The 71,189-nt window shown below is 48.9% G+C and overlaps 2 protein-coding genes across 2 annotated transcripts; both read right to left on the bottom strand.

The window, feature by feature from the left end:
- Positions 1–24,230: 24,230 nt before the first annotated feature.
- On the bottom strand, positions 24,231–34,011 carry MRPS23 (mitochondrial ribosomal protein S23). The gene is made up of 5 exons (XM_049772710.1): positions 33,916–34,011; positions 32,817–32,987; positions 25,977–26,054; positions 25,490–25,616; positions 24,231–24,627 (listed from the first exon to the last, which is right to left on the bottom strand). Exons 1-5 carry the CDS (start codon positions 33,957–33,959, stop codon positions 24,472–24,474), a joined length of 576 nt encoding a protein of 191 aa, XP_049628667.1. The 5' UTR covers positions 33,960–34,011; the 3' UTR covers positions 24,231–24,471.
- An 8,858-nt stretch (positions 34,012–42,869) lies between these two features.
- On the bottom strand, positions 42,870–66,691 carry CUEDC1 (CUE domain containing 1). Its single transcript, XM_049772243.1, is given in 11 exon segments — positions 42,870–44,218; positions 46,864–46,934; positions 48,011–48,069; positions 48,970–49,063; positions 49,819–49,890; positions 51,629–51,712; positions 52,970–53,162; positions 53,761–53,887; positions 59,474–59,601; positions 66,300–66,503; positions 66,506–66,691. Coding segments are annotated over 10 exon segments (1,200 nt in total). The 5' UTR covers positions 66,677–66,691; the 3' UTR covers positions 42,870–44,218; positions 46,864–46,866.
- Between the last annotated feature and the right edge of the window lie 4,498 nt (positions 66,692–71,189).

Raw genomic sequence — 71,189 nt, 5'->3', positions numbered from 1 at the left:
TTTGTGGGTTTTTTTTTTTTTTTTTTTTTTTGGTGTTTAGGTCACACCCAGCAGTGCTCAGGGGTTACTCCTGGCTCTATGCTCAGAAATCGCCCCTGGCAGGCACAGGGGACCATATGGGATGCCGGGATTCAAACCACCGTCCTTCTGCATGAAAGGCAAACGCCTTATCTCCATGCTATCTCTCCAGCCCCTATTTTCTATTTTCTTAAGATGTCTTCAAACTTATCTTTTATTTGTTTAAACATAAAGAAGAAAAGTCATTTATTTTCTATAGTCTGGTGGTTACAGTACCTGAAGTTATTAGAAGATCTATATTGTCAACACACCTGCCATCTTTCCAATAGAAAAAAAATGGCCCTTTTCCTCTATTAAGCTCCAAGAGACATTAATGGCCACTACTTCCCAGGTAGTCTGGTCCAGACTGATTCCTCTGAGGCCTTCTCAGAATGGGTAGTGGCAGATTCCTTTTTTCTTTCTGAAACCACAGCAGCCCATTGTTACACTCTGCACCCTCCAACGGAAACATCCCAGCTTCACAACTTAATCTTATCAAGCTGCCAAGCCGGCAAATTTGTTTCAGATCTGTAGATCCTGGGAAGCCACAAACACCTCAAAACTTCACAGTAGTGTCAATCCAGTATATCAGTAGATGCTACTATATAACTGGGAAAATTACATAGAAAAATATAAAGTTCAGTAAGCCTAAAGAGTAACACAGAAGGCTCAATTAGCACCAATAACAACCCAATAAATCTTTAGACACTGACTTCAGTAATACCATGGAGAAATAGAACAATTATTTGAAATTGACCCTTGTTGATCTAAGTTTGTTGTTGCTATTGTTATTGTTGTTGTTGTTGTTTTGGGGATCACACCAGGCAGCACTCAAGAATTACTGGGGTGGGGAGGAGGGAGACTTTGGACATTGGTGATGGGAATGTTGCACTGGTGAAGGGTCTTTTTTTATATATAAAATGCTAAACAATAAAATAAATAAATAAATAAATAAATAAATAAATAAATAAATAAATAAAAAGAATTACTCCTGTCTCTGGCTCAGAAAGCAATTCTGGCATACTTGGGGAACCATACAAAATTCCAGAGATTGAACTAGGGTAGGGCAGATGCCCTACCCACTCTGCTATTACTCCAGCAGCTGATCTAATTTTGTGATAATTCCATTTGCCTTTATATTATAACAATAATATGAAGGAAATTTGTTTGTGCCCAATAAGGAGACAGGCAAGAATGATGGGTGAGAAATTGGGGACATTGCTGAAGGGAAGGAAAAGTTGCACTGGTAGATCATGATGTTATGATAAAAAATATTTAAGGCTGAAAAAATTATCTACATTGTCTGTTTTGCTGGTTCTTATATTGTTGTTGCCCGTTTTCTTGTGTTTTTGGCTTTCAATGACTCTAATCCTTTTTTGTTTGCTTGTTTGTTTGTTTGTTTGTTTGGAGGCTACTTCTGGCAGTGTTGGAGGCTATAACTGGCTCTGTGCTCAGAGGTCACTTCCAGGAATGCTTGGGAGAACATATGGTGCCAGAGATCAAACTTGAGGTATGCTACAACCCATTATCTATCTCTCTCTAGGGGTCCTCAAACTTTTTAAACAGGGGGCCAGTTCACTGTCCCTCAGATCATTGGAGGGTCTAACTATAGTAAAAACAAAACTTATGAACGAATTCTTATGCACACTGCATATATCTTATTTTGCAATAAGAAACAAAACAGATACAAATACAATATGTGGCCCGCGGGCCATAGTTTGAGGACCACTGCAGCCCTATAGTTTGATTTTTTTTTTTTTGGTTTTTGTTTTTTTTTGGGCCACACCCAGCTATGCTCAGAGGTTACTCCTGGCTATCTGCTCAGAAATAGCTCCTGGAAGGCATGGGGGATCATGTGGGACGCCAGGATTCAAACCAACCACCTTAGGTTCTGAATTGGCTGCCTGCAAGGCAAACACCGCTGTACTATCTCTCTGGCCCCTAGTTTGACTTTTTCTTTAATTTATAAGAATAATATGAGACTTGAGCAATAGCACAGTGGGTAGGGCACTTGCCTTGCAGGCGGTTGACCCAGATTTGATCCCCAGCACCCCATATGGTCCCCCGAGCTCACCAGAAATGATTCTTGAGTGGAGAGCCAGGAGTAATCCCTGAGCATCACTGTGTATGGCACAAAATAAAATCAAACAAACAAAAAGAATAATATGAGACTACCAAACCCAGAGGTCCACTTCTGTATTGTAGTGGAGTATTACAAGCTTAACCCCCTTTCTTTATTTTATTTATTTATTTATTTATTTATTTATTTATTTATTTATTTATTTATTTATTTTGGTTTTTGGGCCACACCTCGCGGTGCTCAGGGGATCCTCCTGGCTATCTACTCAGAAATAGCTCCTGGCAGGCACGGGGGACCATATGGGACACCGGGATTCGAACCAGCCACCTTGGGTCCTGGATTGGCTGCTTGCAAGTCAAACGCCACTGTGCTATCTCTCCGGCCCCTTAACCCCCTTTCAAGTCAAGTCCAATACCTGGACTTTGGGGGCTGGAGCAATAGCACAGCAGTAGGGTATTTGCCTTGCACACAGCCAACCCTGGATGAACTCCAGTTCGATTCTCAGCATCCCATATCCCCTGAAGCTGCCAGGAGCAATTTCTGAGAGCAGAGTCAGAATTAACCCCTGAGGGGCCGGGCGGTGGCGCTCGAGGTAAGGTGCCTGCCTTACCTGCGCTAGCCTAGGAGACGGACCGCGGTTCGATCCCCCGTCGTCCCATATGGTCCCCCAAGCCAGGAGCGACTTCTGAGCGCATAGCCAGGAGTAACCCCTGAGCGTCACCGGGTGTGGCCCAAAAACCAAAAAAAAAAAAAAAAAAGAATTAACCCCTGAGCATCACCAGGTGTGACCCAAAAACAAACAAACAAACAAAAAAACAAAACTTGGACTTTGCTGACCTGGACAACTGAGAAATTGGAACCTGGGTCCTATTTCTTCTTGAAGGTTGTTCTACTTCCATATCACCTTTCCTTGAGAATTTAGTCCCAGGAACCCTGCTCTCTGTGGGTACAGCCACTTCTCCATGGTCTGACCCCTGTTTTCTATTTTGTACTGACACTCCCAGGGGGACAACAAGCTTGACAGAGTCAGCAAGTCTCAAGGCAAAAGTGGCCTCTGAGCTCATTCACTTTCTCTACGAAACTGTCCATTGTTGGCACTATACTGCCACTTCAGAAAAAATGTTTAGAGGACAGAAAGATAGGTCATACAGGAGTTAAGGTACTTGCTTTCACATTCAGTTAACCCCAGTTTAATCCTCAATGCCACATGGTCCCTGAGCATTGTGATGAGTATCTCCCTAGCACAGAGTCAAAAGTAGGCCCCAAGCGCCATTGGATGTAATTCCCTGAGAAAAGGAACTGTGGGGTCAGAGAGAAAATATCTGAATTATCTTGCTTTCTTACATAAGGCCAACTGGGTTTGATCCACAGCAGCACATATGATCACTGGAGCACAGAGCCAGGAGTAAGCATTGAGTTTACTCAGGTAAGACTGGAGTGTTCCAAAAATAGCAATTAAAAAAAAACTTTTAAAATAATTTATGAAGTTCCAGGAATATAATTTAATGGTAGACTATAAATTAGTCTCTGGGCATCCCAGCACCAAGAGAGTAAAGTCTGCAAATGACTTAGGTATGTCCAAGGCAAAGTTGGCCCAAAGTCCTGCCACAGCTCTCAGAGGCCTCTTACAAATTTCTAAAGGAACAGTTTGATACTAGAACTATAGGGTTAAAACTGCAAGCAGTTGCAACTGTCAATTGCTTGCAATTGTCACTGTCACTGCAGCTGCAATGTTCATAGATGCCTGTTGACCTCTGATGTAGACGTGATTGCCCACTATTATGGGTCTGTGGAACCAAGATATCAGAGTTAACCATATGTGAGTGAAGCTGGAAATAGAACCGACATCCTCACCTTCATAAAGGCAGGGGCTTTATGCCCCTGAGCCATGCACTGGTGGACCTGAAAAGAGAAGTTTTTGCTTTGTTTCGTGTTTTTTTTGTTGTTGTTGTTGTTGGTTAGTTGGTTTGTTTTTTTAAGTCACATTCAGTGGTGCTACAGGTGCTATATACGCCTGGTTCTATGCTCAGGAATGACCCTTTGAGGTACTGGGGGACAATATATAGTGCCAAGGATTTGAATTAGTTCATTGAATTAGGTCACAGGAAACTAAACTGAAGTGAAATGCATGCAAAGGCAAATACCTTGATTCTTGTACAGTATCTGTGGCCCCTAACCTTTTATAAAACAGCATTATAGTGCTGACAATAACCACTTCAACCCCTATCCTCTGACCCATGGAAAAGAGGGGGATAGGGGGCTGGGGAGAGATCACTCCTGGAAAGGCTCACAGAAACCTTACATGATGCCGGGGATTAAATTCAGGTCAGGCACATGCAATGCAAGTGCCATTCCCACAGGTCCTGGAAAAGAAAAAAATTTAAGTCACCTACATCATCAGCTTATGACTCTGTCACTAGGTGGCTGCACAACCTTGACCAGTAAATCAATTGTTGGTGGATGTTCTCATCTGGAAAATTAGAAGAAGAATATGCCTGCCTCGATGTTGTCATATGGATTAAATGAGATTAAGTAATACATGCAAAGCCTTCCGCACAATGTTAAGTTTCTGATAAACACGATGACAATTATTCTCCCTAAAATGTGGGTGTCCTCAGATGCACACAGACAGATGGACCCCTCTTCCTCACATCCGTGCAGAGCCAGCCAGTACTCCAGCTATGTGGCTGATACTGTGACTCTCGCTCGATTCCAGGGGCCTGGTTGCTAAGAACACTATTCAAAAGGCCTTCAAGGCAGGTCCTCCTGGATTTGATCTCGCTTAACTCATTCTATGCCTTTAAAAAAAAATGGGAAGGATGACAATAACCCAGCCTTGGAAAGGACCCCCTCCCCAGATAAAAGCTACCCCAGTTTCCCCATGGTGTGTTGTGCTCTTGGGATAAAGCCGAGGCTGTTTAAAAATAATCAAAAATTCTCTCAGGAAGCCCAATTATATTTTTACATCAAGAATCCAAATGCTGGTGCGGCAGACTTGAACCTATCATTCACAAACCTTTTATCCTGTAATTAAGCCAGCGAGGCTGCTGGGCTAATTCTTCCCTGAATGACACCACCCTTTGAGCCAGCCCAGAACGTCGGCAGAAGGCTTCACTCTGATGATCTATTACACCAATACATCACCGCGGTGCGCTGCCTCCTTAATGATTTATCCATAACACATCATCGGAGTGAGGCGCACTCCTAATATATTGCTCAATAAGTCTGCAGTGGCCAAGGGGAGAGCCACTAACAGCGGCAAGTCAGTGCCCTGACATGGCTGGTGTCGGCGAGCAGTGCCCATGCTGGGCTTCTCCCTCCTAAACAAATGTTTGTACAGGTGGGAGGGCTGGCCTGTCAATACACCTTTGAAACATGAAGAAGCAGGCCCAGGGAGGCCCCCTAAATCCGGGGCAGATGACTCCTCCCTGGGCTGGGCGCTGTCCTTCTGAGCCTGTCAAGTGGCAGCAGCATTTTTCTTCAAGTTCCAGTCGGTGGGAGGTTAGGGCCACTGCACAGCCTCCGTCGAGGGGACAACCACTCAAACTGCAGGCTGTGTGCCGGACAGCTAGGTCTGGCACAGCAGTTCTTTGCAAGGCTTAAAGCATGGACTAGTCTCCCAAGGCCAGGAAGATATAGGTTACTACACAGAATTTAAATGTTTTTACATTGGGCAGAAGAGATAGCACAGAAGTTTCTATACAGATAATGCAGCATTTGCTTTGCATGAGGCTGACCCAAGTTTAATCCCTGACATCCAGTACAGTTCCCCAGAGTCTGCCAAGAGTAATGCCTGTGTGCAAAGTCAGGAATTACCCCCTGAACACCACCACGTGCATCCCAAGAATCAAAATTTTAAATTTTAAATAAAAAAATTTTACACAGGAGCCAGAAAAATTAATACAAAGAATAAACTGCTTGACTTGCATACAGCTGGCAACTGACCTGCATTCAATTCCCAGCATCCCTATGTGGTCCCCAAGACCTGGCATATCCCTGAGTGCAGAGCCAGGAGTACCCATAAGCACAGGCAGGTTTGACTCAAAAACAAAAACAAACCCAAAGAAAAGCATTTACACAGCAAAAGAAACTAGCTCAAAAACAAAAGATCCGGGCCGGGAAGGTGGCGCTACAGGTTAGGTGTCTGCCTTGCAAGTGGATGGACCGCGGTTCGATCCCCCGGTGTCCCATATGGTCCCCCCAAGCCAGGGGTGATTTCTGAGCTCATAGCCAGGAGTAACCCCTGAGCTTCAAACGGGTGTGGCCCAAAAACCAAAAAAAAAAAAAAAACAAAAGATCCCTACACATTGGGAAATGGCTTTGCACATCTTACATCTGACAGCTGATAAAGTGGATATGCAAATTATATAGAGAACTATATAGCTCATCACAACAAAAAAACAACTAAGAAATGGGCAAAATCACTAAATAGAGTGGGTCAGAGAGATAGTACAGCAGGAAACATACATGTCTTGCATGTGGCTGGTCCGAGTTTGAACCCCCGCACCATATATGGTCCTCTGAGGACCACCAGGAGTGATCCCTGAGAACTACTGGATATGCCCCCCAGATTCCCCATATAGAACAAAGACTCTTTAAAGAGCCCTCCTCTTTGAATCCAGAATCTGGGCATGGTGAGCCCAGATTCCAGCCTGCTGTGTCAACACAGTAGGGCCCCTACCACAGGGGAAGTGACAGTACCTGTTAGTTTCACCAGTTCCTCAGAGCTAGAAAAACTTCCAGTTTGGGGATAGCAGAAAATCCATATTGATTGTGGGATTTATTCTGTGCCCCCCTCTAATCTTTATCCTATCTCATTCAAAAGTGGGGAGAATGGATTAAAGAATGGTGGGAAGGGCCAGAGAGATAGCATGGAGGTAGGGCATTTGCCTTGCATGCAGAAGGACGGTGGTTCGAATCGCAGCATCCCATATGGTCCCCCGGGCCTGCCAGGAGCGATTTCTGAGCTCAGGAGGAACCCCTGAGCACTGCCGGTGTGACCAAAAAAAAAAAAAAAAAACAAAAACAAACAAACAAAAAGAATGGAGGGAAATGGACTCTGCTTGAAGGGATCAGATTTGAAACATGGTATGCCTGAAACCTAATCATGAATGGCTTTGTGATTTCTTGGTGACTAAACAAAAAAAATTTTTTTTAAAGAATGCTTCCAGGGTCCAGAGAGATGGAACAGCAGTAAGGTGTTTGTTTGCCTTGCACGCAGCCGATTCAGGACTGACAGTGGTTCAAATCCCGGTATCCCATATGGTCCCCCATGCCTGTCAGGAGCGATTTCTGATCAAAGAGCCAGGAGTAACCCCTGAGCACCACCAGGTGTGATCCAAAAACAAAACAAAACAAAAAAACAAAAACAAAAGCAAAAAAAAAGAATACCTCCAGAAATATATACTAGCATTAAAAGAAGTTTGTATGTGAAAATATTAGGCAGAGGACCAGAAAGTTTTCAACCAAGGTTATGCAGAGCTATTGCAGAAATTGCTAGGAATGGATCATGTAGGAGTCATGGCCTGTTCAGTGTGAGAACCCCTGTGGGACTGGCTAGCAAGAGGAGATGCCTGCCTGCTGCCAGCCTGCCCATCCTTGTGTGCATCCTGCTCACAGTTTGCTGCCACATCCTGGACATTGCAAAAAAAAAAAAAAAAAAAAAAAACAGAAACAACTTCAGTGTCCACCATCAGATAAAAGTCTGACAATGAGAACCAGCTCTTAAGTAATACCCTGTAGCTACTAGGCATTTTTGGTTTGTTGTTTTATTTTGGTTTGGTTTTTGGTTCTTTTGGGTCACACACACTCTGCACTCAAAAGTCACTCCTGGCAGGCTCGAGAGAACATATGGAATGCTGAGAAACTTCTTTTTTTTTTTTATTTTATTTTTTGGGTTTTTTTGGGGGGGGGCACACCCATTTGATGCTTAGGGGTTACTCCTGGCTAAGCGCTCAGAAATCGCCCCTGGCTTGGGGGGATCATATGAAACGCCCGGGGATCAAACTGTGGTCCTTCTTTGGCTAGCGCTTGCAAGGCAGGCACCTTACCTCTAGCGCCACCTCACTGGCCCCATCTTCACTTTATTTATAAATATATATATATAGATACATATATATAAACTCTTATTTAAGCACCATGATTAAAAACATTATTGTAGTTGGGTTTCAGTCATTAGCAGAACATCCCCCTTCACCAATGCAACATTCCCACCACCAATGCCCTCCACTCCCTCCTTCCCAACCCCGGCCTGTCTTCGAGAAAGGAAATGCCAAGATTCTAACCACCGTCTGTCCTGGATCTAGTGAGTGCAAGGCAAACACCCTACCACCGTGCTATCTCTCCAGCCCCATACAAGGCATTTTTGTTTCTATTTCAGGTCACATCTAGCAGTAATGGGGAATCCTCCTGATTCAGTGCTTAGTGGTCATTCCTAGTAGTGTTCAGGGAGCACAAAGTGTCAGGAATCTAACCTGGGCCTCCTGCATGCAAAGCACATGCTTCACTCATTGAGTCATTATTTTGGCCCTCCAGGGTTATATGTAATATATGTATAATATATATAATTTGGAGCCACACCTAGTGGTGCTCAAGACTTACTCCTAATTCTGTGCTCAAGGGTCACTCCTGATGGTGGTGCTCTGGGGATCATATGTGATGCTAGAGATGGAACTGAGGTTGGCTCCATGCAAAGTAAACACCTTATCCAGGTACCATCTCTCCAGCCCCCATATTTTAAATGATTAATATCAATTAAGTAAGAAGAGATAGTAGCTTTATGGCAAAGCACACACATTACAAGTGTGAGACCACGAATTCCAATCTGGTCCCACCCCACCTATGCCAAGAACCATCTCAACCGCAATTCTGTCTGAGATCCTAGTGCGATAAGCAAGTGTGTGATCGATGATGGACCACAACTAAAGAGGTGAGAGCACACTATAAAGAGTTCTATCCCTGGGCAGAGCAATAGCACAGCAGTTGGGCATTTGCCTTGCACTCAGCCAACCCTGGACAAACCTGAGTTTGATCCCTGGCATCCCATATGGTCCTCTGAGGCTGCCAGGAGCGATTTCTGAGTGTAGAGCCAGGTGTGGCCCAAAAACAAAAAAAGAAAAGAGTTCTACCCCCATTAGCATCTAAACTAGGTGCATGCATTCTTTGGAATTACAACAATATTAAAATGAGAAGGAAAGGGGAATAAATAAGACTACATGTGCTGGGATCATAGGACAGCCCTGCTCTGCCACATAGTTACTTGAACTCCACGGACTGTGACTCCATCCACTGTCTGCTTCAACCTCTAGTCAACAAAAGAGAGTGTCAAGAGTAAGTTAATAGGCCCAAAATAGAGGCATGCGTATTTCATGGCCTGCTCCAAAGCCAGAAGAACCACATTAGTTTCCTAGAGCTGCCATAACAAATTGTCACAAATTGAGTGGCTTACAGACACAGAAATGTATTCTTCACAGCACTGGAAGCCAGAGTCTGAAATCAAGGAGTGAGCCAGTCCTTGGTCCCTATGAGGGCTCTAGGGAATCTGCCTTCCTTCTTCCAGTTTGGGAGGACAGGACAGCAATCTTTTTTTTTTTTTTTTTTTTTTTTTTTTTTTTGGTTTTTGGGCCACACCGGGCAGTGCTCAGGGGTTACTCCTGGCTGTCTGCTTAGAAATAGCTCCTGGCAGGCATGGGGGACCATATGGGACACCGGGATTCGAACCAACCACCTTTGGTTCTGGATCGGCTGCTTGCAAGGCAAACACCGCTGTGCTATCTCTCCGGGCCCGGGACAGCAATCTTTGGCATTCCTTGGGTGATAGTGGCTCCATCCACTCTCTCTGGTTCCAACTACGTGTGTGTGTGTGTGTGTGTGTGTGTGTTTCCAATCTGTATTCCCCTACAAAAACACTAGTTCTTGCATTCAGGACCCCTCTAATCCACTATGACCTCATCTGGATTGCAGCTGCTAAGACCCTCTCCACAAATAAGGTCACATTCACAGGCACCAGGAATTTAAATTAGGAATCAAACATATCTTTCAGGGTGACACCATTCTGCCCCAAACATAATCTTAGCATGTGTACTATTCTGAGTGGTAATATACCAGAGACAAATGGAAGAATGTAAGTTAGCTAATCAGACTGCAAAGCCAAGAGATAATGACTATCGTTGACAAAAACAAAAGCTGGTGATCTAAATTGATTGTTGGCAAGAAAATAACCATCAGAAGCATTTAAAATTAAGAGAAACAGTTCACAATGCTAACCCCACACACAAGTCAAGGATAGGTATAGTGTCTGTTGAGAAAACTAAGGGGGGAATTGTGACTATGGATAGAGTATTAGATAAAACTGAATATTCAAAAAAAACTGAATATTCACTGTTAAGTGCTATTTTGTTAGGCTCATGAAAGATACATAGTTTTGGTGTAGGGGAAAGTCATATTTTTTTTTCAGAGAGGCTTGTTGAAGCCTTAGGGGGAAAGAGGTCATGTCTGGACTGGCTTTAAAATATTTCAGAAAATATATACAAGAGCCTGGAAGAATAGTGCATGGCTTGAAGTGTCTGCCTTGCACGCATGTGGTCAAGAGTTTAAGCCCCCAGTATCTCACATGCACCAATCCAATCCTAGTAGCTCTGCTGCCTGTGATATCTATTGCAGAAATAGCAAATGGAGATATAAATAGATGAGCAAAGGGCCAGAGCAATAGCACAGAGGTAGGAAGTTTGCCTTCCATGCGGCCAACTAGGGACGAACCAGGGTTTGATTCTCGGCATTCCGTATGGTCCTCTGAGCTTGCCAAGAGCAATTTCTGAGTGCAGAGCCAGGAGTAACCCCTGAGTGCCATTGGGTGTGGTCCAAAAACCAAAAGGAAAATAAAATAAAATAGACGAGCAAGTATTGCAAAATAACATCTATGTTGATATAATGACATATGGAAGGTCATTGTATTAGTGTATCTTTATAAGTGTTTCCACAATCAACATTTTTCAAGTGAAAGATTTTAAGTAAGTTTTTTTTTTCTTTTTCTTTTTCTTTTTTTTTTGGTTTTTGGTTTTATTTTTTTGGTTTTTTTTTGTGGTTTTTGGGCCACACCCGGCAGTGCTCAGGGGTTATTTCTGGTTCCAGGCTCAGAAATTGCTCCTGGCAGGCACAGGGGACCATATGGGAAGCCGGGATTCGAACCGATGACCTCCTGCATGAAAGGCAAACGCCTTACCTCCATGCTATCTCTCCGGCCCCTGGTTTTTGGTTTTTGGGTCACAGCCGGCAGTGTTCAGGGGTTACTCCTGGCTCTATGGTCAGAAATGCTCCTGGCAAGCTCAGGGAACCATATGGGATGCCAGGATTCAAATCACCGTCCTTCTGCATGCTAAGCAAACATGTTACCTCCATGCTATCTCTCCAGCCCCAGTAAGTCATATTTTTTTCTTAACATGGGACTGTGCTTTCTTGCTTACCATTGCAGATCTTGGACACACACACACACACACCATTGGACCTGGAAACCAAAAGAGTAGGACATCCCTGATCTGAAGCCTCAAGCACCTTATTTTACAAATAGATCAAAAGGCTTAGGGCCCGGAGAGATAGCACAGCGGCGTTTGCCTTGCAAGCAGCCGATCCAGGACCAAAGGTGGTTGGTTCGAATTCCAGTATCCCATATGGTCCCCTGTGGCTGCCAGGAGCTATTTCTGAGCAGACAGCCAGGAGTAACCTCTGAGCACCGCCGGGTGTGAACCCCCCCCCAAAAAAAAGGCTTAACAACTATTCAAGGCCACATAGGCAAATTAGTGGATAGGCAGAAGCTCATGTGGGGGACTAAAGACCTCATTTATACTCCCATGGCCTTATTTGCCTCATTTGGAGGCCAAAGAAACTATTGTTGGGGTCAGAGAAATAGTACAGTGGGCAGGGCATTTGTTTTGCATGCAGCTGACCTGGATTCCATCTGTGGCAACAAATATGGTCCCATGAATACTGCCAGAAGTGGTCCATGCGTACAGAGCTAGGAGTAATCCTGAACAATGCTGAGTCTTACCCAAAAACTAAAGGAGGAGGAGGAGGAGGAGGAGAAAAGGGAGGATAAAAGTGAGAAGGAAGAGGAGAAAGAGGAGGAGGAGAAGGAAGAAGAGAAAGGGGAGAAAGTGGAGGAGAAAGAGAAGAAGAAGAAGGAGGAGGAGAAAAAAAGAAGAAAAGGAGGAAGATGAAGAGATTATTTTGTTTATTTGTTTGGTCTTATTGGGGGCACAGGCAGTACTCAGTCACTTCCAGCTCAGTACTTCAGAATCATTATCATATGTGCTTGGAACCATTTGAAGTCTGGAATCAAACCCAGGGCCTCATACAGAAGTAGCAAGTGTTCTACCATACCCTCCACCCTAAAAGAGTTGTGTTTCTTCATTTATTTGTGCAAAGGCTTGGGGGGGGCCACACCCAGCAGTGTTAAGGGTGGGAGAATGTGCTCCTGGCAGTATGCTAGGACCCATGTGACTCCGGAGAGGAAGAAGCCAGGCACACATCAGGTGGGCATCTTTGTCCCTGTACTATCTCTCAGGCCCAATGAGCCATTTTCAGTCAGTAAGCAAAGGGAACACACCGGCTCTTTTATTTATTTTAAGGCAGTCGCTGCCCATGGGTCATTGAGTTCTCATACATAAGAAATCTTGATTATACCCTGAAACTTATTCTCTTCCACATGACAGTAAAGTACACTCGAGTCTTTTAGATGTTCAAGGAGCCCCTCTGGGGGGTTGGTGATGCGTGTGTTGTTAAGCAGGAAGCATCTGTCGTCTCTCTTTCATTAATATTAATTATAAGGGGCCAACAGCTCGGGGGCCTGAGTCCTGCCAATGAGATTTTCCTAAATGTGACCTTCTTGACTTTACAGGTATTCAGAGTGGTTCTACTCAGGCACTTCAATCATCAAAAGGGAGGGAATGAAAGGATCCAGCCTGAGGACACGAGTGTGGGTGTGAGGCTGCCAGAAGGCCAAGAGAAGCCTGGGCTTAGGAGTAATGCAGTAGCATCCTGGTCCCTTGATCTGCTACTTTCCATTAGTACAGTCCTGACCTTGCCCCCTTTGTCTACTCCCAAGGCTCAAAAATGCTAGAGACCAGACAGGCAAGTTACCCAAGAGAAACTTTGCCTAGTGGGACCAGAGCAATAGCACAGAGGGTAGGGCGCTTGCCTTGCATGAGGCCAACCTTAGTTCAATCCCTGGAATTCCATATGGTACCTGAGCCGACCAGGAATAATTCCTGAGCACTGCCTTGTGTGGTCCAAAATTAAAAAAAAAGAAACATTGCCTTGTTAGGTTTAAACAAAAATTTTTGGTTTGTTTGGTTTGAGGGTTTTTGTGCCCCACTCAGGATTTACTCCTTGTGGGGCTCGACAGACCATATAGGAATCACCCATATGTGAGACAAGTAACCTACCTTGTACTATCTCTCCAGCTACTTAAACAGATATTTTTCTGGGTTTAAGCCCACTTAGTTGGGTTTTATCCTGATCATGCAAGCCTCACAACCCCCCCACCCATCTGCCCCCCCTGCAGTGTGACTGGCAGTTGAGACTGCAGGGGTACTGAGTCCTCCCTGGCCCCAGTGATGAATTTGCCAGAAGTAACAGAGGTCACACAGTCATCATTCCTGACATGGGGGGTGGGGGGGTGCTGAGAACCTTTAAGAGCCCAAAAGACTGACATGAGTGGGGGAAAGGGGAGGAGGGAGGGCTGGTTTCCCCGCTGGAAGCCCTGAGCTCCCAGGGGAAGGAGCCCGCAGACCACAGCCCGCACTGCTGAGATGAAGCGGGACCGAGTCACCTCACTTGGCACAAGCTGGGGAAAGCTGGCGATAAAGCTCAGGATCCTCCTATCTCCGCATTTCATATTCCAGCGATAATCCTGTGCATGCCCAGAGTTTGAACTGAGTGGCCCGGAGAGGGAAGAAGAACAATCTGGCATTTCCTGCAGAATTCAACAGACAGAGCTATGCCAGTCATCCGCACCCACAGCCCCCAGCATCACTCTGCTTCCGGTGACACCTCACTGGCAGCTATTTGGCAATTTTCTTCTCCTCTGGATCTTTATTTCAGGTAACTTAGACACTTGAGAATTGATGGTGTTCTGCCACAGCCACTGTCTTGTTTGGATTCTGCACCCCGTAATGGGCTTGGAGCAGGTATTATTCTCCCAGATTTGCCCACTTAATGCCCTTTCTGAGACCAGAGTAATAGTTCTGGTTCCATCCCTGGCATCCCTTGAGCCCACCAGGAGTAATTCCTGAGTGCAGAGGCAGATGTAAACACTGAGCAAAGCCAATTATAGTGCAAAAGCAAAAACAAACAACAACCAAAAATAAATACCCTTTTAGGACAGGGGTAGCACAACACATGCCCCGACCCCTATTTATTTCTGGCACCATATGGCCCCCCAGCATTGCAAAGGGCAATCCTAAAGTTCCCCAGAACCACCACCACCACCCAGACTGTCCCAGCACGGCAGGGCCCAAGCAACATTTCGTCCCAACCACCAGCTTATTTATACCCTGAAAGTGGGCTCTCAGTACTCCTAATCCTCAGCTCATATAAAAACAAAAATACCTTCCAGGGTCTCTCAGCACACAGACTCTGTGTTGAGGGTGCAGGGCCTCCAAGATCTCAGTGACTTGCTCAAGGCTGGAATCCCACCAGAATTGGATTCAGCTGTGAGGCCTAAAGAAGGAAGAGGCTCAGCCCTCTGGGAAGCACCTAATCTTTCAGGCACCCCTGGCCTAACAGCCCAAGTGGCCACCTGCAGATCTGCCATGTCCAGTGAGGAGCTGCATGGGCTGCAGGAGGCCATACACGGGCGTTCCTGGTCCTCCAGGTCCCACTCACTTCTTCAGTCTTAGCCCCACTCTGCACTCTCCCGGCCTCTTTGGACTAGGAACACAGCCATTTCCAAAGGGGGGGGGGGTCCTCAGACTTCCTTCCATAGTCTGGGACACAGGATTTAGGGTGGTGGGGAACAAAGAAGCCAAGAGCAACATTTACCACAAGAAAGGAAGAGGAAGCAATGCTGATAAAGGAAAGAAAGCCAAAGGACTTGGGAATCTCTGTGCATTCAAGATGTGGTCTGTGGAAGCAATAGTACAGTGGATAGGACACTGGCCTTGCATGCAGCCAGCCTGGGTTTGATCCCCGGCATTCCTCAGGAGTAACCTTGTTTAGTTTAGTTTTGTTTTGGGGTCACACCTGGCGGTGCTCAGGGGTTACTCCTGCTCTACACTCAGAAATGGCTCCTGGCAGGCTCAGGGGACCATATGGAATGCAGATTCGAACCACCATCCTTCTGCATGCAAGGCAAATGCCCTACCTCCATACTATCTTTCCGGCCCCAGGAGTAACTCTTGAGCATCGCTGGTTTTGACTCAAGACAATAATTAAAAAGAAAAAAAAAATCGGGCCCAGAGAGATAGCACAGTGGTGTTTGCCTTGCAAGCAGCCGATCCAGGACCAAAGGTGGTTGGTTCGAATCCTGGTGTCCCATATGGTCCCCAGTGCCTGCCAGGAGCTATTTCTGAGCAGACAGCCAGGATTAACCCCTGAGCACCGCCGGGTGTGGCCCAAAAACAAACAAACAAAATATCAAGCAAACAAAACAGATGCAGTCTATAGACAAAGTACTAACAGGAACAGGCTGTTCCATAGAACCTGCTGACACAAGGCAAGTTCCAGAAGTGGGCAACTTCCAGGCTGTTCTTTGGTCTTTTCCTTTGTCCTTTTTTTTTTTTTTAACTCGATTAGTTTATTTGATACTAGAAGGTTAGAAGGAGATAGAGGAGATAATAACAGTAGGGGCAAGGGGTTGAGAAAAGATGAGTGATTGAACAAGTGGGCTGGCTCAAAGCACCATTTTTCATTTAGTTTTGCTTCTCCATTTTTAGTCTGATGTGCATCGGTCTCCAGCCAGTAGGAATCAACAGTTGCTGAGTCTTCGAAGCAGTGAGAGCAAACACGGACTCCATGCCAAGGGCTTTCATTTCATGCTCTGAACAAGCCCAGGAGGTAGATGTCAGTATTCTTTTTAGACAGATGAGGGAACTGAGGCTCGAATTACTCACAAACAGCCCCGCCCCATTCTGTGTCCTAAGACAAAGACAAGGATCAGGTTTTCAGAGCCAGGTTTCTCCAGCTCTAGGATTGTTCCACGTCCCCACACAGCCTCTCTGCCTGCACAGCCTCTGTTTTTCTCCCTTTGTCCTCCACAGCCAATTCAAAGATGGGTGATTTTTTTGGGGGGACTGGAGGACTAGGAAGCCTTACAGATAACGCTAAGTAGCCCTCACCCTACCCAGGTCTTTGTCATTTGTTCTGTGGCTTTACTGCTCCCCTCTCTTACCCCTTCCCCATAGCATTTCAGGACCTCAGCTTCCTAAATCTCAGCCAGAACATTATTTTACAAGGACACTCGCCAACCTTGAAAGGTAAAGTCCCCCAGAGGCAAAGGAAAAAGTATTGGAGTTGAACAGCACGAGAGCACAGCGCCATCTAGCGGTGCTAGACGGCCATTGGTCCTAGGCGGTGACATTTTCCAACAATCAATATCTCATTATTAAGCATAATCACAACCTGATGTTTACTTTTGGAGAAATGTTTGGCAGCGAGAGAGGCGCAGCACTTTCCTGCATGTTTCAGCGGCCTGCGATCCTAAATGCCACAATGACTATTAAACAGTGTCCTGCCCATGAGCAAACAGGAGGAGTCAGGATTGATTGTGAATCTTTTTCATCTGATCTACTCTCCAAAAACAAAGCATCCATTGAAGCTACTGACCTTTCACTAACTGCTGGAGGGAAATGCTTCATAAATAATAAATAGGCCCCTACTGGGTGTTGCTTAGGACTATCTTTTAATTAAAAGAACTGAGAGACCAGAAGGTCAGGTGACTGACATTTAAGTTGCAGTCCAGGAAAGGCATCCTTCGAGGGCGAAACGACAGCCAAATGCAGTTTTGTTGTCAGCCAGCACGCAACATGAGTCTCCTCTCTGTAATCTATGCGGGTGGCGCAGGGCGGGGTGGCGACATTTGGTAGGGGACATAATACTTGACTTCCTGCCTCCTTTGCTTCCCCCCTAGCAACCTTCTCATTTGCCCGCTGCAGCAAAAAAACCACTTGTCTGGCTCCGCATCTCCACAGAAACTGCTCCAGGCTGAGTTTGTCCAATCAGAGCCCTGCCTGCCACATTGAGCACTACCCTAGGAGTGAAAGGAAAGCCATTTCCAGTCTTTTCCACTGGAGGGCAGAGGCCCTTCCTCCATCAGCCAAGGTGACCTCCTTGAAGTGGCTCACTGCCCCGGCCTCAGAGTGTCTCTCACTGGGCACAGTCGAAGGCTCCAAGCGTATGACATGACCCAGCAGCTCTCCCACTTCAGGCTGTTGTGGGCTACAGCTCAGGAGCACAGAGGCCAAGAGCAAAGCAATGACCTTGGTCCCGCCTTAACCGACTCTCCTCTCCTAGTCCTCTAGCAGAAGCGGTGCCAGCTTGCTTTTATGCTCACAGCCAACTACTGGCTCCCAGAAGTCAGAAAGGATCCAACTCAGTTCTAAGTCCCACGTAACCAGTAGCAGAGAACCAGAAGGATAGAAGGGCTCTGCCAGCACCAGCCCAAGGGTCTGGATCCCCAGGGGCAGAAGGCAACACCAGAAACAGACACCAAGACAAACTCTACCATATTTTTTGAATATGTTTGTCTTTGAACAAAAGATTCAGGTGAGGCAGGAGAAATAGCACCAGTAGTTAAGGCTCTTGCCTTGTTTGCAGCTGACCCTGGTTTGATTTCCAAGCACAGCCAGGAATGATCCCTGAGAGCAGAGCCAGGATAAGCCCAATACAAAAAAATTATAAAAAGATTCTGTTTGGGGTAAGGGAGATATTTCAACAGGCTGAGTGCATGCTCTGCCAACAAAGAAGACCAGGTTCAATTCCCAGCACTATGTGACCCCTAGGCAGCAGCCAGAGTAAGCCCAAGCTGGGAGTAGCTACTGAATACCATTGGGTATGACCCATATCACTGTCTGTCATTGGGACACTATACCACCATCTCCAGCTCCATTGTTGGGACTCAAAGCTCCTCACATCCCCTGCAGTTTGCTGAATTCAAACTGCATTCTTGGGGCTGGTGAGGTGGCGCTAGAGGTAAGGTGTCTGCCTTGCAAGTGCTAGCCAAGAAAGGACCGTGGTTCAATTCCCCCGGCATCCCATATGGTTCCCCCAAGCCAGGGGCAATTTCTGAGTGCTTAGCCAGGAGTAACCCCTGAGCATCAAATGGGTGTGAACTGAAAAGCCAAAAACCAAAAAACAAAAAAAAACAAAAAACACAAAACACAAAACACAAAACACAAAACAAAACTGCATTCTTTCCATCACTTGGCATTGTAACCTTGGGATCTCTGTCTCCAACTAGAGTTGCTGGCAAGACTCTGTCATATCTCTTCATCTCTCCATCACTATTCCCAGCCCCCTTCTCTACCTCCAGGTGTAAGACCTTCCTTCCACCTGCCATTGCTGTCATTAGGTTGTCCTTGGACTCACCTGCACGGTGCACTGGGGAGGCCACGAGCTGAGCCATCTCATCTATTCAAATCTGTTTTCCCAGGGAGAGAAAGCATTGCTTGTGCAAGCAGTCAACCTGAGTTCAACCCCCCACATATGGTCCCCTAAGCTCTGCCAAGAGTAAGCCCTGAACACCACCAGGTGTGATCCAAAAACAAAAATTTTTTTAAATCCTGTTTTTCACTGCTTTCAGATAATGAAAGATCCTATGGGTGTGACTGTATTCTTTCTCCAAATACTAAGAGCAACTGAGAGGCACCATTCTCTCCTGCAGTCTGAGGGCACGACAGACACATGGTCACAGGCATGAGAGTCAGTGTCAGCTCAGCAAACCCCCCACAGCACTGCTCACACTGCCTGACCCAAGTCACAACTTCTACTTGTTAACATGTGGAGGCTACTTGCTTGGAAGGGAAGAGGAGTGAAGCAGGCACAAGCAGGAATGCCGTCTGCTGTAAGTGGGGGAAGAGCAACATGGAAGGGACACAGTGAAGACTGTAGACTTGAACTGCACATGAGATGAGGGCCAAGCAGTGACAATATTTCAGAAGGGCAGAGATGGGTGTGTTTTCTAAAGAACCCAGCAGCAGGAAGGGGGGTCTTGGCATGACAAACAGCACCCACATTCCAAACCCTACACCACCTTGAGATTCTCTCTGCTGCATTTCTAGGGATCTAGAAAGAGGATCCTCTCTTCTCTATTGGGCATCTGTATCATGATTTTAAAGGGTTCTTTCCAAAGTCACTCAAATATCCCATCCACACAGTCAGAATAAGTATTACTAAGAGTAGCCCTGAGCCCTGTGGAACCCTGAGGCCTCAGAGTACCCCCTAAGCATGCTTCCAAGAGCCCCCACAAAAATGGAAAAAGAGGGGAAAGTGACTCAAGTACGAAGAAGAGAACTCAAAGAGGTGGAGTACATGCCTTGAACAACACAGGCTTCAAATATACTCCACATATGCCGCAGCATTCAGCACCACCACAATGTACTCCCAGGTGTAGTCCTAGTATATTTGTTGTACAAGTATAACCTTTATTCTTTTGTTTGTGTGTGTGTGTGTGTGTGTGTGTGTGTGTGTGTGTGTGTGTGTGTGTGTGTGAGACACCCGGCAGTGCTCAGGGGTTCCTCCTGGCTCTACGCTCAGAAATCGCCCCTGGCAGGCTCAGGGGACCATATGATATGCCGGAATTCGAACCACCGTCCTTCTGCATGCAAGGCAAATGCCTAACCTCCATGCTATCTCTCTGGCCCCTTATTTTTTTTTAAATGTATTTTTGTTTTAAATCCAGTGATGCTCAAGACTTATCCTAGCTTTGTCCACAGAGATCACTCCTGGTGGGACTTGGGGATTATCCGAGACACTGAGGAGCGAACCTGGGTCACAGTGTACCAGGCAAGAACCCCATCCACTGTTCTATCTCTCTACCCTCTCATTTTTATTTTATTTATTTGGTTTTTGGGCCACACTCAGCAGCGAGCAGGGGTTACTCCTGCTCTAAGCTCAGAAATCATTCCTGGCAAGCTCAGGGGACCATATGGGATGCCAGGAATCGAACCAAGCTCTGTCCCAGGTTGGCAAAGTGCAAGGCAAATGCCCTACTGCTGTGCTATCTCTCCGGTCCCTCTACCCCCTCATTTTTAAAAGGATTGTGGAACAAATCAATCTTTAATTTAAGAAGCCTCTCAAAAGTTGCTTGAGACCTGGAAAGTCCCATAAGCAAGTCCTGGACCACCAAGTCCATGGTCCAGTGTGAGAGCCTGAGATTACCCAGGGCTGTTCCTGGCAATACCAGGGATTAAACCTGAATCAACTAAATGCAAGGTAAGTATCGGTTAACCCTATTCTATTTCTCTGGCCACAAAAACAAAGTGTGTTTTTTTTTTTTTGGTTTTTGTTGTTGTTTTGTTTTAGTTTGGTTTGGTTTTTGGGCCACACCTGGAGGTGCTCAGGGGTTACTCCTGGCTGTCTGCTCAGAAATAGCTCCTGGCAGGCACGGGGGACCATATGGGACACCGGGATTCGAACCAACCACCTTAGGTCCTGGATCGGCTGCTTGCAAAGCAAACGCCGCTGTGCTATCTCTCCAGGCCCCACAAAGTGTGTTTTTTTAAAGAAAATTTCATCAGCATAACAAAGAAACTGACTTTTGGGGAGGAGGGCACACCCAGCAATGGTCAGTGCTTACTCTTGCCAGTGCTTGAGGCAGAGATGTGATGCCAGAGATTAAACCTGGGTCAGCTGCATGAAAGGTAAGCAACCTACCTGCAATACTCTAACTCTGGTCCCAAACTTGACTGTTTTACTGGGGGGTTTGAATCATACATGGTGGTGCTCAGGGAACCATATCTGCTACTGGAGATGAAATCAGAGTTGACCAAGTGGCTATATGCAATATATGCACTGCTGTACTATTGCTCCAGTTCCAGAAACCACCTTTGTTTGGTTTAGTTTGGGGGCCACACCTGCAGTGTTCATGGCTCAGTCCTGGCTCTGTGCTCAGAAGATCATCTGGGGTACCAGGGATGAAACTCAGACTGACAGCAAACAACCTATCCGCTGTACTCTCTCGCCAGCCCCAGAAACTGTGATTTTAAGTCCCAGAAGTCTAAGTTTTAGAGTGACCTCCAATGTTCCTCTAGCAGACTCTCCTCCAGCTGCTCAACATCTCCTTCCAATGTCTATCTATTTGACACCCAGTGTGGATCTGGTGCTTGATAACAGATGAAACATATTTCACCATCTAGAAACACAACATTCCCAAACAAGATAAATTGTACATTAGGAATGAGAGAAGTGGCTGAGAACCACATTTGCCTCAAGGGGCCTCATCTGCCAGTGATTGAGTGCAAAGAGGCACCCAGGATCTGGCAGGCCCTGCCTCAGACTACCAGGAGAGAGGAATATTGCAGATAACAGCAGGTAGAAAATCTGCTCTTTTTTTTTTTTCTTTTTGGGCCATACCTGGCAACACTCGGGTTACTCCTGGCTATATGCTCAGAAATCGCTCCTGGCTTGGGGGATCATTTGGGATGCCAGTGATAGAACCCAGGTCCGTCCTGGGTCAGCCACGTCCAAGGCAAACACCCTACTGCTGTGCTATCGCTTCAGCCACAGGTCTCTTTCAAAGTTGTTTTTTTTTTTTTTTTTTTTTTTTTTGGGGGGGGGGGGCAAGCTCAGTGCTTGCTCCTGGCTCTCAGCTCAGGAATCACTCCTGGCAGGCTTGGGAAACCATATGGGATGCTGGGAATCAAACCCAGGTCCATCCTAGGTTAGCTACATGCAAGGCAAATACTCTACCACTATGTTATCACTCCAGCCCATTTTTTATGACTAATAATTTTAAGTTAATGGAAAGATATTAAATAGAATGAGGTAAAAATGAACCAGAGAGATAATAAAAGTAAGATGCTTGCCTTGAACATGGCCAATCCAAGTTCAATCCCCAGCACTGTAAAGGGTCCCTTAAGTCTTGCAAGGAGTGATGGAACACAGAGCAAGAAGCCCTGAGCACTGCCAGATGTGGCACAAAAACAAAGGTAGAGCTAATAGGCCAAAAAAATAGTATAGCAAGTAGGGTGTTTGCCTAGCACACAGCCAACCCAGGTTTGATCCTGGTATCCCATATAGTCCTATAAATCCTGCCAGAAATGATACCTGAGCATCGCTAGTTGGGGGCCAAAACACACACACATACACACACACACACACAAAAATGAGCTATAGGTGAAGATATGAGGTTCAGTACTTGCTTTGCAGACCCTGGCTCAATCCCTAGGGTCCCTCAAACACCATTAGGAGTGATCCTGAGCATAGCCAGGAATAAGCCCTGACCACTTCAGGATATGGCCCCCAAAATAACAAGCTCAATTTTTTCCCCTTCCTTCCCTTCCTTGTTATGTAACTTGCAGCACTCAAGGCTTGCACCAATGGGTGGTGGTGCTTGCAATCTAGTTGGCCCAGCTAAGATGTCCTGACTGGAGTGGGACATTGGGCTACAGTGCCCACACAAGGCTCAAAGACCTTTTCGTGTCAAGCACATCCTGGTAGCACTTGATGACTCACTGTATTGTTCATGTATGTCTCCACTGGGAGTCATGCCTCTGGACCCTGGCTGCAGTCCTCTGATACCAACTTTATGCTGTATGGCTTTCACACATCTCGCTGTGACATGACCAGAAGGTACTCACAGCACCTGGGATCTCAGATAGCAGAACTGCCAGGCACAGAAAAGAAAGGTACCACAGTTGGATTCAGTGCATGGAAAAGCACTGAGCAAACTCATGCCTGCAGAGCAGACACTGTAGCTAATGAGCCATCCCTAGAGTTCCTATCTGGGCTCTAAAATAAGGAAGTCTGGGGCCAGAGCAATAGTATAGCAGCTAGGACATTCACTTGCTTACAGCCAAACTGAGTTCAATTCTGAGTGTTCCATTTGGTCCCCTGATCCTGCCAGAAGTAATCCTTGAGCACAGAATGAGGAGTAAGTCCTCAGCATGGCCATGTGTTGATCCAACACCAAAATGAAATAAAATTAAATTAAATGAGAAATTCGACTAGAGCTAGTATAGGAGCTAAGGCACTGGCTCTGGTCTCCTTGTAGCCAAGCTTGGTTCAATGCCCAGCACAGCATGGTCAAGCACTGCTAAGAGGGACTCCCCCCAAGCAAAGAGCTTGAAATAGCCCCCAAGCACTGCTGGATGTGGCCCCTAAATCCCAAAAACCAAAATAAATCAAATAAATAAGAAAATCTCTGAAGCTGTTCATTACTGGTAGCTGAAAAACACTGGCTTGATCACAAAGACTATAATCTCCAGGGACTGTTTCATTTACTCAGTAAGAGGCAGGGAAATGAGGAAAGCATAACGAGTCAGCACACCTGCCACCAGAAGGCAAGAGGCTGGTGGAGAGTGGCATCTAAATTAGCCTGCACCCCGCTGATGAGGCAGCGACCTAGAGACGCCTTCTTCATTCAGTCATTAGCAGCATGGAACCTTTCCCTCAACAAATCTTTACTGAACAGCCTGCTATGTGTGGACCCACATTAATTGTCTCCAGCATACTCAAATCTGTAAGATTAAAACAATAATTTAGGGTGGGGGTGTGGCTTAGTGGAAGAACACTTGTGTGTGTTTGTGAGACAGACAGACAGGCAGAAGGACAGACAGACTTTGGGTTCCATTCCTGGTTCCACAAAATATAATCAATTTACATTTTGGCTTCTGTCAATGATAAATCCACATTCTTACAGCAACGCACAGATCCCTTGGGTGTCTCAAGTTGAACAAGCTAAACTCTCAACTTCTATAGTAAAAAGGACAAAGATGATTTGCAGGCAAAAACTGGGTGGCAGGGGACTATATCGCCTGGGAAAGGAAAAGTTGGTTGGGTCCAGAGAAGAGAAACATAGCAGAGAAGCAAACCTGCTCAAAATGGGTCCCACTCAAACAATCCCTGAGAAGTATCCTCATGTTATTTACCAAATGAAAGTAAATTTACTTTACAAACAGTTAGGGAATTCTTTATTTAATACCATCCTACTATAAAAGTTCACACAACTACTTCTTTCCCACCATGATCCTGAGCTTTATGACAACCTAGAAATAGGAACTGAAAGAGGCAAACATAATGCCTGGGAGATCAAGAAACCTTTACACAGTCCAACTGTTAAAAATAGTTCGACCGTCCTGTAGTGAATACAGTTTGGATATCAGTATACATAGTACACAAGCCCCTCAGGGCCCTGAAGAACCTTCAGACTCTTGTCCTAGTGTCTGTTGCTGCTGCTTCTGCGGAACTTCTGTCAGAGGCTGCTGGTTTGTTGCCAAGATCGCCTGAAGTGTAACACTGCTCTGTTCGTTCTTCTGGGAAACGTGACCAACTCTCTGTTGCTTAAAAGACCAGACATAAATATGACATACAGATGCTGAGGCAAATAGGACTAAGCACATTCCATCACCAAGTCAAAAACATAAAAATTTTATTACTGAAGGCCTGAGCAACAGTTCAGTGAGGAGTGTGTTTGCCTTGCATGCAGCCAACCCAGGCATCCCATATGAAATAATTTCTGAATGCAGAACCAGGTATAACTCCTGAGATCGCCAAGTATGGCCCAAAACAAAAAAAAAATTTTAGTATTAAAAAATAACCTGGGGGGGGCCGGGCGGTGGCGCTAGAGGTAAGGTACCTGCCTTGCCTGCGCTAGCCTAGGACGGACCGTGGTTCGATCCCCAGGTGTCCCATATGGTCCCCCAAGCCAGGAACGACTTCTGAGCGCATAGCCAGGAGTAACCCCTGAGCGTCACCGGGTGTGGCCCAAAAACAAAAAACAAAAAACAAAAAAAATAACCTGGGGGCCAGAGTGAAAGCACAGCAGTAGGTGTTTGCCTTGCATGCAGCCAATCTGAGACGGACTCAGGTTTTATTCCTGGCATTCCATATGGTCTCCTGAGCCTGCCAAGAATGATTTCTGAGTGCAGAGCAAGTAGTAACCCCTCAGCACCACCAGGTGTGGCCCAAAAACCAAAATAATAAAAAAATAAAGTAAAACTCCCTATAGAACCACAATTTCAAAAGCCCAAACAGTAACTCACTTGTTCTAAGTAGCAGTCATTATCATAAAATCCCAGCATCTCTGAGAACATTTGACCTTTAGTTTAGGAACATGAGTCATAAAGGGAGAAATAGCCCTTCTCTAACTTCAGACAAATAGACAACCCATCCTAACAATCATTTTAAAAGCAAAATACTCACCAGTTTTGCTTCTCCTACTCGTCTTAAGATAACACCTTCTGCTAATAAAGCCTTCCCAGTTTCCACAAACAATTTTTCTTCATCTGTCTCTCCATGTTTCTGTAGCTCAGTGTACTTCTCCACAAACCTGGAATTCCAAGTAGTCACGTCTTAAGAGTATATAGAGTATCCAGACCTATTATATAGCTTCAAGCATTTCATTAACAGATCTTCCAGTAGAAAGGATAAGGCATTTGCCTTCCATGTGGCCAATCCTAGATCAATATCAGGCACTGCGTATGTTCCTCCAGAACTGCCCAGAGTGATCTTTGAGCACTAAGTCAGGAGAAGGTCCTGAACACAGGTCTACCCCACCCCCACGCCCCCCAAAAACATCTTTCTTCAAAACCATATCTTTCCTCAACTGAAATTCAACAAAATTAATAAATGATGAATGAATCCTTAAGAAAAATAATTTTAGTTAACTTAGGAATTGCAAAATACTTACCGCTGACAGGAAGACTTGAAATTTGGATTAAACATATCAAGGGCTTTGTGACTAGATCCATAGGTTGAATAAAATTTCCTAGAAAAATACAACCACCACAGTATCAATCACCATTCATAGTTCACAAAGAATACAGTTAAGAATGATAGCTATATCGGGGCCGAAGCGGTGATACAAGCGGTAGGGTGTTTGCCTTGCACGCGCTAACCTAGGGCAGAAAGCGGTTAAATCCCCCAGAGTCCCATATGGTCCCCCAAGCCAGAGGCGATTTCTGAGCACATAGCCAGGATAACCCGAGAGTCATCGGGTGTGGCCCAAAAACCAAAAAAAAAAAAAAGGATGATAGCTATATGGTTCATCATGAAATACTACTCAGCTGTAAGAAAAGATGAAATCATACAATTTGCTGTTACATGGATAGATCTGAAGAGTATTGTCAGAGGGAGAAAAACAAACTCAGAATGTCATCTCTCATATGTGGGAAATAAAGAAACTTCATGAGGGAATATCAATGCCCAAAGGCAATAGAAACAAATAACTGGTCTTCAGTAGAGAGCTTGCTACTGGGGGGCAGAGGGTGAGTAAGTCAGGGAAGGGAGCACTAGGATAATGGAGGAGGAACAACACTGGGGGGCAGGAGGAGTGGTCACTGGTGAAGAGACAGGTATTGGAACATTGTACATTTGAAAATCAGTAACAAATATTTATGAAACTTTGTAATTCATAATTTAAAAAAAAAAGGAAAAGGATGTCAACTAAGGGTCAGTAGAGCAGGCACTGACACATGCCTTGCACATGACTGACCTAGGTTTGATCCTTCAACCCTGCAAGAAGTGATTCCTAAGTGTGGAGTCAGAAGTTAAGTCCTAAGCACCTTCAGGAGAGGCCCAAAAAACAAAAGAATGTCAGCTAAGCCTGAGGAGTTAAGTATAAAGGACCTTACAGCTTAGTCTAAGATGTGTGTTAGTGTGAATTTTGTTGAATGTTAATTAAACATCAGATGTTACACAAAAGGATCCAAAGAAGGGACTCATCTTCTCTCTATACCTCAACCCCCAATTCCCCTCCCAGAGAGCAATGCTAGTACACAGAGCTCTCCTTCACCTTCCCCTCACAATGTCCCACGTCCTTCTCCCCTGCATTTGCTGTTGCAGATGCTACAATGTCTAGGGTTCACCCATACCTAGCTGTGGAAAAAGTCAGACCTCAAACCTGCTTGACATTATAGAATAAGAAGTCTGTACATATGCATACCTAATATGTGACTGCTTGGAATTCCAGGTTTGTGGAGAGGTACACTAAGCTACAGAAACTGGAGAAGCAGATGACGAGAAGTTGTTTGTGGAAATGGAAGATTTTGTTAGCAGAGGGTATCATTTTTCAGGCAAGTAGAGCATGTAGTGCTAGAGACTAAACTGGGTCAGGCACATACAAGCTAAGTAGCATATTAACCACTGTACTCTCTCTCCAGTCCTGATTTTGCTTAAGCTTTTGACATATCTAAAATTTATTTTGCTATTATAAAGTATTGATAAATATTATGGATATATTTTTAAAAACACCTGGGTATTTGTTATGAGAAAAATGAGAACTCAGGAGCAACCCCAAAGAGCACCTCAAGGTATAGTCATGGTGACCCCCAAGCTCTCCTGGGAATGCCCCACCACCTCCCCCTCCAAAAAATAAATAATTTAAAAGTTACCAAATTCAGGGGCTGCAGTTGTAGCATGGTGGTAGAGCATGTGCCTCTCACTGTGGAAGGCTGAGTTCTACTCCTAGCACCGCATTACAAAAACAAGTAAAATAAAAAGTCACAGTGAGGTACCTGGTAAGAATTTTTTTAAAGAGATAGTCTGGGGCCGGGAAGGTGGCGCTAGAGGTAAGGTGTCTGCCTTGCAAGCGCTAGCATAGGATGGACCTCGGTTCAATCCCCCAGCATCCCATATGGTAGCCCCAAGCCAGGGGCGATTTCTGAGCACATAGCCAGGAGTAACCCCTGAGTGTCAAACGGGTGTGGCCCAAAAACCAAAAAAAAAAAAAAAAAAAAAAAAAAAGAGAGATAATCTAAGGGAACAGGAAGACTTAGTGCAGCAGGTAAGGTACCATATAAAGTAAAACAAACCAAGGTCAATACCCACCATATAGTCACCCAATACTTCAGAAATAATACCTGAACACAGAGCCAGGAGTAAGCCCTGAGCACAGCCAGATATGGCCCAAATACCAAACAAAAAAAAAGTAAAGTTTGATAAGATATTACAGCTTGCTTTGCTTGCAGTCAAGAGGGGTTCAGTTCCCAACACCTTTATCAGGGGAGGTGAACAAGTTTGACACAGAGAGCCAACATTTTAAACTGTAAGAGTCAGAGAGCCATACCACGCAGTGACCTGCCAAAACAGACAAACACTCACACAAAAGCATATAATTTTAATAATAATATATTAAACACATATTGCATTTTGCCATTTTGAGTGAGGGTCAAAATCCTGTTCGCCACCCCTGACCTATATGGTACTCTGAACCTCACCAGGAGTGATTCCCTAGTACAGTGCCAGAAGTAAGCCTTGAGCTCTACCAGATGTGGCTCAAATTAGGAAATAATGGGCAACTTGCAAGTCACTGAATAAACCAGTTACTGAGGTCACAGGATGAAATGACAGTGCCAGACCCACAGATGAGATGAAAAAAATTTTTTTCTCTAATGGCAACGAAGGAAAAGTCAGAACAACAATAAAGTACTGCACTAAATTAAAAGATACTAAATTAAAACACTAAATCACAAAAGAAACTAGCTCAAACATAGGAACAAAAAGTTACCTATACACTGGAGAAAGATATTTGCATATCTCAAGGGGATGATACCTAACTTAGAAAACTCACTGAACTCAACAAAAGAAACATTGGGGCGGAGAGATAGCGTGGAGACAGGGCATTTGCCTTGCATGCAGAAGGACGGTGGTTCAAATCCCGGCATCCCATATGGTCCCCTGAGCCTGCCAGGAACAATTTATTTTTTATTTTTTATTTTTTTTTGTTTTTGTTTTTGGGTCACACCCAGCAATACTCAGGGGTTACACCTGGCTCTACGCTCAGAAATCACTCCTGGCAGGCTCAGGGGACCATATGGGATGCCGGGATTTGAACCACTGACCTTCTGCATGAGAGGCAAATGCCTTACCTCCATGCTATATCTCCGGCCCCACCAGGAACAATTTCTTAGCATAGAACCAGGAGTAACTCCTGAGTGCTGCCACATGTTACCCAAAAACCAAAAACCAAAAACAAACAAACAAAAAAACAAACAAAAAAAAACCACTTCTCCAAAGGAAATAGATTGGGGCTAGAGTAATAACACAGCGGTAGAGCATTTGACTTGCACACAACCAACCCTGGTTCAATCCCCGGCATCCTATATAGTCTCCCGAGACTGCCAGAAGTAATTTCTGAGCACAGAGCCAGGGGTAAACCCTGGAGGCCGCTGGTTGTGGCCCAAAAACAACCCCCCCTCCCAAAAAAGGAAAGAAGACAGAGTGGCTCACAGACATGAGAAAAATGATCCATATCACTGAGTGTTAGAAAAATGCAAAGCAAAACATAGAGTCATCATCTCACGGCTACAAAGAGCCCAGATCAAAACAACTGCAAATAGTCCATGGGTCTAATCCCCAGCAACATGTAACACACACCAATCCCCTTTCTCAGCATTGATGTAAAGGCCACGAGAATACTAGAAAGGTTTTCAGTAGCCTTGTATTCACAGCAAAAGTGTCCATCAAATATGGCCTCATTCCTTGGCCCATCAGCCATTTACCAAGTGCCTGGTAAGGCAACCATGGTCTAGCCAACCACTGGACTCCTGCTCAGCAATTTCAAAAAGCTCAACTGTGCCTTCAGAGACACCAGGGAGGAACCAGAGTGATAGTACAGCTGGTATGACATTTGCCTTTTATGTGGTCAACCTTAGTTCGATCATCAGCATTCCATATGGTCCCTCAAGCCTGCCAGGAGTGATTTCTTTTTCCTTTTTTTGGTTTTTTGGGTCACACCTGGCAGCGCTCAGGGGTTACTCCTGGCTCTACGCTCAAATATCACTCCTGGCAGGCTCGGGGGACCATATGGGATGCCGGGATTCAAACCACCGTCCTTCTGCCTGCAAGGCAAATGCCTTACCTCCATGCTATCTCTCCAGCCCCCAGGAGTGATTTCTAAGCTCAGAACCAGGAGTAACCCCTGAGTGCCTCTGAGTGTGATCCAAAAACAAAACACAAAATGGAGACACCAAGGATAAAATGTGAGATTATTACAGTATGTAAAGTTTTGGGGGAGTAAACATGTTTACCAGAAGGTTTCACTCATATGAAATATAGAAGACCAAGGTAAAGGAAAATACCACAAAATGTGAAAACTATGAGTGTTACCAGAGGTTCATAGCACAGACTGATAAAGCTATACTGCCTCAAATTTATAGTACTGTTAATGGTCAATCAAAAAGTGTTGTTAAGAAAATAAAACAAGAGTTGTTAGGGAGGAAGATGCAGATCAAAGGGCTAGAGTGCATATACTAAGTGCAGGAACCCTAGATTCTATCCACAGTACCCCATGATCTCCCAAGAACCCCTGATCACCATCCTGGGAGTAGACCTTAAGTACTGATAGGTATAGTTCCACTACCAAAGTTTCTTATTGCTGGGCCAGGGAGACAATGCAGAGGTTGAGGGACTTGCCTTACATCAGGGGTCTCAAACTCAATTTACCTGGGGGCCGCAGGAGGCAAAGTCGGGGTGAGGCAGGGCCACACAAGGGATTTTGCTTACCGAATATTCGCAATAAAAAAATCGCATCAGTAAAAAAAAAATCGCATAAAACCGCATTAAACATTTGCATACCCCGAACAAAACTGCTCGGGGTATGCGAATGTTTAATGTGATTTTTTTCTGACTAATTCGATTTTTATTGCGATTGTTCGGTAAGCGAATAATCGTGACTACTGCGATATTTGAAGGCCGGCCGCAGGCCACAAAATGTTGTACAGAGGGCCACAAGCGACCCACGGACAGCGAGTTTGAGACCCTGCCTTACATGAAGCCCAACTCTGGTTCAAATTTCTAGCAGCGTATATGGTCCCTCAAACCCCACCAGGGTTGATCCTAAACACAGATAGATCCTATCACCAAAAGAAACAGTTTTTACTAATGAAATAGAAGAAAAGAGGGAGGGATGAGGGAAGGGAGAGGAAAGACCAACCATGTGCTTGACCCTCGAGGCTATTAAAAGATCTAAGTCCCTGAGATCAGCAACAGGAGTCTGGAGTTGCTAAGAAAGGAAGATACTAAACTGAGAATGATCAAAGAAACATCCCCAAAAGAACTGGACAGACCCTGGTTCGATTCCTGGCATCTATATGGTCCCCTCAGTCTGCCAGGAGCAGTTTCTGAGCACAGAGCCAGGAGTAACCCCTGAGCACTGCCAGGTGTGACCCAAAAACCAAAAACCAAACAATGTATGTAATCTATAAAGAATTTGGTACCTGGTGCAATTTTTTAAAATGGGCTTTGAAGACATTTTAAAGTTATGTATCTGATAAATCACTAAAAGTACCTTCTTAGAGTTGGACTTTGGTAAGGGCACTTGCTTTGCATACAGCTGACCTGGGTTCAAGCCCCATCTCCACATATGGTCCTCCAAGACCTGCCAGGAGTGATACCTGAACATAGTGCCTGGATTAAGTCCTGAAACAGCCAGATGTGGCAACCTTGCACATGTACAAACCCACACTCAATATCCACGTCTATATGGTCTCCAGAGCACCGCCAGGAGTGGTCCCAGAGAACAGGGAAAGGAGTAAACTCTGAGCATCACTGGGTATGAATCCCCACAAAAAAGGATTTGGTATTTTGAGAAGTTGAAAAGATACCTCAAGGAGCCTTAGCTGGAAATAGCCCCTCAAGAACCACTGTATGTGCCCCCCAAAAATAGTAGAAAACAAAAACGGATTATTTTTTACCAGGAAAGATGGTTCAAAGGTCTGTCATGTTTGCTTTGGTTGTGGAATCTTCATTTAGATCCCCAGTAAGACCAGGGTAGGGGACTGGAAAGGGAGAACCATGGGTAGGGTAGGGTATTTGCCTTGCATGAGGCTGAACACTTACAGTCAGCAAGCAAGGCTGACCTTGCAGCAAGTTGGAACACTGGCATCACAGATGGTCTCCCAAAACCACCAGAAGTAATTTCTGAATGTAGTCAGGAGTAACCCCTGAGCATTGTTGTGTATGACCCAACCCCCCCCCCCAATTAAAAAATAAAAAAGCCACAGTAGTCCTCCTTTCCCAGGAAAATTCTTTTTTATTTATTTATTTTTTTATTTTTTGGGTCACACCCAGCAGCGCTCAGGGATTACTCCTGGCAAGCTCGGGGGGCCATATGGGATGCCGGGATTCAAAATGCCATCCTTCTGCATGCAAGGCAAATGCCTTACCTCCATACTATCTCTCCAGCCCCCCAGAAAAATTCTTGGGGGGGGGGGTTTGGGTCACACTCTGCAGCACTCAGGGGTTACCCCTGGCTCTACGCTCAGAAATTGCTCCTGGCTTGGAAAACTATATGGAACACTGGGGGATCGAACCATGGTCCGACCTTGGCTAGCGTGCGCCACTGCTCCGGCCCCAATAAATCACCTTTAAAAAAGGTGAAGAGGAGGAAACCCACCAAGGGAAATGAGAGTCATTAGAGAGCAAATTACTGGCTCTGTCTCCATCCTAGCACAGAGAAACCTGAAGCTTGAGAATCCATCCTGCCACCCCATCACCCACCTCCTGCCCACGCCCGGGGCCAGGTACTCACGCTCGGATCTGATCCTCCTGGTAAAAGATTTCTGCAACCTGAGCTTTGGCTTTGCCATACCGCAAAGTGGGTCTTCGGAAGACCGGATCTCTCAGTGGAGGAAAGGCTTCATATATGTCAAACCAGAGGGGCTTCTCTTTCAAGACCCCAGCGCGAATCAGGTCCCGAGTCCTTCGGGTTGAGAATAGGGGAGGAGAGTGTCAGTTACAGTGACAAGTCTACACCCTGGGTTTGGTGGGGTGGTGTGTGGAAGGACCGCATAGCTTGCAAATGGAACCTGGGTCTGTGTGTGTGTGTGTGTGTGTGTGTGAGAGAGAGAGAGAGAGAGAGAGAGAGAGAGAGAGAGAGAGAGAGAGAGAGAGAGAGAGGTCTCTACCTACAGGTTAGAGGTGGAGACCAAAGGGGAGAGGGAGAGAGAAAGAGACAGACAGAGGGGGGTCTCTACCTATGGGTTAGAAGGTGGAGACCAAAGGAGAGAGGGAGAGAGAGGGAGAGAGAGGGAGAGAGAGGGAGAGACAGAGAGGGAGGAAGAGAGGGAGGGAGGAAAGGAGGGAGGGAGGGCGAAAGATCGAGAGGTCTCTACCTACGGGTTAGAGGTGGAGACCAAAAGGGAGAGGGAGAGACAGAGAGAGAGAGACGGGGGTGGAAGGTCTCTACCTATGGGTTAGAAGGTGGAGACAAAAGGGAGGAGAGAGAGACACAAAGAGAGAGAGACAGGGGGGGAGGTCTTTACCTATGGGTTAGAAGGTGGAGACCAAAGGGGAGAGGGAGAGGGAGAGAGAGAAGAGAGGATAGCACCCCCTCCAAGGTCAATGTAGGCAGGCCCACAGCCTCCTCGCTTCCTAGAAACCCCCACCCCCAGTAAGGAAGATTGGGGCGCAGATGCAACCTTGCACGGCCAAGAAAGACACGCCGTGCAAGGAGCCCAAACCAACTCTTCCGAGGCTGGGACGGGCCTGCCAGGGGACTGCCACCCAGCCCCTCTGCGGGGGATGCCTAGTCGTTGGGTCCCATCCATGGAAAGAACAGCAGCCCCCGCTCACCACAACCAGCGGGTGGAGGAGTCACTCTCAGCGCCCCCAAGCCCCCAAGAACGCACCGCGAGAAAATGCTCCCCACGGTTTCCAGCCGACTCCCCACCATGTCGAGCGCCTAGGACTAGGTCGAGTTGACAGCGCGGGCCGCGGAAACCGGAAGCGGAAGTGCCAGGGGCGGCCAGTCGCTGGTCGAACTCTCGATGGCCCGGGCCGGAAGTCGAATCAGGCAGAAGCAAAGGATAGCCGAGTTGGCGCCTCCGCTTGACGGCCTACTCAGTCGGGAGCAGTCGATACGAGGAACCCTAAGGGCAGTGGCGCCCCATTCAGGGCTGAAGCAATAAAATGACCGATGTAGGGGGGTGGGATTCATTTTGGCTTTTTCCTCTTCTGGTCGACTAACTCCTCCCAAGACGAGTTGGGGCTGCAGAGAGGGAGCGGGCGAGGAGGGAACTGACCAGACATTTTGCAGGCCTCGACCTGGACTCATCTGCTCTGCGTTGGACAGAGCACGGGAAACTGAGGCCCAGGGAGGGAAGGACTCACCCTGGAGCTCACTCAGGCTTCGACCTCGACCTCCAGTTTCCCCGCTAAAAGGGTTCTAGATCATCCCCTTGCATCATCTATCGCAGCAGGAATGTGCACAGAGATTGTTTTCTCTCTTCCCCACCCACCTTTTTGGGGTGCCTTCTTGCCTGCTTGAGAAGTGAATGCCCCTGGAACAAATAAAGCCGAAAAGGGGAATTTGTGTGTGTGTGTGTGTGTGTGTGTGTGGTTTTTGGGTCACACCTGGCAGCGCTCAGGGGTTACTCCAGGCTCCATGCTCAGAAATTGCTCCTGGCAGGCACAGGGGACCACATGGGACGCCGGGATTCGAACCAATGACCTTCTGCATGAAAGGCAAACGCCTTACCTCCATGCTATCTCTCCGGCCCCGAAAAGGGGAAATTTTAAAAAAAATAAAATAAAATAAAGCTCGATGGGAGTGACTAGAGTCACTTGCTGCCTTTTATTGTGTTTGGTTGTGTTTTGTTTTGTTTTGTTTTGCTGCAGGACGGAGATCATTGTGTCCTACCTACCACTGAGCTGAACACATAACCCTTTGCTCGGACTATTTACTTTCCAGAATCTCATTGTACTTCTATAGATAGGAAAGCACAATTTCATAAGGGAATTTGCAAGGGTAGTTACTGCAGCAATGTAGAGGAAGAAAAGTAATCCACTGGGGAAAGGCTGGAAATGTGTTAGCATGAATTCATAGGATTTCACTGAATCCTATGCAGTTAGGAAAATGAATCAAAACTTTTACCTAGAGACTAACCTCTATAAAGTGTTTGTATTCATGCTTGAACTTGCAAATCCAGTAGAATCACTTACAAACTTAGTTTTTTGTCAGCAAGAAAGAGCCTGCGAGTTATTTTCCTAAAAGGGATTAAGGAGCTGAGGAGGAGTGAAGCGTGAGCAGCTGGTTATCTCCTAAATACACACACACACACACACACACACACACACACACACACACACACACACCCCTACTTACAGGGTGGCAATTATCTTCCCTTTGTCTCAGAGAAAGTGAAGCCGCAAGGCCTTAAAGTCTGATAAGCTCCTTAGCTTACCTAAAGCAGGTGGACTTAGAGCAGAGGTCAGTTGGAAACCCAGGACTTCTGCCTCAAGGTCCTCTGGGACCAGAAGCAAAGGTGCACACGGGGCCAGATTGTTAATAAGTGGGTATACAGGGTGCTTGCCTTGCATGTGACAGACTTGGCCTCCCCAAGACTCCCTGCCAGGAGTGATCCCTGAGCGCAGGCAGGTGTGGCCTCCCAAAAAGCTAAGCCATGTGTAGCCACATGTCTGCAAGTACTCGTGGTTTGCTGTGAAGAGAGCAAACACACACACACACACACACACACACACACACACACCAGCTAAATATAGCCCTCCCAGTCCTCTTAACAAGTTTCTAATTCTGTCCAAGTCAGGGCTGCTGCCAGCCCAGACCACAGAACACTTCCTCTCTCCCACTCAGGCCTGCCCCAGGGCCTCTGCAGCTTCTAAAGCAGTAAAAGGGCTTATTCCCAGCCCTAGGAGGGGAGCCAGTGCCCATACTTCCAACTAGCAGGAATAACCAGACAGGTTATGTGTCTGTGGTTCTTCTGAGTCTCTGGCCTTTTCCTTTTCAACATACTTTATATGACTGTGACCATAGGGAGGGTAAAGAATTGGGGAGACCATGGAGATGTGGAAGCAAGAATGAGCAGATCACCCTCTGAGCCTGACTTCACCAGTACTGGGAGAGGAAGCTGCTGGAGCATACATGACAAACCTTGGGGTAATGCCTGCATCCCACTGGGAACACAAGATTATGTCATTCAATCCACCTGCTGCCATAGGTGACACCTAAACAGTCACAACACAGGAGACAGCTTGCAAACAGTTACAGAATTTGCTTTGCACTTCATGACTCAGCCTCCTTTGTTCCCCACAATGTACTGTCGATAAGGCACTGACACTCATGTCACCTTGGAAAATTTCCTGAACTTTCCTTCCATCTGGAAAAACATGGGTGGCACTGTAAATCATCTGCATGGCTCATTGCCAGATTGACCATGATTGCTCCTGTGACACTCCCCTGCCACCTGGCCAGGCAGTATTCAAGGCATATTGCTGGCTCTGTGCTCAGTGATCACTTCTGATGGATCACTAAGGAAACCATATGTGATACTGGGGACAGAACCCACACTGACTGCATGCAAGGTAAACATCCTTCCTCTGTACTATCTCTCCAGCCTAATTTTAAAGAGGAAAACCGGGACAGGAGAAATAACTCAGGCACCCCCCTGCATGCAGCCAACTCCGGTTCAATCCTGAGAACCCCAGATGGTCTCCCAAATGCAGCCAGAAATTATCACTGGGCACCGAGCCAGAAATAAATCCTGAGAACAGCTGGGTGAGACTTAAAACCAAACAGACAAATTTTTAAAGAGGAAAGCAGGGGCTGCATGAGATGACTCAAATGGCTGGAGGGCTTGCTTTTTTTCCCTGAAAAGAAAAGGGATACTCTGCCAGGAATACTCCCCACACCACCACCAAAAATCAAAAAGGAGGAAAGTAATACTAGATTCACCATACAAGGGCCAGGAAGATGATGAATGAATAGATGTTCAAGAAAGAGGCAGAAGGCCTTCCCTTCCCCAGGATCCAGGCTTTGCTTCCTCTGAGCCTCACACACTCTTCGTTCCAGAATGCATGAATCTTTTTCAAAAGCTCATCTCACCCTGCTACCTTGCTGCTGTTGGAACTCTGTTTACTTGTCTGAGGTAGCCTAACCTGACTTCTTTGAAGGCAGGAACTGAAATTCTTATCTGTCCCTTCGCACCCAGCCCAGTGCTTGGTTCACAGTTGGCCATTAGCATTGTAGTTAGTTTGTTTTTAATTTGTTTTGTTGTGGTGGTGGTGGTGGTTTGGGTTTGGGGGCCACATCTGTTGATGCTCAGGGATTACTCTTGGCCCTGTTACTCCTGGAAGTGCCTGGGGAACCATATAGGATGCTGGGGATCAAACCCACGTCAGCCACATACAAGGCAAGCACCCTACCTGCTGTATTATCACTCTGGCCCCAAGCCCTTTTGCTTTTCTGAGCAGAGCAATAATGAATTAATTCAATGAGACCACAGGAGATAGATTAGAGCCCACTTAAGCACACCCAGCCCTGCCCAGACACACCTACAGACAGAAGGCTGTGGGTAAGTGATCAGGTCATCCTGCGGGTATCCCTTTCTGGCTGTCCTGTCTTTCATTCACAGATGATCCCTCTCACAAACCACTGGGATTCCTTTTCTTTCCTTTGTCATCTGCAAAGTGGACATGAGATGTAGCGCCCACTCTAAGCTTTTAAGGGTTTGCACCTGCAGTGCTTAAAATGGTTCCTGATGCTTTGTAACTGCTCAGTGATGCAGATAGCTAGTGTCCTACAATTTAATCAAACCTAACAATTTTCAAGGCAGCTTCCGTGGGTTGCCCATTCATTTCCTCAGCAATTGGCAGCCTTGCACCCAAGAAGAATTCAGTTGGGCAGAGAAGAGAGAAGCATGTTATCTCTGCACCTGCCCTAGAGGTCTGTATCCCCTTGTCTACATTTATCTCCAAGGAAACCAGACCCAGCTGAGCCTGAGTAACAGGCTGGCCTTTTATTATGGAATTAAAGGCCAATTGGAATTACTGTGCTAGGGTCCTGGCGGTGCCACACCTGGCAGTGCTCAGAGCTTAATCCTGGCTCTGCACTCAGGGATCACTCCTGGAAGGACTTGAGGACCATATGGGGATGCCAGGGATCCACTACTTCCCTACTTGTGCTACTCCAGCCCCCATAAAGGTGGGCATCTTAATTAAAACAGAGATTTCAAAACCAATATGGCTCCTTCTTTTTTTGGCGGGGGGGGGGGGGGGGGAGGAGAGGAGGAGGAAGTAGAGCCTCTGGGTTCTTAAATGCGCTTTTGGGGCCGGGCAGTGGCGCTAGAAGTAAGGTGCCTGCCTTGCCTGTGCTAGCCTTGGACGGACCACGGTTCGATCCCCCGGCATCCCATATGGTCCCCCAAGCAAGGAGCAACTTCTGAGTGCATAGCCAGGAGTAACCCCTGAGCGTTACCGGGTGTGGCCCAAAAACCAAAAAAAAAAAAAAATGCGCTTTTGAATCTGAGAATCTTGGAAAATGCAGATTCTAACTAGTCATTCTGAGGAGGCCTGAAACTGTTTGCTTGTTTTTTTTTCAATAGGGGGCACATATGACAGAAGGAAGGGGTAGATCTGGTATTTGGGATCAAAACCCAGGCCTCAAACAAGTCTGGCATGTGTCTACCATTAGAGTTCTGAATCTAACACCTGACTCACCAAATTGCTACCAAGCCTGTAGGTTGGTTGAGTGGAGCCAGTGCTGCACATCAATAGAGTAGCCTGAATTTGTCCAGTCTTTGCCTATTTTCCTGCAAAAAGTTCCAGCATCTATGGGCCATAGAGATAGCACAGTGGTAGAGCGTTTTTGCCTTGCACACAGCTGATTCGAACAGACGATGGTTCGAATCCCGGCATCCCATATGGTCCCTTGTGCCTGCCAGGAGCGACTTCTGAGCGCAGAGCCAGAAGTAACCCCTGAGCACCGCCAGTGTGGCCCAAAAGCAAAACAAAACAAAAAAATGTTCCAGCATCTAGTTCTGGGATGGTGAGACAACTGGTTGCCACCTCCCTGATTGGCTGTGGGAAGGTGGTGGGCGACAAGGCAGGCTCATGCTGAATCTGTACTTAGCTTTGTGACTTGTTCAGAATAAACTTCTTGAGTTGATAAGGAATTCTGACTCGACTCTAGGAAGGATATGCTCCTTTTGTGAAGTCTCAAGTTTGTACAATCTTAGGGATACTTTTGAGGGGGAAAGCATACAAAAATATCTTTGTTTGGCAAATCTTACAAAATATCACCATGGGAACAGAGTAAACAGGTTTCACTTCTGGGAAATGGGGGTTCCGGATCTCAGTGGCCAGTGCCTGATACTTCTAAGACAAGAACACCAGGTGGCAGTATATGTACACAGCCCCTTCAGGGCTCCCCTTTTTACTCTTCACCCTTCCCCCACCTCCAGAAATTTCCTAATCATCCTCTAGCTGGCACAGCCAGCTAATCCAACAAATTAATCTATGCTGTGATAATGAGCGAAGTCATGTGTTTCTCTCTCAAACGCGTATTTAGCATTAATGGACGTGTCAAGGGATTGTTTTTAAAAAAGCAGGTTCTGCTAATAGGAAAGCTCAGGGCACTGCAGACTCCAGCACCACCACGAAGCTGATTTTAAGTGGGAGGGAGGCTTTTCTGTACTCCACAAATTTCACCGAGGCTGGATTCCAGGTTTTAGTGCCTATCCCCCCCCACCACCACCACTTCAATGTCTAGCTTAGTATTGAGGCTCCCGCTCTGTAGTTAGGCTACCTGCATTCAAATTTATGCTCACCTGTGAGTCCTCTAGAACAAGGAGCTTAATATCTGTGTGCCTCAGTTCCAGAAATGTGAAGTGGTAGTCACAGTTTCTGTCAGAGTTGAGGGAGTTAGGTCAGATACTGTGGCACCCCAGAAAAGAGAGTAAAGCACACAATAAGCAGTGGACATTCTCACCCCACAGCTACCTTCATTCTGTCCTTCTCGGATTCTCCCTTTAATTTCCTCTACCTCAGGGAAGTGCGGGAAGGGTGTGATAACAAGACCAGCTCTTTGGGGTATACAGTTTCCTCCACAGTGATCTCTAGAGTCAGGGTTAAGTTTTGGAGATGTCGAAGCATAAAAATGGGGGCTGGGGCCGGAGAGATAGCACAGTGGCGTTTGCCTTGCAAGCAGCCGATCCAGGACCAAAGGTGGTTGGTTCAAATCCCGGTGTCCCATATGGTCCCCCGTGCCTGCCAGGAGCTATTTCTGAGCAGACAGCCAGGAGTAACCCCTGAGCACCGCCGGGTGTGACCCAAAAAACAAAACAAAACAAAAAAAATGGGGGCCGATAACTGAAGCCTACTCCAGAGAGACTACTTACCAATTTAGCAGGAGGGAAGTCTAAGAGCATCACCTAGCAAAGCCAGCTTTGCAGATGAGAGTGAGGTATGAGGAGAGAAGGCCGGGTGTAACCTAACCCAGGTCCTCCATATCCTATTCCAGAGACTCCAAGCCAGGCTTGGGGCTGTGTCTCTTGAGCTCCTTTGAACCCAATAAGTCTCTGCCTTCTTTCCCCAGCAGGCACTGACTTCTTCAAAGAAAGGCTATTTTTGCAGACACTCCTTATACTCTTCTGCCTGTCAGAGGCCCTTGAGGGGCTTTTGCTTTCTGATGGGCAGGTTCAACCCAAAGCAAGTCAACTAGGATCTCTGGGAAGAGAACCTGAGCACCAGGAATGAGCCTAGTATCCAGCTAGTGTGAGAATTGGTGGGGTTTGAGTCTGAATGTGCACTTGTGTCACCCCCTTAACATAATGTTAACCTGCACATTATGGTTCTGTAGATCAGAGGTTTGATGGCAGAGGAGCTGAGGTTCTTCTGCCTTTCAGCATTTTATTATTTTATTATTGTTTTGGCTTTGGTTTTTTGCTCACATCCAGTGGTGCTAAAGGCTTACTACCTGATTGTGCTCAGTGATCTTTCCTGGAGGAGATTCGGGGGGAACTCAATGAAGTACTAAGGATCAAACCCAGGTCAGATGCATGCCAGATAAACACCTTAGCCCTGTACCATCTCTCTGGCCCCTTTGTTTGTATTTGGGGTCATTCCCAGCAGTGTTCAGGCATCTGTCTTTGTGGTCCTCATGGGACCATATGCAATATAAAGGACCAAACCAGAATCAGTCATGTTCAAGGCAAGCAAACGCCTTGTCTCCTATACTATCTCTCAAGTTACAAGTGTCCAACAAGCTCCCCAATGATCCATATACCAAAGGCCCACAGTACAGACTGAGCACTACAGCTGTAGACTCCTAATTCTCAGAAGTGAGCATGGGCCATGTGTCTTCTGTTACTGTATGGCCCAGGCCCAGAGTCAGAGGATCCAGATCTCACATGAATTCAGATTTGAGGATAATTGAGCTAATATGAAACACGCCACCATATGTACTAGTTCAGGGGGGGGGGGCTGACTTATTGGATGGGGTGTTAGTGATTCAACAGTAATTTTTTTTTCAGCTATCCAGGGCATACTTTTGAGCTGTAAGGGTTAGAAACTAACCAGACATCTGTTCCCACACTTTAGAATCTTCGGGGTATACCTGAATAAGGCTTGCTGCAGCCACACACCCCAGGGTTTCTTACTCAGGTGTGGGGTGAGACAGCAACTTTGCATTTCTAAGACTCCCAGGAGGTGGGTTGCACGCCAGGGTCTGTAGTGGGCCAGACCTGGGACATGTAAGACACCAGAGAGCAGTGTGGTGGCACAGTGTAAACATGTATCATCAGAGACCGTGCATGTCTCATCAAAGACTATTCTCAGTAGCAGCTTTACAAGGCACTGAATGTGGCTGGGGTGGAGGTCAGGGTCCATTGGGGAACCCTTCTTCCCTGGACTAGAAGAGGAGGAGTTCTGTTTCGTTTTTTTTTTTCTTTTTCTTTTTTCTTTTTTTTTTTTTTTTTTTTGGTTTTTGGGCCACACCCGGCAGTGCTCAGGGGTTACTCCTGGCTGTCTGCTCAGAAATAGCTCCTGGCAGGCACGGGGGACCATATGGGACACCGGGATTCAAACCAACCACCTTTGGTCCTGGATCGGCTGCTTGCAAGGCAAACGTCGCTGTGCTATCTCTCCCGGCCCAGGAGTTCTGTTTCTATCTAGGACAGAGTCAGATCACCCAGCCAGAAGTTGGTTAAAGGCAGAGTAGAGGCTTTGGCTGATGCCCCAAGCCCAAACACACAGTGTGGGTGCAAACACCCAGAGTTTCCTGGCAGTGCCAAGGAGAACTTTTACCTTGAGAGTTGCCCCGCAGGCCAGTGGCAGTGGCTTTCTCTGTCAAGTTGCCTGGTGTGGGAAGGGAGCCACTGAGCTGGTGGCAGGGGAAGCTGAGCTATCTGAACAGGAAGGCTGGTCACTGCGGACCCTTTGAAGCCCGAGATGGCCGAGATGGCCTTCTGCAAGGCCTCCAGCCTGCTATTAATCCAGATGATGTTTATTTAGGGAGATGACCGCTGGGGCTTTCCCATCCAACAGCTCTGACTGTCTCATTGGTGTTGCCTTTTCCTATCAGCAAGCCACTGACTTTCCCCAGGCAATCAGGAAGGTGACCCGAGGAGCAAAGCCAGCAGGTCAGGAGGTCACCCGCAGGGTGGCAGGTGGCAGCTTCAGCAGGCTTCAAGGGGAGGGTGAGCTCAGGGTCCACATTGCATTCACAATGTGGGTAGTGGGGGTGGGAAGAGAGGCAGGTGGCCCCAGCAGGGAGAAGTAAGAGAAGAGCAAGAGGAATAGAAGGAAGAAGAGGACAGGGACAGGGTCATTCCAATTCTGCCACACTGGATCACTATAAGAACACCAAGTCTTTATTACAGAAATTCCTATAAACAGCTCCAAGAAAAAGACCCACACATAGAAGAGGAAACAATAAAAATAAAACCACCCAACAACTAACAAAAAAACAGTCGCATACAGGGCAGAAGCCTAGTCTCAGTGAAGAAGGCCCTACCCCCACATCCAGCTAAACCCCATCTCCAGCTCCCTAGGGGTATGGGTGGCCCTGGGGCACCTAGTAGTGGGAGGGGGGCAGCAGTAGCCTCAGGCCGGCCCCTATGTGTGCTTCCAAATTCTATACATAGACAGTCACTCCAGCCACCATGTGTCCATAGGGTTAGCGCACAGCCACGTGGGTTGTTGTGTCATCTGGCTCTTGCCATGTTCTCAGCATCTCAGGGGACTTGCTGGTTCCCACTCTGCCCTGCAGGAGTTGGGCTGTTCCCACTATGCAGTTCTGGAGATTCTGTCATTCCTCCCCTTGCCTACCCTGTCCACACAGGGCAGAGAGACTGAGGCAGCATCCTTCCTGCTGCTGGCAGTGGTGAGGCCGGTGAGGTGCTAGGCTCACACCTTCTAGCCCTTGGAAGGGATCCCCCCACAAGCCCTCCTGGCCCCATGGGTCTTTTAGAGGTGGATGTGGCTGACTATCTATCCAGTCTCTTGTGAAAGTGGCTTTCTTTTTCTGCTAAAGTGACTGCCCTGCTATCATCTGGCCCTCCAGCTCCAGGGGCCACCCCTTCCCTGCTAGAGTCCAGACCAGCCCCTGTCAGAAACAGCCACGCAGCTAACAGGGGAGTCAGTTGATGCCTCTACGATGACCCCTCGGTCCCCCAGGGTGTCCAGGGTCAGTCCCAGGCTCTGCATTCAGCCCCACACCTGGCGCCCCTGGGCAAGGCTGCATGCAGGGGGCCACAGGCACAGGGCAGGTGCTCAGAAGGAGCCAGGAGAGTGGGAGGGCAGAGGGCAGTGCCCATCCAGCAGGAGCAGAGGGGGAGGAAGGCTGGGGTCCAGCTCCATGCAGAGCCCTGAGAAGGTCATCTTGCCCTTTGGGGTGCCCCTTCCATTTCCCCATTCTCTGGGGTAATTTGGGGGATGGTTCCTGCATTTCCACTCCCGGCCCCAAAACAGCCTGGATCCAGGAGGGCTGTGCCGGGTTGCTGTCCCAGCTGGCCAGGTCCTGTGATGGCAGCTTGTGACTCAGGAGCTCTGAGTCCCGTGAAGAATGGCAGTGGCTGGGCTGAGCAAGCCGGAAGGTCGCTGGGCCTTGGTACTCGAGCACCATCTGTACGGTGGCAGCAGGGGACCATCCTCTGGAGGTTGGCAGCTCAGATGTCTCTGGGGAGAGAAGGTGCTGGCCTGGTGAGAGAAATGGCCTGGGAAAGTCTCTTCTTCAGAGTTCAGGGTCCTTCCTGCCCCTGGTTCCCAGAGAGGTAACCTGGTGCAGAAGCTCCTTCCCCAGGGACTCTGTCTTCTTCCTGGAATCTCTCTTCCACCCCACCACCACCACCCAGGCTCCTGTGGCAGCTAGTATGGAGAGTGGGACAGGGCCTGAACTGTGGGTAGAAGCAGCAGTGTGGTAGGAGATGAAGCAGTGCCTGGCTGTGATAACTCACATAAACTGGACCCAGAGGACCTGGTTGGGAGGAAAATAAATTGGAACCAGGATCTGGTGAGTTCCAAACACCAGAAGAGGCATTCATAAACCTCTGCTAGCAAAAAGCAAAAGAGGCCAGAGTGATAGCACAATGGGTAAAGTTCTTGCCTTGCACATGGCCCACATGAGTTCAATCTCCAGCATCTGTAATTGTCCCTAGAGAACTGCCAAGAGTGATTCCTGAGCACAGAATCAAGAATAATCCCAGGACAATCTCCAGGTGTGCCTCAAACAAAACAAAACAACAATGTAAAGAAGGGCCAGAAAGAACACAGGGGTTAAAGGGCTTGCCTTAACACAGCTCCCCTTAACACAGCTGACCTGGTTTTGAGCACTGGCACCCCATATGTTTCCCAGAGCCCATACATAAGTGGTCCTTGAGCATAGAGACAAGAGTTATCTCTGAGCACCACTGGATGTAGTTCCTGAACCCCAAAACAAACCAGAAATTGCCCAAAAAAGGCAAGTTCTGATGCTGGGTGAATAGAGAAGGGACAGAGGTATAAGGCAGGAATGGGGAGGTAAGGAGACAGTCTACATGGTACAAGATCACCCCAAGCTCAGAAAGACCATCTGGAGCACAGAGAGGAATCCAAATGTGTATGGGAGAGACAGAGATGAAGGTTCGGATGAGACAGCTCTGGGCAATAGTGCTGGAAGAGAACTGGGAGACCCTGAGAGGGGATGGGAAGGGAATTCAAGGAGGCAGGAAGGATGCAGTTAGTACATGGAGAATGGAGAACAAGGAACTGAGAAGGCCCAAGATTTCTGTAGATATCCAGAGAGCCGGAGTGTCTGTGCATGTGGCAGGTGACCCAGACTAAGTCTGGGGCTGAGGCAGTGATCTTGAAAATTGAGTGTGGAAGAAAACTGAGGACTCTTGGCTTTGGAGATGGGGAAGGAGAGGAAGCTGTGCAGAGGGGCTGGCCAGGGAAGTGGTGGGTGACAGTGGTCAGGTGGGTATGGGAGTGAGGGGATTCATGGGGGGTCATGGCAAGAAACTTGGGGGATTGTCCCTTGGAGGAGTAGAAAGGGGTGGAGCTCTAGGTGAAAGTCACCTGTGAGAAAAGGGGCAGTGCCTTGAGATTAGCCTCCCAGGTTTGTACACTGCCTGACCCAACCTGGTTCCTTTGGGAACTGGCAGCAGTGCTGCAAGGGAGAGCACGAGAAGGTACACAGGGTCCAGGACTGATGAAAAGAAGTCTCCGTGGGGTGAGGCCTTCTTTGGTGTGTGGTTTTAGGGCACAACTTTTAGCCGTGATCAGGGGACCAGGGATTTACCAGGGCTCCTGCATGTAGAACATGTGCTCCACCTGTTGATCTTTCTCTGGCCTGAGAATTTTCTTTGTTTAGGGGACAGAAAGATGTCTGGTTCACTCTCAGTAGTGCTCCCAAGGGTTATTCCTGGCTTTGTGCTTAGGAGTGAGCCCTGAAGGCCTGAAGGTGCTCAGGGAACCATTTTTTGGTGTCAGGGATCAGATAGGTGTCAGCTGTGTGCAAGGTGAACATCATCCCCACTATTTCTCCAGCCCCATTCTCAAGTTTTGTGTTTTTCAGGGAGGGCATGCCTGGTGAGGCTCAGGGATTTCTCCTGGGTATGTGCTCAGGACTCACTCCTAGAGGTACTTGGGGAATCTATGGGATGCAGGCTATGGTGATCAAACCTAAATCGAATGCATGCAAGGCAAGTGCCCTACCCAGTGGACTATCTCTCCAGTTACACACCTCCTTGTAGGATGTCAGATGTGTCCCCAACTCTCTTTCTAATTGACTAAACTGTTCAAGGTCAAACTCTGATTCTTCACTTCTTCCTGTACCCAGTGTTCGGTGGATATGAATAAAGAACCAAGTAAATAGAACCACAGGGGCAGAGTGAGAGTATAATAGGTAGGGCACCTGCCTTGTATGCAGCTGCCCCGAGTTTGATGCCACCATTCCCAAGCCCACCAGGAGAGATCCCTAAGATCAGACTCAGGGATAAGCTCTGAGAACCTCCAGGTGTGGTGGCACAAAAAAAAAACAAAGCAAAAAAAGAGGAGCCAGAGAGATAGCACATGACTTAGGATCTAGCCTGGCATACAGCCAACCCCAGTTTGATCCCTGGCACTGCACGGTTCCTTGGCACTGTGTGAACTACTTGGCTGTTCACTAAGTGGGGGGCTGGGCCTCCTGAATTCCACTTGGGAGGTCCCACTTCAATAAAAGTAAAAGAGGCAGAAGCCAATGTTCTTTGTCACAGCTCTGAGAAAACACCACGCCCTGTGCTATTAGTTGCCTGAGTCCATTGCCTCAGGGTCCCTGGCAAGATTCCTTGGGCACTTCCTGGCAGCTAGGGGCCAGGCCTTACCTGTTACTGCCCTTCTCTGAGATTTTCCTCCACCTTGGTGCCCTCCTGATGTCGTCCCCGAAAATCTTCATCTGAAAAGCAGAGGGAAGTTGCCTCAGCCTGCAGCCTGCAGGCTGGCTTAGGCATGTCCCCCAGGCTGGCATCACTCCAACTCCCTCTATCCCTCTGCTGGCTGTGCCACCTGCTGCTGCTGCTGATCCCTGGGGGGAAGTGGGGGGCATGTGTGGGCCTAAGGGAGAGGCAGCAGGCCCTGAACAGGAGGAGGACACCTGGGTGCTGGCCCAGCTCCATCCCTAAGCAGGCATCTGGGACATATTCTTCCTACATCTATGAAGGGGACAGAGAAAGTGGACTGTCCACAAGACTGTCACAACCCCTTCCAACCCTTCCTTGTATCTGGGCAGCCTGGTTACCACAAGAGGAGGTTCAGGGCTTCATCTGTGGGCTGGCAGGGAGTGAGGCAGAGTTTTCCGACTGCGGGTCCAGACCAAACCTGCCTCATACTTGCTTCTCCAGCTACCTTCCTCCCTGTGGGAGGCCTGTCTGCCTCCTCCCTGCCCATAAAAAGCACCAAGATCTGTGTTGTAGTTAAAGCCTCAAATGGAGGGGGCCAGAGAAATAGTATAGGGGGTAAGGCATTGCCTTGCATGCAGTCAACCCAGGTTCAATCTCTGGCTTCACATATGGTCTCCTGTGAATCTCCAGTGATTCCTGAATACCAACAGGTATGACCCAAAAACAAGCAAACAAAAAGACCCAAATGGATGGGTTACCTGGGCCCATTCCAAGGGATGTGGATGGGAGTGGAAGAGATACTGTGGACCAAATAGGAGATTTCATTTCTTTCATTTCCTTTTTTTTTGTTTGTTTTTTTGTTTTTTGGTCACACCAGGCAACTCTCAGGAGTTATTCCTGGCTCTATGCTCAGAAATCACTCCTGGTAGGCTCAGGGAACCATATAGGATGCCGGGATTCGAACCATCATCCTTCTGCATGCAAGGCAAATGCCCTACCTCCATGCTATCTCTCCAACCCAAGGTTTTATTTCTTTAGGGTCAGCTGACAATCAGGTGTCCCCACCATGACCACATGGGTCTACCCAAAATGCTCCTGGCCCAGCCCTCCTTGGGGAGGTCCATTTCCTCACCACAAGGGTGGCCTTCCACATCATCCAGGAGATTGGCTGTTGATGCTGCAGCTCCCAGTCTGTGGACTGTTCAGGAAGAGAGTTCCAGGGATGGATGTCTGTCTTCCCGCCATGCCCATTCTCTGCCCCTGCCTCCCCCAACCCTCCACTCCAGGCTCACAGGCTCCTCCAGAGTCACCATAGACTCCAACACCACAAGTGCTTCCCCTTCCTGGAGTCAGCTCAGCAGTCAAGCCCTGATTCCCACTCTACGCTCTCCTGGGACAAAGAAGTGAATTTCTGTCTGTTCAACTTCGCACACCCTGTCTGAACAGCATGGACGGGCATCTGAGTGAAAACATGGAACATGGGGGCTTACACAGAGCTCAACAGGTTGATGAGCACATACAAAGCACGTGGAAACGTGGGTCTGAACCCCAGCACCAACCCCAGCACCGAGGACTCCTTGAAAATATGTCCCTGAGGACTACTATGTGGTCAAAAATCAAAGTAAAAACCTCATTTTCACTTCTGAAAGTAAAAGGTGGGACTGAGGGGCACAAAGCTGTGGATCTGTTCAACCAGAGCAGAACTTCTCCACCTTTCTCGCTATGCCCATTTCCCATCTTAACACTGTCCTGTTTGCTGTCTCTGAGTCTCATGCTATCTATGCCTTGCTCCCACTTCCCCAATTTCACTTGCAATATCCTGGGGCCCACACATGGATGAGGAAAAGTGAAATAGAGAAACAAGGGAAAGACATGCTAATCTCTGGGGCAGAACTAAATTTTCTGCCAAGATACTGTATGCCCAGACTAAAGATCAAAGGGCTGGAGGCCAACCTTAGAGCCTGGAGGAGATATTCTCCTCCAGTATGGGCCACCCCTGCCTGAGAGATGGGGCCCCAGGCTAGAAAACAGGCTCCAAAATCCACACACACATACAAACACCAGCACCCCCGGGCACACCAGAAAGGATACGGCTGATGCTTTAACAGGAGTTTCCTCTTGGACTTCCTCATCTTGGTTTTCTCTGAGAAGGCCCTGGCCAGTTCAAACAGCTTCTTTCGGGTGGCTGAGGGCAAAAATACCTGTGAGAACCAGGGAAATACCTCTACTGGGAGTGAGGAGGCCCTGGTGAGTCAACAGGAGGAATGGGAAGGCAGACCAGGGAGCTCAGAATGCCAGAGAGAGGCGGGCTGGCAGGTTGTCATGCTAAATCTGCCTGATGGGGCAGCACAAGCCACCTGGAGCGAGGCAGGCTGCCCAAGATCCGGGTACTCTTTCCCCAGCTGATCCTGCTGCCAGTCAGGCTTCTAGGCTTTCCTGCCTACTGCACACACTACACACCACACACACACACACACACACACACACACACACACACACACAAACACACACTCTCCAGGGTCATTCTGAGATTTCTATGACTTATATGAGATATTCACATACACACACTCCAGGGTCGTTCTGAGATTTCTATGACTAATATGAGATTTTTTTCCCTGAAAATGAGAGCAGGCGGGATAGCCTCCTTGTCATGGGGCTGCATATCTGCTGGGAGGCAAGTGGGATGGGGAGCAACCAACAGGAATCAATGGAAAAAGGTCACTAACCCGGCCACTCTCTGGGCCAGCAGGCTGCACCAGGGCCCCCTGCACCTGCCCCAACAGCCACAGAGCCTGTCAACAGTATGACTGGAGTAACACGTGATCCTTCCGGAGACAGCTGGCCGGAGAGGATTTAAAACTTAATTTGTCTCCAGACTCAGCTGTGGAGAAAAGCCAGGCAAGGAGGCTGGAGGAGCCACAGGGGGTAGGAAAGACTCACATTTCCCCATGTGTTTCAACTTGTCCCTGAACAAGGCATCTTCAGACACGCTGGGGTAGGCATCGCTGGCTCCTGGAAAGGGAGGGAGAGTGGGTGCCAAGTTCCAGAGAAAGGGTCAGGGGGTCTCCTGGTAGCTGAGTTCAGTCGTCCCCTTCCATTTGAGGAAGAGAGAAAAGCAGGATAGTTCCTTAACAGGAGGATTTTTTTTTACCAGCAAGAGAACCCCAAGTTAGGGAGGGAGCCCAATTCCTCCACACAGAAAAACAACTAGGTATGTGTGCATGGCCAGTTCCTAGGGAGGACCCCCGTTCTCTTCACATTCTCTCAAGTTATGTCTGTAGCTTGTATCAGCCACTGTGGGAATATTTATATCAGATGAATTGCCAAACACTTTCTGGGGTGGCTCCAGGACCCTAATAGGTGCCATTTAAACAGTCACCAGCATGCAGTCTGCCTCCTGCTTCCCATCTTCAGCAGGTAAGAGGAAAAGGTCCCAGAAGAAAGGCACAAGCTTTGAACCTTACTGGCCACAGACTTTATGATGCGTGAGACAAGGAGCAGGTGTAGGAACAGGGTTAGTCCTAGAGGGCGCCATGGATCTCCCTACTCAACTCAGCACCCACTTATGTCCCTCAGTGGTTTGCCAAAGCCCCTGTTCTCCACCCTGCACTGCAACTAATCCCAAGTCCCCTGCCTGCTAAGTACCCTGCATGATTTGGATTCATCTCGCTAACTCTGATGTCGACTCCTTCACTCAGGATCAAGGACAAGAGGCAAACTCCCAGCCACATGAGTAGCAGGGCGAGGCCCAGTCTGTTGCTTATGAATCTCTCCCCTGGGATTTTTCTCTCCGGGTGGGGATTAGCCCAGCTCTCAGCCTATTGTGTCCCAACCCCCAAGCCAGTGCCTGTAAGGACTGTTTGGGACAAAGCAGCTGATACTTCCTCTGAGGACTGGCTGATGGAGGGGCAAAGTGGGGAGATGGAAATACGGGGGACAGTGCAGGCTGACAAGGGACAATGTCCAAAAGGATGCATAGAAGCTGGGAATGTGACTCGAATCTTCCCCACTTTCCAGCGTTAGCTTCATGCCCATTCATGCTCCCCTCAACAGCCTGCTGTCCACTCAGACCACTTTCAACCAGGGAGGGATCTAATGCTAGGGCTGGTCTGCTTTTGAAGCTTCCTGTATGTGAAGCTCAGCATTCTCCAATATTAGGGCAGATATTTTTTAGCAAATAAATGAATAAACAAAGGACCAAACAAGACATTCCCAGACAGATTCCACCCTTCTCACCATGCATTTGGGTATTTGGGTTTTCTATTTGGTTTTTGTTTGGTTTAATTTGGTTTAGAGGCCATACCTGGCAATGCTCAGGGTTATTCCTGGCTCAGGGAGACTTGGGGGAACCGTATGGGATGCCAGGTTGGCTGGTGCAAGAAAAATGCCTTATCCGCTGTGCTATTGCTCTGGGCCACCATACATTTGTTTAATACACTGTGTCCTCACATATGTGAATTTGTTCTACTTTATGGGTTGCAGCTCTACATCTCTCATGAGACTGGAAGCTTCCTGAGGGGAGAGTCTTTCCCACCCCCTCTAAAGGACACTGGACACTGGGGTAAGGGGTAGTCCAGGAACCATGTTGGTAAGATATCAGGGCTGCTGAGTAGATGGGTCATTTCACTTCAGTGAGCTGATGTGGAGACAGAGCCTCAACCCCCCCTTCCCTATATTCAACTTGTGCAAAGGGCAGCTGGGGCGGTGACCTTGTCCTCCCCAAGTCTCTCTCCCAGGAAGGCACCATTACCTGGGGCAGCAGAGGACAGGCCGAAGTCACTTCCCACAGCCACACTGCTGGATTTGGATTTCTGGGACTCGTATTTCAATCGATCTGGAAAACGTGACATCCCAGTCAGGCAGGTTAGTTCCTGGGCTCTCAGTAGAGCCCTGAGCTGAAACAACACTAGGTGGATGATGGCCAAAGCCCCTAAGGGACCCACACAATCAGTGCTCACTCTCTGTCTGCTGGTTTCAGAGAACCTACAGTGTGGAGCTCAGCATCCACACTGACAACTGTCTGGATAACAAGATCCTGGAATCCACTGCTGTACTCCTTCCCCCAACTTCCTGCCAATCTCACCTGGAAAGGGAGACCCTCCCACACTTGGGAGGGATCTGTGGTTGGTAATTTAAGGGGTTGCCTGGGGGTAAGGGAAGAGGCAACAGTGAAGCTGAGCATGGAAGACGCAACAGGTTAAGAAGAGACACGGGGCCGGCGAGGTGGCGCTACAGGTAAGATGTCTGCCTTGCAAGCGCTAGCCAAGGAAAGGACCACGGTTCGATCCCCCGGCGTCCCATATGGTCCCCCCAAGCCAGGGGCAATTTCTGAGCGCGTAGCCAGGAGTAACCCCTGAGCATCTAACGGGTGTGGCCCAAAAAACCAAAAAAAAAAAAAAAAAAAAAAAAAGAAGAGACACAGGTTGGGTGCAGAGAGGCTGTTTAGCTTAGAAGCCATGTGAAATATGCACATGGTGGTTATGGCCTTGTAATAAAACTGAATGTCTCCTGAATCTGACTGCTGTGGGTCATTTCCTCACCATTACCATGATACCTACAGACCCGCCAGGCCAGAGGGGCTGTAGGTGCCAGGCCAGGCTGAGAAAGGCCTCTCCATCCATCCATCCATCCATGCACCACACTAGATCTCTATAATAATTAATACAACACACTGGCTCACCCAGGGAAGAAGGTCCTTTGCTTCCCAGTCCTCTCATTCTACCCCACTCCACCTACCCCACCCTGAAGGAGAAGAAAGACAGGCAAGCTGGGAAGAGGTTCCAAAGCCCCCACCCCCTCAAATCTCAAGGCCCTGCTCTAACACCCTCATCCAGTGAGGCACCACAGGACCTGCCACTGTTCTAGCAGCTCCAAGGTCAGTGCTTGGAGTCGAACTGATGTGCCAGGGGCAAGAGGGACCAAGACAGGAAGGAGTAGAGACTGACTTTCAGGTTCCTAATAGCCTAATTCTGAGGCTCCCACAGGATGGCTTGATGGAGCGCAACTCAACATGGCAGTGCCTCTCCTGACCTGGAGGCTGAAGCCAACATTTAGCCCCTTCAGGGTCCCAGTCTCCCCAGCCCAACCCCACCTCGCTCCAGGGCCAGGAGGAAATCGCGGTTTCGCTGCAGCTCCTTCATGAACTCCTCGTTCTGTAGGAACAGTGCGATCCTCTCATCCTCCAGGTACTGCTTCCAGCGGCTCTCCTGGTCTCTGGGCGCTGGGCCAGCCGTGGGTGGTAGGCCTCTGTCTCCACTCCTGGACATGGAGCCCCCGGGATTGCCCTGAGAAGGGGAGCAGGCATGTTGCAAGCCTACTTACAAGGTTGCATCTAGAGGTGAACACACCTTTCTAAGGATCTGCCTGGGGCACTTAAGGGCTTGCCCCAGCCCAGGGAGGTAAGGGGTCAGCCAAAATCCAATCTTATTAGCCAAACCCTTTTCCGCCAGGAAGGCAGCAAAGGTGTCCTACTGCCCCCACCTACAGCCTTCAGGGTCCCAACAGGGATTGGGCAAACCGCTCTGAGCTGCCAGTGATTTCCAAATTTCTCCTGTACCAACCACCTAGGGGAATTCCATCCTTACAAGGGGACCCAATGATGGTAGCCTTGGGGTCTTTCACCAGAGAAGAATCCTCATATCCACTTCCCACCCACTTGAGGTGACAGTGACAGCCAGAGCTTTCAGAGCTGTCACTTTCTCTGCTGGAAGAGGAAACCACCAGGCGCAGACAGGAAATGAGGCTTTGCTTCAGCAATTCTTTCTCTACATATGAAGCCAGAGAAATTGCTCAGCCTCCGCTGACGTGGGGAAGTGAAACTGGTTGGCCCTGACCAAACAACCGTGTTGGCCGGCAGAGTTGTCGGGGGAAGCCCCCTGTTACCTGGACACTGTCCAGCTGCTGAGGCAGGATCCGCAGGAAGTCCTCGGGGAGGCTGCCCAACAGTGGGGGGTTCCAGTTCCTGTAGCGTCTCTGACTGGAAGGGGGTCCACAGCTCTGCAGGTCGATGCTGGAGGGAAAATGGAGGGAACTCAGACAAGGGGTCCCAGCTCCCCTGGTTCCAGAATCCTGCTCTGAACAATGCTCCTGCTCCCAGATCCCAGGGCCTGTGGCTGATGAACCCAGATCCAAAGTTAACTCTCTCCCCAGTCAGGTCTCCTTCACTCCAGCTCTGGCCTGACTCAGTCTGGCTCACGCAGCCTCAAGGTCACTACTCCCCCATCCTTCATGCCCTCTGGTTCTGTCCCCAGAAAGCTCTGCCCTGATGCCTGCTCCAAAGGATTTCATCTCGGCCTAAGAGACAGTTTGGGTCATTCCCAGTGGTGCTCAGTGTTCGGAGAGTTCAGGAATCAATCCTATCTGATGCTGGGGATTGAACCAGGAGTCACCACATGCATGGTAAGTGGTTTAACCCACTGTACCATCTCTCAGGTCCTGAGAGAATTTAGACAGAGATGTCCATGAGGCTCTCTCCAGACAGCTGGAACTACATGATTTCCTGTATGATCCCCAATATTCAGCACACTGCCTGTGGCAGCTATAGAATAGGTTTAAGTCCAAGGAACAGACACAGAATGTGGGTTTGCCAGGGAGGGAGGAGATCCAGAGTCAATAGAGTAAGCAGCACAGATCCATCCTCTAGTTATACTGACACCAGCCAGGATAGGGAAGAGGAGAAGTGAGCCCTTCTGGGGTTCTATTTCCACATCTACAAACTTCCGCTTTCTTAGCCAGGCCCCTGGGGACACCCCAGTGAGGCCAGGTATTGAACACGGTTCTGTTTGGTTTGGTTTGGATTTTCTTTTCGGGAATTGGGGAGGGGGGGTCACACCCAGCTGTACTCAGGGCATATTCCTGGCTCTGGGAGTTCACTCCTGGTGCCGAAGTGGTAGTACAGTAGTAGGGCATTTGCCTTGCACATGGCTGACCCAGGACGGTCGGACAGGCAGGTTCGATCCCGGGCATTCCATATGGTGGCAGAAGCCAGGAGCGATTTCTAAGAGTAGAGCCAGGAGTAACCCCTGAGCACCACGGTGTGACCAAGGAATCACTCCTTGTGGGCTTGGGGGGAACCATATGGGACAGCCAGCAGGGCTCAATCCCGGATCAGCTGCATGCTCAGAGAGAACCCTACCTGCTGTGCACGGTTCTGATAAGCACATTGGCACTGCAGAGGTGCATTCTGGTGGGGAAGGGGTCCTGGTAGCAGGTGCAGGGGCAGGAGAAAGGGAAATCCTGGGAGGCAGGGCAGGCCGCATGTACCTTCCCTGACCCCCGGGTGGGGCCGCCCTGAGTTGTCCGGGGCCCTCCCCAGCACACTTGGCGCTGCAGGCCGGCGGCGGCGTGGCAACCGCAGGCCACATGCGCTGCTGAATCAGGGCAACGGCACGCCCCGAAGGCCGCCGGCTCGGAGCTGTGCTCTGCGGGGGCGCAGGGGCCGCGGGCGCTCGCCTGGCCTGGCTTTGATTTGGGTTGCAGTTTCAGGAATCCCGCCGCCCCCTCACTGGAGGGAGCTTTTCCGGGCCGAGCTGACTATAGAAATAACTTCCTTTCCTTTTCTATTTTTGGGCGGGTGGCCTGGCGGGGGCGCGGGGAGCTTGGCGGGGGCGGCGGCAGACGGAGAACAAGCTGCTAAATGCCGGGTGGGGAGCTCAGCACAGGCCGGCGGGAGCCAAGGGAACCCCGGGCGCCTCCCGCACCGCAGCCGCCCGCCAAGAGCTCTCCCGATCACTGTCTGCAGGCGCAGGCGGTTCTGGAAAGCTCACAGGCCTTGTTTTGGGGGTTTGCTTTTGCTCCGAGGGGCTCAGATCAGGCAGCTGCATCTCTCTGAGGCCTTGAGGACCACCTTTCAGGGACCCCAAATCCTGCTTCTCCAGGATCTTCCTTTGGGCACGCATGCATCGCACACAGGACACCCCCCAGGAAAATTTGGGCATGGGACAGAAAGGCCCAGATTCCTCCTGACATTTGTCCAGAGCATTCAAGTTCCAAGTAAGATCGGGGCCCCGAGGGTTCTCAGCTGTTTCCTGGCTTGCTGGCGACAGAGGACAGGACAGGCCCTCAAGGCCATATGAGGTCAGCCCACAGCTGCTGGCGCGGGGGATGGAGCGCAGGCGGCATCACTGCTGTGGTCCAAAGGAATGTCAGCAATGAGGGGCCCAGGTCTGTCGTTTCACAGGGGAAACAGCAGGGGGCGGCGCTGAGTGTCCTTCTGGGCTTCAGGGCCTCTCAATTGGGGCCACAAAGCAAGGACAGGCTAGGGAGCAGCAAGCCTCCAGCCCTAAGTCCCTCAAAACCAGAACCTCATCAGCTCCCCAGACCTACCCCCAGATCATCAGACCCAAGAAGGATTTCACAGACAAACGTGGCAGGCAGGATCCTGGGTGAAGACTGGTCCCAGAGGACCCAGAGGGGTGGAGTCTTGTGTGGTTCCCCTGTACACCACCTCCTGCCCTGTCTCATGTGTCTCCAAGTTCCGGGAACTGCAGAGTGCCAGGCTAGCATTTCCCAAACATCACCCCATCCCCTCTCAGCCACAGCCAGAAGATTCTAGAACATTACCCTGCTTACAGCACTGTCCACCCTCCTCAGCCCAGTGGCCACTAAATCTAGACTCATCAGAGGACCCACAAGGTCCCTGTGGATTGCTCAGTCTTCCCCCTTCCCACTGATGGGCTCTACCTGAAGCTCCCCAAATGCTGGCCACACTGTCCCCCACTCCACCCGCCTGCCCTGCTACATAGGTCTGTATGGACATCAACAACTCTAGGAAGCCTTCTTGGCACCCCACCTCATGCCTCAGTGGCCCCAGACTCTTGAGCTCCTTGGAGACAGGAAGGCAGTGTTGCATCCCTCCTCAGCCTACCAGAGGGTCAGCAACTGCAAAACTGCAGGGGGCTCAGTGAATGCTGGCAAGGAAGAGTCTGGATGCAGAGACTTTTAGACATGGCCTCCAAAGGACCCTCCTGGGCAGAGGGGCACGTGCTCGGGACAGGCCCTGATCTTCTCAGCACTGGCCTGGCGGTGAAGCCTCACTCCTAGCCCAGGTGAACGGTGACCTCAGCAGGCAGCAGGGCCACGGGGGTGGGAAGGAGCTGCAAAGCGCCCACAGAGGTCTGGTTCATACCTGGCACTGTGCTAAGGGCTCCACACACAACATCTCATTCAATCCTCACAACAGTGCAGAGGCAGGGGTTAGTATTCCCATTTCACAGATGAGGCCAGCGAAGCTCATAGAGGTTAAGTAGTGAGCCCAAGGCCACACAGCAGAGGCACCTAAAGAATCAGAAGTTAGGCAGCTGAAGGAAGAGGGAAAGGGAGTGCACTCTGCCTCTGTGAGACTCCACCACTCAAGTTCTCTTCCCTCAATCCACCCCAGACCAGCCAAGGCCTGCTCCTGGTTTGCAGCCAAAAGTCACAAGGTCCACGTAAGACCTCCCTAGACTTGAGTCTAGGGCTGAGTTCACGTTTGCTCCACTGGGGTACCCATCCCTGTTCAGAGCCCAGCCCTCCCCTTGACCTCACAGCTGTGGAGCAGCCAACCAGAGTAAGAAAGGGAGGATGTGACCAGGACATTTGTCCCAGACACAGAGATGTCCACTTGTTGACAGTCTCAGCACTGCCTTCTGAGAAATAGGCAGAGCCTCACACAAATGAACAACTTGGGATATTAGAAAAGAAACACACTTTACCGTCAGCCCCCTTCCAGACCACACAGATGTCCCCCTCACTCCCCATTCACTCTACATCTGCCACCCATTTCAGTGACAAAGGAAGGGCAGCCCTGCCCTGATATGGACCAGATACTACTTCTATAGCAGCCAGGTCTGTCCTCAAGGGAAGTAACAGGACAATGTGGTGGGGAATACAGGTTAGGGGCCATTCCTCGTCTGTGACAGGGAGAAGGTGGCTGTCTCTGTCCTGGCATAATTGTATGTGACAGTGCCAGAGAAGAGCTCTGTCAGGCCCTGACACTGGCAGGACACTCAGGGGCTGCTGCTCTGACCTAGACCCAACTGATAGCAGGCTCCTCACTGTCACTGAGGGCAACCCACCAGATGCCCAGAAGAGGTAAGCCACTGGAACAAGTTCCTCTTTATTTATCGAGGGTCACAACTGGCTGTGCACTCTGCACTCTGGGGTCACTTCTAGTGATGTTTGGAAGAATCGTATGAGGTATGGGGAAATTCAAACCAGGGTCAGCCACATACAAGGCAAGCTCCTGTTTCACCATCTTTCCAGCACCCTGACTTATCCCTTCCCTAAGCCAGAGATTCCCATATTTACTTGGTCTGTGGACACCTCGGAAAAACAAACAAGCAAAAATCAACTATGCAGCACCTCCCCCATCCTAATCTACTTTATTTATGCAAACAGGAAACTTTCAGTCCCCTTTACAGTGCACTTGAGGCTGCTCTCATTCCCCTTGGGGGCCTTCCCACTTTAGGAAACTGTGATCTCCACCAAAGGGATACCTGTACTCCAGCAGCTCAATCAGGGCTAGCAAGAAACCCAGAGAGAGCTGGAGAGATAGCACAGTGGTAGGCATGTGTCTTGCATTCAGCCGACCCGGGAGGTTCGATTCCCGGCACCCATATGGTTCCCCAGCCTGCCAGGTGCAATTTTTGAGTGCAGAGCCAAGAGTAACCCCTGAGCACCTCTGGGTGTGGTCCAACAACCAATCAATCAATTAATCAATCAATAAATAAAGTTTAACATAAAAGAAATCCGGGGCCTGAGAGATAGCACAGCGGTAGGGCATTTGCCTTGCATGCAGAAGGAGGGTGGTTCGAATCCCAGCATCCCACATGGTCCCCTGAGCCTGCCAGGAGCAATTTCTGAGTGTAGAGCCAGGATTAACCCCTGAGCATAGCTGGCTGTGACCCAAAAACAAAAACAAAACAAAAAAAAAGAAACCCAAAGAGTCCAGATTTCTGGAGAAAGCCCTTGACATCTGAACTAGGGGTCTAATGGTAACTGGGTTAGCAACACCCAGTGGTGCTCAGGGGTTATTCCGAGTTTGGACTCAGAAGTGACCTTTGGTAGTGATCCCGGGGGAACCAGATATGAGACTGAGCTGTCCCCTGTCCCCAGTTACCAACCATCCCACTGCTTCCAATTACAGAAGATGGAAGGGAAGGGAAACAGGATTCCTTCTAGCTGTACTGGTGGACCACAAGAGGAAGAACACTGTGGCACTGACCAGACTCTGTAAGTGTTTCTTTTTCCCATTCTGCATGGCCCTGGTCAGAATCTCCAATCCAGCAGATGCTGAGTCCAATTCCTTGACTCCTATGGAATTCTGCACGGCATTGCTCAAATAGGGTAGAAACTGCCCAAATGTTTTCTCAAATGATCCTTCCTCCCCCACTTTTGCTTCTGGTCCTAGGGATAACCTGATGCTCCATGAATGAAGCATATCCACATCCGGACCCCAGCACTGGAATGTTCTCTTGGAAAGAGTTCTAGACAGTCTCTGGTGGCACAAAATGATTTGGGCATATGAATACACAGAGCCTCATTTTCTACTGTCTGTTCATTCTCAGTCCTGGCCCTCCTGCACCCTCCCACATGCTCAAGTGGGTTGGGCTCTCACCGAGGGGGTGGTGTGGGGGGAGCCAGTGGATAAGGCCTGTCAAACATGTGCATGTGGTAGGCTGGTGGGGAGTATACCGGTGGGGGCTCTTCATCAGAGCTGTCTGGTTCCAACGTCCTCTCCAAGATCTGTATCAGAGACAATAAAGACAGAAACGTTGAAGCTGAAGAAACAGTTGACCAGGATTGATCCGCAGCATCCCATATGGTTCCCTAAGCCCACCAGGAATGATCCCTGAGCACAAAGCCTAGAGTAAGCCCTAAGCACAACCAGATCTGGCCCCAAAAATAAACAAAAGAAAATTAAGAGAGGGGGCTGGAGAGATAGCATAACGGTGTTTGCCTTGCAAGCAGCTGATCCAGGACCTACGGTGCTTGGTTCAAATCCTGGTGTCTCATATGGTCCCCCATGCCTGCCAGGAGCTATTTCTGAGCAGATAGCCAGGAGTAACCCCTGAGTGCTGCTGGGTGTGGCACAAAAACCCAAAAAAAAAAAAAAAGAAAGAAAGAAAGAAAAAGAAAAAAGAAAAAGAAAATTAAGAAAGAGAAATGATAACATGACTGCTCTGAATTGAACTAAGTCAGACAAAGGCAAAAGTGGGCAAGATGTGGAGTAAGTGAACCCCACTTTGCAGGCAGGAAGTATAAACCCTATAAGCCCCACTCTGCAGTCTGTTTTGGCTTCATATAGTGAAGCTAAAGGCATGGCCACTTCTGACCCAATCACCCAAGCTGCTTAACAGACAGGAAAGCACATGTCATCCCAGGAATATTCAGAGTAGCATTAGCCACCCAAGACTCGAAAGTTGGGGAAATGGGGCCAGAGATATGGCTCCATGAACTAGAGCACATACTTGCTTTGCAGGCTGGACCCCAGATTCAATCCCCAGCATTGCCTAGTCCCAATTTGGGCATGGCCCAAAAATGTACAAATAGGGGAAATGGATCAGAGTGACAAAAGCTACTTAGGAAAATGGTGGTGGGATTGGCTGAAGACAGGTATGGGGAATCAACAGGCTCTGTTGATGGTTTTTGATCTGAGGGTTGATGAGACTCCAAGTGCTACACATCTGGATGTCTGGACTCCTGACTCTTTCAACCAACCATTCTCCCCTCCTCCCCATCTTCCTACCTTCTACCCTTCCCTCCCTTTCAGATGCTGCTAGCTCAGTGCTCAAGGCTTCTCTTTACTCATGCTCAATGGACCATACCAATGGGATTTTAGCCATACCCAATGGTACTCAGAGCTTTACTCCTGGCTCTCAGTGCTCAAGGATCACTCGAAGGCAGTATTTCCTGGTTTCAGTGCCAGGGATGGAACTGGGATGAGCTGTGTCCAAGACAGGTGTCATACACCCTGTACTATTTCAAGACCACAGTTATGTCTTGTGCTCAATTCTTTGAGTCATATCCCCAGGCCCATGTGTTACTTTTGATTAAAAAAAACAACAAGGGGCCCGGAGAGATAGCACAGCGGCATTTGCCTTGCAAGCAGCCGATCCAGGACCAAAGGTGGTTGGTTCGAATCCCGGTGTCCCATATGGTCCCCTGTGCCTGCCAGGAGCTCTTTCTGAGCAGACAGCCAGGACAGCCAGGAGTAACCCCTGAGCAACGCCGGGTGTGGCCCAAAAACCAAAAAAAAAAAAAACCAACCAAAAAAACAAAAAAACAAAAACAACAAAGTTTAACGTCATTCATGTCATCTCTCAAAGTATTAGCAAACATGCAGTTTCACTTAATCACATCCAGCTTGGCAAGGTAGGGGAGGATCCTCCCCACTTTACAGACAAGGTCAGGCAGAGAAGATGTCATGGCTAATGCCACAATTTTATTTGCTGAGGGTGGAGGTATGCCACACCTGGCAGAGCTCAGGACTTACTCCTGGCTCTGTGTTCAGGAGTTATCCCCTGGCAATGCTCTGGGACCCACATGTACTGCCAAGAATTTGGGGATTTGGGTTTTTTGGGAGCCATACCTGATGACGCTCAAGGGTTTCCCCTAGCTCTGCACTCAAGAATCACTCCTGGTGGACCTGGAGGACCATATAGGGTGCTGAGGATTGAATCTGGATCATATGCAATGCAAATGCCTTATCTATTGTACCATTGCTCTAGCCCTATAGCGCCAGAGATTTGAACTGGGGTTGGTGTACACAAGGCAAATGTCTTACCCGTTGTCCTATTGCCTCCCACATTATGTCTAGAATTGAGTCAACTCCTTACACTTATTCTCCACAGCAAGGGCTCCTCCTCTGCTGTTCATGGACTGACCTGGGCCCTTCCCCAAAAGTCCACAGAAGGGGGTGGAAGACAGCAATCAGCCAGAAGGTGCAGATCCTACACAACCCAAGGGGTTGCCCTCTGTTCATCTGACTGTCCTCCCAAAGACCAAAAGACAACATAGCTCCTAAAGCTCTTAATTTCCCCCCACATTTCAACCTCAAGTTTTCAGAGGCCATTGCTAAAGATGCTTTCTATAAGTGTTTTCTCTCTCTGTCCCCTCTCTCTCCCCCCCTCTCTCTCCCCCTTCTCTCTCTCCCCTCTCTCCTCTCTCTTTGTCTCTGTCTCTCTCTGTCTCTGTCTCTCTCTGTCTCTCTGTCTCTCTCTCTGTCTCTCTGTCTCTGTCTCTCTGTCTCTGTCTCTCTGTCTCTCTGTCTCTCTGTCTCTCTGTCTCTCTGTCTCTCTGTCTCTCTCTCTCTCTCTCTCTCTCTCTCTCTCTCTCTCTCTCTCCTTCTCCCTCTCTCTCTCTGCCTTTCTCAGCACACAAACAGTCAGCCTGACCCAGAGAGGCCTCTCATCCTGGAACGCACTGACATTCTTTCCTTTGAGGTGGAAAGTATTTCAACAGATGCTTTTGCAGAAGAAGAATATAGCTGATTTGTAGGCCACAGCTCTGCTTAGTCCAGACTTTCACAAGCAGAGCGGGGAGGAGAGCAAGACAGCACTATGGGTTCTGTTCCTGCTCACCCAGTCCCTCTCTGGTGCCCACCCAGCCACCAATGACTCCTGGGGACTCTGACAAACAGATAGAGGGCCAGACTGGGCTTTGGGGCCCTCTCCTCCCTCTGTGGCTGACCTGTCCTGCACTTCCTCCTCCAAAGCTAAACTCACTGACAGGCGAGGAGGGAAGGGTTCTCAGGAGGAAGCGATTCTGAGGTCGTTCTATGGCCAGCTGCTGCCCCCAACCCTGACAGCTGCTCCTGTTCAGCCCCCTTGGCCCCAAGGCTGGAAAACCAGAAGCAGAAGAGGCTCCTAGAGCAGAACAAGGCAAGCCCAGGGCAGGCAGCGAGCCAGGCACACTCCCGAAAGTCTGCTCTGGAGTCTCCGGGGATGCTGGCCCAGCCTTGTCTCTGGGCCCACATAACCCCTCAACCCCCATCACTACTTTAGCCTCAATGGAGTCATTTTTCTTTTTGAGGGGGGCCAATTCCGGTGACGCTCAGGGGTTACTCCTGGCTATGCGCTCAGAAATCGCTCCTGGCTTGGTGGACTATATAGAATGCTGGGGGAATCAAACCACGGTCCGTCCTATGCTAGTGCATGCAAGGCAGACACCTTACATCTCTGGCCCCAATGGGGCCATTTTTGAGGCTCTTTTAAACCCCTATATGGGGCTCAGATCTGCACACCCCAACTTATCTCTGTGTGGCTAAGGGATACCTATTAGGCACTGCGGGGCCAGGGGCTGGGCCATGCATCTGACAGGAGATACGGCTCCACCACAAGGCTTAGGACAAGCCCCCATCCAGCAGCCCCCAGAGAAAGGCTTTTTCTAGTCAGCAGTTACTGCCATTCCAGCTGCTGCTCATCAATTTTCCACAGCACTTTCGTTGGCTCAGGATCTGTCTGCTGAGGGGCCAAGGCAAAGCTCCAAAGGCAGGGGGCTGGGGAACAGCCAAAGAGGAGTTCCGTGAAGGGGCTTCATCTGGGAAGCAGGGTTCTTAGAAAAACAGAAGCACACATGGTGCAGGCCTGTAGCAAGTGCCTATTGCAAGACCTATGGGTCAGTAGAGGCCACAGACAAAGGGGCAAAAATGATCCCAACTGCTGGGCAGAACCTACAAAGCTGTACCTACAGGTTGTCTGGATCCATAGAGAATGTTTCTTTCATGTCACACCTAAAGGATGAATTTGCCCCTATCCCCCTCTCTCACAAACACTCTTCTTTCTACAGATCTGGGAATCCTAATACTCCTTCTCTGGCTAATCCCAGCAGATGGATGGAGTGGGCCCAGAGAAAGAATGAAGAAATTTGTGTTAGGGGCTGTAGAGATAATACAGCTGGTAGGGTACTTGCTTTACACATGACTGACCTAGGTTTAATCCCCAGCATCTCGAATGGTCCCTGAACACTGCCAGGAGTAACCCCTGAGCATCACTGGGTATGACCCACCCCAACTAGCCCCAAACTACAAAAAAAACAAAATCTGAGCTAAGACAGCAGCAACATGAATTCGTTCCATACAGTCTGCTATGTATCAGGACTCATCTGAGTAGGGGGCACAGGGGAAAGGGGAAGGAGCCACAGCTCTGCACCTGGATAGAAACCCCAGGTCATACCACTGGGATAGGAAGAGGCCGTGGTGGAGAGGAGACGTTGTTGTTGTTTTTTTTTTTGGGGGGGGGGGGAGGAATCACACCTGGTGATGGTGCTCAGGCATTACTCCTGGCTCTGTGCTCAGAAATCAATCCTGGCAGGGGCCGGAGTGGTGGCACAAAAGGGTAAGGCAGCTGCCTTACCCGCGCTGGCCTAGGACAGATCGTGGTTCAATCTCCCGGCATCCCATATGGCTCCCCAAGCCAGGAGCGATATCTGAGCGCATAGCCAGGAGTAACCCCTGAGCGTCACCAGATGTGGCCCAAAAACAAAAAAACAAACAAAAAACAAACAAACAAAAAAAAACAAAACAAAACAAGAAATCACTCCTGGCAGGCTCAGGGGACCATATGGGATGCCAGGAATCGAACCACCATCAGTCATGGATCAGTTGCATGTAAAGCTAAAGCCCTACTACTGTGCTATCTCTCTGTCCCAAGAAGAGAGTTCTTGAAGGTCAGGTCTTGTTCTAGGCTTTCTCCCTCTACACAGAGGTGATTTTGATGGCCCTATACCACTTCACAAGTCTGTGAGAGTCTATCTAAACCTCAGAGTAGGGCACCAGGTGTCGTGGCTATGGGGTTCAGAGAAAAGCAGAGTTCAGGTTTCATCCTACTCACCCATTGGGCCATAGCCCAGACAACCTCACAGGTAGAGACAAAACCTCTAACAAACTCTATGTGCACCATACCCACCCACAGACACCAAGGAGGGGCCCCAAGGATACTGAACTGATGGGGCCAGCAGGTTTGCTGCTGTCCTCCCAGCCTGAACACTGCACTGAGAGAAAAGCGTAGGGATTACTCAGGTAGCTCCATCACACCCCAGGAGAGGGAATCAACCTCAAGCTCCAGGGGCACTACCCACTCTTCTCAGCTCAGATCCCTGTCAAGCTCTGGGCCTGTGGCCAGGTCTCTTAGGACAGGCGCAGGTTGCTTCATCTCTGCACCTTTGCAGAAGCTCGTTCCCTGCCTGCACAACCTCTCCTCCTTCTTCAGCCATTCCTTCCCCTGAAGAGCCTCCTTCTCTGTGCTACTAGCCTAGCCCCCTTCCAGCATTCATTACTCCTGGTTGACTGCCTGATTCCTGAACTGTGAGACAGTTTGGGAGGACAGTTACCTGCCATGGACATCCAGAGATGCCAGCCTGGAAGTGCAGTTTAGTATGATGGGGAAGGCCTAGCTGTTTATTTTCTTTTTTATGCAAAAGGAATGGGGAATGGGGGGCTCAGCTCAGCCCCCACCTTCCCCACACACAAAAGTCATAGACTCCTCCACACAGCCACACCCCTGACCCCAAGGGTCTTTCTATTTTCTTCTTTTGAGGTGAAGGTAGACTATGAGGTTCTCAGAGGCATTTTCTCTCTCTCTCTCTCTTTCTCTCTCTCTTTCTCTCTCTCTCTCTCTCTCTCTCTCCTCTCTCTCTCTCTCTCTCTCTCTCTCATCCCATCTCTCTCTCCTCTCTCACTTTTGGTTGTTTTGTTGTGGGAATCACACCTATTGGTGCTCAAGGACTACTCCTGGCTCTGCACTCAGGAATCACTTCTGTGCTCTTTTTTGGAAACCATATGAGATGCCAGTCATTGAACCCAAGTTGGCTGCATGCAAGGCAAGTGTCCTATTCACTGTATTACCTTTCTGGCACTGAGTGCACATTTTTTTTGTTGCTGTTTCAATATTTGGGTCACACTGGGTGGTGCTCAGATATGTTCCTGTTCCTATGCCTCAGACTCACTCCTCTCAATGTTCAGAGAATCCATGTGGGAGATCAAAACCCAAGTAGGCCACATGGCAAGGCATGCACCTTTAACCCCTTGTACTATCTCTCCGGCTCATGGGCCAGACTTTTTGTTTTGGGGGCCACACGGGAGGGGCTCAGAACTTATTTCTAGCTCTTTACTCAGGAATCATTCCTGGTGGAATCAGGGGACCTTATGGGATGCCAGGGATAGAACTTGAATTGGGCGGTATTTTTGCATACCTGCTGGCTCTCTCACTCTCTCCTTCTGCCTCAGAGCTACATTTTTGACAACTACCTTTATTCTGACACTTCCTGATCCAGGCCTAGAACTGTGACCCTTGTTGAATGACAGCATGATATTCACCCACAAAAGGAGGCTACGACTAGGGTGTCATTCAGAGAAAGGACAGAACTAAAACGGGGCGTCCTGAAACGGGGCTCAGCAGTGATCAGTAGCGTGGAGGGGTAGGGCAACGCTTGGGAGCCCCTACCTCCACGGGGATGCTGTCCTCGGAGTCGGAGCTGTCCTCGTAGACGCCACCACCGCCTTCCAGGTTCATCTGCAACAAGCTGGTCGATGGTTGGCGTCCCACGGCGCCACTGTTGGCGCGCAGCACGCACTCGATGATGTCGTAGTCCAGGTTGGGGAACATGGTCTTGAAATCATCCATGGCCTGGTTGAACTCCAGGCGGCGCTGACCTGGCGCGCAGGGCCTGCTTGTTGTTGAGCTCCTGGGCCGCGCGCGCTGCACTGGGCCCCGGCCGGGCCTCCCCGTGTCCCTGTCGCGCCGGGGCCACCGCCGCTCCCTCCGCCGCCGCCGCCTCCGCCACCGCTGCCACCGCTGCTCCGGCGGAACAGGCTGGTCATCCTGCCCAGGCGCCGCGTGAAGGTGGCCCCGGGCCGTGCCGAGCCCCGGCCTCTGGGCCCCTGCGCCGTGGCCGCACGCCCGGCCGGTTCGGGGGTCGCCCTCCCGCGCGTCCTCTCCGCCCCACGACGACGGGCCGCGGGGCGCGGGCGCGGGTGGCTCGGGCCCCGGGTCAGCGGGTTAGGATGCGGCGGTGGAGGCAGCGGTGGGGGTGGAGGTGGCACTGAAGGTGGGGGTCTCCCCGGGCGGCGGCATCCGGGCCTGGGCAGCTGCTCATCCACGCACCCCGAGCATCCTGGGGCCGGCTCCACCGAGTGTCCCACCTGCAAACAGGGAAACAGTCCGATCAGGCTTCTCTGCAAGGCCCAAAGGAAAGGGAGAGTTGGGGTGTGGGGTTGCTAATTCAGGACACCACCAAGGGTAAGTATCCCCGGTTTTTTTTTGTTTTGTTTTGTTTTGTTTTTGCTTTTTGGGCCACACCCGGTGGTTCTCAGGGATTACTCCTGGCTGTCTGCTCAGAAATAGCTCCTGGCAGGCACGGGGGACCATATGGGACACCGGGATTCGAACCAACCACCTTTGGTCCTGGATTGGCTGCTTGCAAGGCAAACGCCGCTGTGCTATCTCTCCAGGCCCAGTATCCCCGTTTTGTGAATGGGAAAACTCTCACAGACAACGAAGGTTTTTTGTTTTGTTTTGTTTTGTTTTTGTGGTTTTTGGGTCACACCCGGCAGTGCTCAGGGGTTATACCTGGCTCCAGGCTCAGAAATTGCTCCAGGCAGGCCACGGGGGGACCATATGGGACACCGGGATTTGAACTGATGACCTTCTGCATGAAAGGCAAACGCTTTACCTCCATGCTATCTCTCCGGCCCCGACAACGAAGTTTTGAGTCTGCATTTGAACCCAAAATTGAGGTCCCTGGGGCCGGAGATATAGCACAGTGGTAAGGTGTTTTGTCTTGCCACTCAGCAGGCCCCAGGATGGACCTGGGTTCGATTCCCGAAATCCCCTATGGTACCCCAACCCAGGAGTGTTTCTGAGCGTAAAGCCAGATTAACCCCTGAGCGCCTCTGGGTTGGCCCAAACAAACAGAAAAAAAAAATTTTTTTTGAGGTCCCTGAGCCGCTGATTCACTACTAAACACATTGCCAAAGATTCCCACGGTGGGGGGCCTGGGGCTCTAAATGAGGTCTGCCCCAAGGAGAGGGCTCTTGCTTGCTCCATTTCTCCCCTCATGAGTTACAGTTTGTGCAAAGCTCCACTGAACCATCAGGCAGAGAATGGTCCGAACCGGTTCAAACGCGCATTGCTGGAACCACTGCCAGGTGTTGCCTTTGTGAGCGTGTCCCACTGGGAGTGGAATGTGTCCGGAAACATCAAGTTCTAACTTCTTAAGTTATCTCAAGATTAGTTATTGTACTTTGGAATGGCGAGAAGTGGCAGCTTCACAAGGATACTAAATCTGAGTGCAAAATCTTCCTACCCTTTACTAGAACTTTAGGGCCCATAATCCAAACTGTGTTCAAGTGAGCATATCCATGTAACAAGCTTCCTTGCCCATGATCCCTAAGGACAGTTATGTGGATTTAGGGGGGAATGAGCTTAAAGAGTTGGGGCACAGACTTGTGTGCCCAAGGCCCCAGTTCCAGCCTCCTTACTTCAAGCCCAGCTACCAGCACAGCCAGACATGGCCCTGGAACCCCCAGCACACCTGGCTTGAGCAGTTTGCTCCCCCATCTCTTGCAACCAATCAACCCACACCACCAGCTGAGTATTGTGGGAAGTGAACCCCTAACCCCTAATTACCAGAGAGGGAGGCCCTTGGAAATAACTGATAGTCCAGGAAGAGTGACCAGAGATGTGCAGAAAGTACAATGGAACAGCCTTTTCATTCCATGCGCAAAAGTCCCATGAATATCTCTGCTTCTCTGTTCCTTGTGGTCCCCTTATAGTAAAATGGGACTTCACCTGTTCCCCAGAGCCAGCAGGCTGCAATTTGAATACCCTTCGAATCTGCATTTCCTCAGAAGAACATGGAAATTCCCAGGGCTTGGTTGTAGCATGTGGGTGTCAGCCTAGTCCCAGTTTGCCTAAACCAGGCAAACAAAAGGTCATGGCCCCTTATGTGCCCTGGATGTCGTGTCATAGAAGACCCTCTCCCAACCCCCAAGGAAACCTGCCAATGCTCTGGAGTCTCTCTGATTAGACACGTATACATGTGTGAACTGATTCACGAAATAGGATCAGATCATCCATTCTACTCTTTTCCCCCTTTCATAACTGATGACAGCCACATCTGTGTCAGAGCACATAGTCTTCCACCTTTACTTTTTTCAATGCCCGAGTAATATTCTGTTGACTGGTTGAAAGGTAATTTATTATCCAATCCCCCCCCCCACACACACACTCCATCTTTCTCTGAATGAGCCAGTCACAGCTCAGAAGCCAACCCCATTGTGCAAGGAGACAAAGAGGGGTGACCTTAAACAATCGGTCCAAGAATGCTGTTATGAAAATGAGCACAGGCACAAGGCCAAACATGACGTGGGCCCCACAGCTGGCTTTGGACATGCCTCACTTTCCCATCGAAGGTGGAGGATACTGCCTGAGAGCTCTCTGAGGCCTTGGGCAGCTGCCAATATCTGCAGAACAGTCTGTAGAACTGCCCTGAAGTCTCTAACAAGGGCCTGGGGTTGAGAAAAAGTTTTAGAAGCCAGTATCCAGGCCGTGGCATGGCTGTGGTCACACACACAGGGGTCAGTGCCTTGTGCTGAGACCTTAGCAGAGAAGCAGTCACCTACCCACCCCTTTCACATGACTGAGTAAAGGAGGTAGAAGGATCAGCTCTGTCTGAGAGAGCAACCACAACCTGAGCCATCCTGGCAGAGAATGCAGGTGACAGAGCCCCATATCCCCTCATCAGCAGTCTCCTATCTGCTCCCTCTTGGCCCTAGCCTCTCTGAGTAGTAGGCTACCCCACAGGTATTCTCAGTTTTAACAGTTTTTCCCCTGCATCCTACACAAGGGGCTTAGCCATGAGTGAAACAGGAGCTGCTCAGCTCTGACCCAGGACAGTGATGAGTCCACATCAGCCATGGCTGCTGCCCAAGATGGCTTCAAAGAGCCGGATGTTCTGGAACAGTTGCTACCTGATGTGCATAGGGGACATTCAGGTCTCCACCTGAATCCATTCAGCGTCAGGATGTCAAGGCTGGAATTCCTCCAGCCCTCTGGGAAATCCCTACCTCTCTATGGTCGGCTTGGCTAGCCTGGACTTCCACTCCTCCAGGTGCAAAACCTTGCCGTTTGTTGTGTGTGCCAGGACATGTAAAGAGTGACAGCTCTAAGCCAATCCCACACCCTACTGTATACACAGTTGGGACATACAGCATTGAGCTGCCCAAGAACACAGATCCATGGACCCAGGCCATGGTTCTACCCCAAAGGCAGTTCTGGGGATGAGGTAAAAGCAACTCCAAGTAGTCATGGGAAATGCAAGGAAACAGTTCCATGTCCAGAAACACCAGCTACACACGCCCTGGCAAGGCCTCACAGTTCCTTATAATTAGCAGCAGGCAGTGCAAGGGCCCCCACTTCCCAGACCTCCACAGCAGCAGCAGTAACAGCAACAACAGCAACAGCAGCAGCAGCAGCATTGATAAGCGCCTGGGTGGAGTCTGAGTTTGTGGTCGGCCTGGCTCTATGGGGCACAGGGCAGAACTGTCCTCAGCTTGGGTTATCTGCCCCGGGCTGCCCATTTGCAAAGCTGAAAGTACACAAAGATGGAGGTGGCAGCCTGAATTTTTGAGCCTGTGCCAGGGACTTTCACACTGAATCTTCTTTTTCTTTTTTCTTTTCTTTTCTTTTCTTTTTTGGTTTTTGGGTCACACCCAGCATCGCTCAGGGGTTACTCCTGGCTCTGTGCTCAGAAATCACTCCTGGCAGGCTCGGGGGACCATATGGGACGCCAGGATTCGAACCAATGACCTTCTGCATGAAAGGCAAACTCCTTATCCTCCATGCTATCTCTCCGGCCCCCACACTGAATCTTCATGAAAACTACAGACACAGATGTTAACTATCAGCTCCAGGTTAGAGCTGTGGAAACCAGTTCAGAGAAGTCAGGCAACCTGCACAAAGCCACACAGCTTGTGTGAAGGGGCCACATTTTGAAACCTACTACCTAAGAGCCAAGAATGCCAAGTCAGGCTGGCAGGGCTCAGAGCCAAGAAGCTTCAGAAATGCAGCCCTGTGTGCTGTGTGCCCAGGAGACCAGCTCAGCCTGGCTGACATTTCGGCAGAGGCGAGGTGACCCAGACAGTACTGGAGGGAGCAGGGTGGTGGAGCAAGTCTGTTGGCTCTGTGCCAAAGCTAGCTCTGTGAACTTAGGGAAACTGCATGGCCTCTCTGAACCCCAGCTGCTCGGCCTTCATGGGAACTAGCTCTGGATTTCTGCAGGAAAATGTAGGTTCAAACCAATGGAGCCCCAGAGCCATCTTAGAGGCCTATTCC

Source organism: Suncus etruscus, chromosome 1, assembly GCF_024139225.1.
Source record: "Suncus etruscus isolate mSunEtr1 chromosome 1, mSunEtr1.pri.cur, whole genome shotgun sequence".
In the NCBI taxonomy this organism is placed as follows: Eukaryota; Metazoa; Chordata; class Mammalia; order Eulipotyphla; family Soricidae; genus Suncus; species Suncus etruscus.
This window is presented reverse-complemented; position numbering and strand designations above follow the sequence as displayed.

What these genes read in the sequence shown, in the direction of transcription:
- MRPS23 (XM_049772710.1), bottom strand. Translation starts at nt 33,959, where the DNA reads ATGGTGGGGAGTCGGCTGGAAACCGTGGGGAGCATTTTCTCGCG. An exon ending in TTCAAGTCTTCCTGTCAGCG is followed by an intron (nt 25,617 to 25,976) that starts GTAAGTATTTTG and finishes TTGGAATTCCAG; the next exon opens with GTTTGTGGAGAAGTACACTG. An exon ending in GAGTAGGAGAAGCAAAACTG is followed by an intron (nt 24,628 to 25,489) that starts GTGAGTATTTTG and finishes TGGTCTTTTAAG; the next exon opens with CAACAGAGAGTTGGTCACGT.